The 71,478-nt window shown below is 43.4% G+C and overlaps 2 protein-coding genes across 3 annotated transcripts in view; one reads left to right on the top strand and one right to left on the bottom strand.

The window, feature by feature from the left end:
* The window catches only part of NISCH (nischarin), a 111,924-nt gene extending 105,688 nt beyond the window's left edge, over nt 1–6,236 (bottom strand). Inside the window, exons 1-3 of one of the 2 annotated variants that reach the window (XM_068112178.2) lie at nt 5,996–6,236; nt 5,547–5,730; nt 335–418 (exon numbers count right to left, since the gene is read on the bottom strand). In XM_068112178.2, coding sequence (XP_067968279.2) covers nt 335–418; nt 5,547–5,645 — 183 coding nt within the window. In that variant the 5' untranslated portion in view covers nt 5,646–5,730; nt 5,996–6,236. Of the gene's footprint in view, nt 1–334; nt 419–5,546; nt 5,861–5,995 lie in introns of those variants that run through there. The other variant, XM_078775638.1, reaches the window with a different exon arrangement.
* A 5,805-nt stretch (nt 6,237–12,041) lies between these two features.
* On the top strand, nt 12,042–42,590 carry TNNC1 (troponin C1, slow skeletal and cardiac type). Its single transcript, XM_068112179.2, has 6 exons — nt 12,042–12,181; nt 30,918–30,948; nt 31,429–31,575; nt 31,837–31,951; nt 38,035–38,171; nt 42,416–42,590. The coding sequence occupies exons 1-6, from the start codon at nt 12,155–12,157 to the stop codon at nt 42,445–42,447; spliced, it is 489 nt and encodes a 162-aa protein (XP_067968280.1). The 5' UTR covers nt 12,042–12,154; the 3' UTR covers nt 42,448–42,590.
* The last annotated feature ends 28,888 nt before the right edge of the window (nt 42,591–71,478 follow it).

Here is a 71,478-nt window from a genome sequence, read left to right as displayed (position 1 = left end):
TAAGAATATATATATATATATATATATATATATTATATATATATATATATATATATATATATATATATATATATATATATATATATATATATATATATATATATATATATATATATATAGATATATATATATACTTTCTACAGGATGAAAACCTGATCTCAAGCTGCACTGCTGGAACAAATGTCCCACAATAGATTCTGCAAGTTGAATTGTATTTATAAACCAAGGGTGTTTATGGGGGTTTTTTTGGCCTGGCACAATGGTCTGATTAATGATACAAACATTTTGGCCTTGTATTCTAACTGGTAATTTACTACTGCAAATAACTTCAAACCTTATCGTGCAGCTCTCGAAAGTCACTGTAACGATGTTTCACGGTCCATTGATGTCTTCCGGATGTGACTTCAATTATGTAGACCTTTAAAGAAAAACATCACTTCATTGCATTTAAATACAGAAAACAAATGTTTTTTTTTTACTCCTTTTTTTGTTCCTACTTTTTTTTTTTTCTTTATGTACAATTTTCATGGATTGGCAATATTCTTTACAAACAAAATATATAATTTCTGAACAGGTGGGCAAGCAGGTCTATTATCTCCCTTTTATAGTTACTACACATTTTATACGGACCAAAAACATGGTGGCAACATCGGCAAACCTTACAATCCATATGCAATATATTCATTATAATTCACAATGGGTATGCACACACAGCCTCAATACATTGTCCTGACAGGTGATAGATGCATCGATTATTACGTGAGAAGTCACAAAAACACCCAGATCGACGAGTCGGCAATAACGAACTGATAGGCCACAAGACTGATGAGAAACTTGGACTCGGACTAGCAGATCACTGGGTAATGCGTTGTGAGTATTGGCATGTTCTATCCCCATTGTGATTTCCCACCTAAAGATTTCCCACCTTCAAGCCATCCATCCCTCCCCCTTTACATCATTCACATCCATCACCCTTTCCCCCTCAACCTCTCCAATCCAGTACTTTCCTATAAAACCCTCCTCTTCGTATAAAGCCATTTCAAATACCTTCCGTCTTCAATCCCTAAGAACCCTTTTACCATCCTATGCCCCCCTGGTCCTTCCCACGCCGCAACCACATCGACACTACAAACACAAGAAAACCACAATTATCATAAATCATACCTTCAAAGCCGACATCAGCACAACCCTGTGAACCACAACCACCGTCTCCCTCCAGTTAACCCATTTCAATACCTCACAATCTCAATCCCTTCAAATCCTTTTCTCCATCCTATTCTGCCCTGTACATTCCCACATCACAACCACACCAACACCACAGTCACAGTCACAGCAACGCCACAATCAAAGCAAACACTAGCAATGCTATGCCAATGACGAGTACCTGGCTTGCACTAGTGCTGCAATTCCAATGGCGAGTGCAGCGGATTGAAAGCAACCAAGATGTGACATCACACTGTGGCAAACGGGAACCAATGGCAGGCAATGTGGCAGAGGGCAAAGCATGCTGCGGCGACCTCTGCTCCCAACAGACCACAGACCTGCCCTGCACATATAAGCCGTTATATGTGCAGGGCCGTTATATGTCTAAACGCCGATATAAGCCGTTACACGCTGGGATTCGGCACTTGTCTGGCGCATCCAAAGACCTGAGCGGAGCAACCATGAACCTGCCTTTCTGTCTGAATGAACCATTGACAGTACGAGGAATTTGCCTGTCCAGAACCAAACTGTACGAGTGACCCTGGGGGAGAAACCGAATGGCGCAAACCATAGGGTCTCAAGGGTGGACGGCAAGCACACAGTCCAAGGGTGCGCAGCAGGCTCCATAACTGACACACACGATCTGTGTTTTCTTTCTCTAAACGCCCTAATCCATCTACTTGATTCGCTTGCAATTTTGAACTTGCAATCAACGATTTACCTCTTGACCCGTCTGGGCAAAGCACTCATTCGCACCTCGCACTTTTCCTCTAGAGCTTACATTGCATACGCTGCCTCTCTCCCTACACTGCAGTGGCACACGCATCCTCCCCTTTCCTCCACTTTGGGATTAACAAAAGCCTGCCTGATTGTGTGGGGGTAAGCGAGAGGCCGCAACCACACCTCAATATTCCTTCTTTCTTTCTCTCCCTCTTCCTCTCTACTTTTCCTGGTGAGTGTAGTGTGCCTGTCTGCCTCTAGAGTCTAGATAAGATTTTATAAGGGGAACTTCTGTGCTATGGTAAGCTTTTCTTGTGTCTTTGATTTCAATATGCACCTTGGAAGTATTTGACTTGTAAATACGTGCTCTGAATAATTTACCTGTAAATACGTGCCTTTTGGGGATCATTGGTAAACTTTCAAACCTGCTCGATTGTCTCTTTTCTTCATTGGTTCAGCATATCGTGTAAGCAATAGACAGACAGTAAGATGTGTTCCATTAATTCCTTCCGATTACCGGAAATTTATTTGTTCCTAGATCGCCAATGCACCTCCCACAGTTTCGCTCGGCTGTACATAATAAGTAGACAGGTGGGACGTTTAGAGTGCGGTTCCCCAGTTAAGGTCATTAGGTCACTAGTCGGTAACGTGAAGTGTGAGGACCCTGCTAGACCTCGTTGTCCCAACAAGAGTCCATGGTTGCCGAGCAACAATCGGGCTGTGGAGTTATCTGTGACCTGTCGGCTTCAGGGTCCGAGAAATCTGAGAAATCCCCTCGTGAATCACCGTGTCACCTCAAAATGTAACAATATTAGACTCGGTGGAACTATTCAATCAGTCATATATCATATAATATTACAAGACTCGTGGTTAGAGCATCCACTTTAATTCTGGTAGGTCGGCGGTTTGATTTTGACACTGGCCGAGTCTCATCAAAGACTAACAATTATGACGTATACGGCATACAACTGAGACTTTAGAGGATCGAGCATGGACAAACCCCATGGGATGGCATCCTCAGTGTGCACATGACTGATGCCACGCAGTGCGCAACATGTTCCATTGATGTCACCTCATTGTGCTCCACGTCACCGGGCGGCGACGAGGCCGTCAGGGTGCAGCTTACGGTGCACCTTTAGGTGACGCCACTGCACATTGCACCTTACGGTGATGCCGCTGCACAGTGAACCTTGCATCACCGAGCGGAAACACCACCACCACGGCGCATCTTGCATCACTGAGCGGAAACACTGCTACCACATTGTTGTGGATCGGTGAAGCCACTGTACACTTCTCGTCGTGGAGTGGCAACGCTGAAACAGTGTGCTTTGTGTCGCGCAGAGTGTTGACGCCAATGCCACAGCGCACTTTGCGTCACAGAACGTTGACGCCGCTGCCACATTGTCGCAGATTGGTAGCGCCACAGTACACTTCTCGTCCTGGAGTAGTAATGCAGCCACAGTGTGCTTTGTGTCGCGCGGTGTTGACACCACTGCCACATTGTCGTCGACCAGTAGTGTACACATGTTTACGTCATGGTTGAGCGATGCCACAGTGCGTGTGTCACAGCTGCCAGAGATTACACCACCTATGAATATTTGAAGCGAAGAACAATGTCACCACCAGAACCCGTTTTAAACCAGTTTGTGGTGAATCCTTTGGATTAAAACATATTTTCTCTGACAAGGAGAATATTAAAAGTACAGGTACAGGCAACTTTGCTATAATCAGTGTTAAGGTTTAAATTGGACATATTATGTCTGTCTGAGCCATTATTATTATTATTTTAATCACATGACATACTTCCAGATCACAAAGTAAAAAATTTGCTTTGACGACATAAAAATAACGAGGCTGTTTGAAATTCAGTAATAAATTTTATTCGAACTAATCTCACCCTATTAGTATTAACCTTTGACCCTCCCGCTTCACCGTCACACTTTACAAATGACGTCACACACTTGACTGGCTATCGAATTTGATGGACTGATTTTAAAACGTCGAACACCGAATAGTATAATAATAATAATAATAATAATGCATTTATTTTATATAGCGCTTTTCAGGAAGCCCAAAGACGCTTTGACAGAGTGCAAAACATAATGCATAGCAAAACATAAAAACAATTGCAAAAAAGAAGAATCAATAGGGAAATATTCAAAGCACAAAGGAGGGAGAAGGAGAGGAGATAGTCAGGGGTTAGATGCTGTGGGTTAAATGTTGAATGCAGTGTTGAACAGGTGGGTCTTGAGTGATGTTTTGAATGTGGTGAGTGAGGAGGAGTCTCTGATGGTGTGAGGTAGCGAGTTCCAGAGGGTGGGAGCAGCGATGGAGAAGGCCCTGTCCCCCCAGGATCTAAATTTGGTCCGGATGGGGGGGGGGGGGTCAGGAGGTTGGTACCAGCAGAGCGGAGGTTGCGGGTGGGAGTGTGTCTGGAGAGGAGGTCAGCCAGGTAGGATGGGGCCAGGTTATGGAGGGCTTTGTAGGTCAAGAGGAGGATTTTGTACTGGATTCTCTGGGAGATGGGGAGCCAGTGGAGCTTGTAAAGGACGGGGGTGATGTGGTCACGGGTCCGGGAATGGGTGAATAGACGGGCAGCGGAGTTCTGAATGTATTGGAGTTTATTGGTGATTGTTGAGGGTGAACCATAGAGGAGGCTATTGCAGTAGTCCAGACGGGAAGTGATGAAGGCGTGGATGAGGGTTTCTGCAGCCGTGGAGGAGAGGGATGGACGGAGACGGGCGATGTTGTTCAGGTGAAAGAAGGCTGTCTTTGTGATCTGTTTAGTGTATTTGTCGAAGGAGAGGGTTTGGTCAAAGATGATGCCAAGATTCCGGATGTGAGGGGAGGTGGATACTGGGAAACCGTCGATGTTGAGGGCAAAGTTATGGGTGGACTTGGTGAGCGTTTTTGGGCTAATGATGATCATTTCAGATTTATCACAGTTAAGTTTGAGGAAGTTGATTTGAAGCCAGGATTTTATTTCAGTGATGCAGTTTGTCAGGATAGAGTGGGTGGCGGTGGAGATGGACTTGGTGGAGATGAAAAGCTGGATGTCATCGGCGAAGCAGTGGAATTGGAGACCATGATGGCGGATTAAGTGACCGAGGGGGGACAGGTAAAGGATGAAGAGGAGGGGGCCAAGAACTGAACCTTGGGGGACACCTTGGGGGAGGGGAGCAGTGGGGGATTTGCAGTTATTGATGGAGATGAACTGACGTCTGTCAGAGAGGTATGATTTAATCCAAGAGAGGGCAGTGCCGGTAATGTTAAAGGTGGTTTCAAGTCGGGTGAGGAGGATGGTGTGATCGATGGTGTCAAAGGCGGCGCTGAGGTCGAGGAGGATGAGAATGTTGAGGTTGCCAGCGTCAGAGGAGAGGAGAAGGTCATTGGTGATTTTGAGGAGAGCAGTTTCAGTACTGTGGTTGGAGCGGAATCCGGATTGGAATGTTTCATACAGTAATATAGTATAATATTATAGTATAGTATAACATAACATTATATAACATTATATTAATAATTATAGTATAACATTATAGTATAGACTATAGTATTAAAAATGCTGTCGTAAGATAACGTAATATTAAACACGAATGCCATGATCATGTGCAGTAAGCGAATACCGTGTACGAGTCCATAAGTTCAGAGCCGATAACATTGACACCGCGCGACTCTTCTTCTTCCTCATACAGCTGTTGTTGCTGCTGCAGCAGCCGCTCCATGGTGAAGGTCTTTTGTTACTCCCTTCCCGAAGCTCCATCGACAGGGACAGGTCACCGGAGGAATCTCCCTGAAACTGCTCACATTCTGGTTACAACATTACCGATTCGCAATCTGCGCTTGAATTGGGATTAATCCTTATTTTGATCGAATTTTACCATCATTCAGGTCGGTGGCATCCATCAGTCGCTTTAATAAAATAAAACGATTCTCCAATGTTGTTAAAACCAATACACCGCCCAAGTATTACTCCCAAATTAAGGAAAATAAGATGAAGAAAAGTAAACATCGGGAATCAGAAAGAACAAGTAAATATGCAAATTATGTTTAATCAGTAGGAAATGACACTGACCGTTGCTGTTAAGGTTGATGTTGAAGACCCTTATATCCAAAAAAGATTCGTGAAAAGAGGCAGAGCAATGTATCACTTCCCCTTTAATCAACACACTCTACTGTATCATTTAACTGCTCCGTTTTTTAATATATATACATTTTTTACCACTGGTACCTGGTGAGTTTACTGACTTCGGTAAAAAAAAATTCACAGCGTCCGGATAATCAATTTTATTGATTTATAGCCATCGTGTCCCACTAAATTAAAACCCAGCCTATACACCGCACAAGCGACATGGACTTGGCACATGAAGAAAATGTTGATTGTCAAATAGGAGAAAATACATTTAAATGAAAAATAAAAGTGGAAAAAGGACAATACACATTCGGAATTATTATATACATAAAAGCACAGAAGACGATTGAGATACGTAGCCGCGGGTTCAACGATTGTAGCGCTGGGAGAGGAAGCAGACTTGGGTGTCTATTGACAAACGACAGCTAGCCAATCAGCTTGACGAGCCAGCCGTTCCTTAGCAACCGTTTCATTTAAGTGCTTGCTTGAATGCTTAAGCCGCTTGGCGAGCGCTCTACAGGCTGATTGGTGATGGAACACACCCCCAATGACACCTATGTCACGTGCTGCTTCTGGGTTAATGTCCTGGTGCTGGTTTGACTTTAAGTGTCGCAACAGAGGGTGCTGTATCATGGAGTATGTTCCTGAATAATAATAAACTGTATGTTCCTTTATAAGGAACTTCAACGCAGGAGCATGGGGAGGCCAATCGGCCTAACAAAGCCCACGTAATGGTTGCCAATATATGGTTGTTTCAAATCTTCTTTTTTTTTAAATGCTGAGCATAAAGCAAGGAAGCAGCACATACACTACATGACCAAAAGTATGCGGACACCCCTTCTAATTAGTGCATTCGGCTGTTTCAGCCACACCTATTGCTGACAGGTATATATAATCAAGCACAAAGCCATGCAATCTCCACAGACAAACATTGACAGTAGAATGGGCCGTACTGCAGAGCTCGGTGCCTTTCAACGTGGCACCGTCATAGGATGCCACCTTTCCAACAAGTCAGTTCATTAAATTTCTGCCCTGCTAGAGCTGCTACGGTCAACTGTAAGTGCTGTTATTGTGAAGTGGAAACGTCGAGGAGCAACAACAGCTCAGCCGCGAAGTGATAGGCCACACAAGCTCACAGAACGGTACCGCCGAGTGCTAAAGCGCGTAGGGCATAAAAATCATCTGTCCTCGGTTGCAACACACTAACGAGTTCCAAACTGCCTCTGGAAGCAACTTCAGCACAACAACTGTTTGTCGGGAGCTTCATGAAATGGATTTCCATGGCCGAACAGCCACACACAAGCCTAAGATTACCAGGCGCATTGCCAAGCATTGGCTGGAGTGGTGTCAAGCTCACCGCCATTGGACTCTGGAGCAGTGGAAACGCGTTCTTTGGAGTGATGAATCACGCTTCACCATCTGGCAGTCCACCGGACAAATCTGGGTTTGGTGGATGCCAGGAGAATGCTACCTGCCCAAATGCATTGTGCCAACTGTAAAGGTTGGTGGAGGAGGAATAATGGTCTGGGGCTGTTTTTCATGGTTTGGGCTGGGCCCCTTAGTTCCAGTGAAGGGAAATTTTAATGCTACAGCATACAATGACATTCTAGACGATTGTGCTTCCAACTTTGTGGCAACAGTTTGGGGGAAGGCCCTTTCCTGTTTCAGCATGACAATGGCCCCGTGCACAAAATGAGGTCGATACAGAAATGGTTTGTAGAGACCAGTGTGGAAGAACTTGACTGTCCTACACAGAGCCCTGACCTCAACCCCATCCGAACACCTTTGGGATGAAATGGAATGCCGACTGTGAGCCAGGCCTAATCGACCAACATCAGTGCCCAACCTCACTAATGCTCTTGTGGTTGAATGGAAGCAAATTCCCGCAGCAATGTTCTCACATCTAGTGGAAAGCCAACCCAGAAGAGTGGAGGCTGTTATAGCAGCAAAGGGGTGACCAACTCCATATTAATACCCATGATTTTGGAATGAGATGTTCGACGTTTGGGTGTCCACATACTTTTGGCCAAGTAGTGTACCATTTTTACGGCGTAGCCAGTAGAGCAATGCCGTCTCGAACAGCGTTTAGCTGTCCGTATGCCCCCACAAACGTACACCAATCAGAGCTGAGGATCTGGTCACATGACAGGGGGACAGCATTTAGTAACCATTACAGTTGCATATTTTACAAAAAGGAAATATAAATATAACCTGTGGAACGTTTTGGGGTCTCAGTGGGTGTTGCAAGGTAGGTAGGAGGTTTCAGAAATTTCCGCAATAAAATTATGATTTTGAAATGCGATCGACATGGACCTTGCTCTCGAATCCGGAAGTCAAGGTGAGGACGGTTCACTGATTTGATAATATCTCAATACAACCTTGGACGCCATCCGCAACACTCACCTCTGGCTGGAGCCTCATGCCAAGTGTCGGTTTACCATACCTGTGAGATCCAGCAGATGGGGAACCATGCCGACAGCCGTGCAACAGATGTCAATTGGCCGAGAGAACCAACGTTACGCGCTGTACCATATCGTCTATCAAAGACCGATCAAACACTTGGGCTAATTACCCCCAGGGGCACTATATCACGACCAAAACCCAAACAGGATAAATCAAGACACAGTTCTTTATACCCCATGGGTTTAATTAAAGCAAGCAAGGCAGAAAATGGTAAGCAAACAAGCAATTATTATAATACGACCAAGAAATGGTGGGAAGACAAATAGTTACAATAAAGGCAAGAAATAAAACAAGTGATACAAAACAAGGGATGGTGATACAGGCCGTCTATACAAATGTTTCAGGCACGTATACATTTCTCCAAGTTACCGATAACATGGCACCACACCAACGGATCTTAATCAATCACTTATCACCTATACACTTATATGGCGCCAAAAATTCACCAGGAAGAAGTGAGGAGAGTGTCTAGAGGTATTAGTGGTGAGAAGAAATAGTGTGGGTCTTTGGTGTCCCCCGTCCCGTCTTGTAACAACCCGGTTGAATTGCTGCTGCTCATTGACCTGGCCTGATAGTCCATGTATTGCTCCCTTCACACTCTCTCCTGGATTCCTCCTTCCGCTCCATTCTCGCTCTCAATCTCCTGGGGCGCCGAATGGTGAAAGTATGCGAGACAGCCGTATGCGATGGCTTGCACAGTCTTGGCTGGAAACAGCTGACGGTGAGGCAGATGAGGCGAACACCTCCGATGTGTCCGTGTGACGAAATGAGAAACCTAGCTGATGTGAAGGTGTGCAGGGGTTGATGTTTAGATGTGTGCGTCATGAGGTGAAGGGAAAGAAGGGCTTGAAAAGGAACGAAGTGAAGTGTACATAAAGAGCGAGCGAACTGGAAAGAGAAAGGAAAGAAGAAAGAGAAAATAAAAGTTAAATATGCCTCAAACTGGCTTATCGATAAATGTACGGGTTGATAAAGGAATGAGAACATCCCTAAGGCCAGAGTCAAAAAGAAATGAAAGGACCCGAAGGCCAAAGAGAAGGACGGATTGTCAAAGACAAGCCAGACTCCAACTCATTCTAGGGCTAGAGCGTCCGACTAGAGTGCATCAAGTCCCCTGTTTCTAGGTCTGATTCCTTGATTTGAGCCTTTGTGTTGAATACTTCCCTGCATTCCCTTTTCATTCCTCCCCCTCCCCTTCCTTGCGGTTCCAGGACCCTCATTGATGGAGAGAACATGGAGGAGGACTGACCCTCACCATTGGTAATTGGCCATACATCATTATTCTGCCCGGCAACAGGATCTGATGGGTGGAGTGATGTCCATGCGGAGTACTTTCTAGGGAGAGGGTTGAGGGTGAGAGTTTTGGCATGTACCTGTCAGTCATAATGATTGATGACTTCCCATCAAGGAGGTACCCTGAGGATGTTTTTGGCTGGGCTTACTGAGCCCACTGCGCTAAATTCTCCACTAAAGCGTGGAGAAAGGATGCGAAGACGGTGTGATGTGTGTGGTGTTGTGCTTGAGATGATTTGAGTGCAGAGTGTGGAAAAGAAAGAACGTGTACTAAAAGATAACTAACATTCACAATGCATATCTATACAGTATACTTAAAAGCTAAACAGAATATTAAGATATAACTAGCTTAATTATAAGTGTCGGTGCTTCACTTTTTCCCGAGAGTTGTCAACCTCAAAAAATACAAAAAAAATCCTGTACATATATAAAAGCAAAATGTCCGTTTGTTTGTTTCTTTGTGAACCTACTTCTCTGAGCTCCCAAGCTTAATTGGCACGAAACTTTATAGTATAACATATTTTACCACCCTGCACCTAAATAGGGGTTTTAAAACAGTTATTTTCTCACAATTCATAACTTAAAACCATCTGAGCCGCCACCTGTTGCCATGATTTCCGAGGGTCAATCCACATACTGCATACAAATCTTTATAAAAAGCCCAATTTTTATCGGATTTCAACACGGATATCGATATAATTAGTTTGATGATGAGCTCGGATCATCAAATATGTTATCATATGTGAGAAACAACTCTTAATTTAATTGAGACGTTACCGTGATCGGTAAGTTCGGCAAATACGCAGTCACATGACCTTTCAAATGCGCTACTTATTCAAACACCGAAAATAGTACAAACACAACCTATACATTGTTTTAAAGGTAATTTTACTGCTCATCTAACAACATCATTCTCAAGTGTGAAAAGTAGTTTGTAGAAAAAGGACCCACGTGACGCCAACTACAAACTGCCACTTGACAACGGGTGAAGAACCTTCAATGATTACTTCATCGTCACAACAAGGTGAGTTGTTGTTTTGTTGTTTGGGTTCATACTGCCTTGAGCTCCCAAGGTTAATCACAACGAAACTTTCTACCGTCATATTTTTAACTACTATGCAGCTAAAAAGGGGTTTTATACCTCGATGAGGAGGTCACTTGGCCCGTTTTGTCGTGTTGCACTCCCGAGTTAATTTATTTATGAACCCGAGGTAATTTCTTTACTAAAGCTTCACTCCTTTACACCCTGTAGACACATTTAGACCCTTTACAACCTTTAGACCCTTTAAACTCCTTTACACCCCTTCAACCCCTTTGACCCTTTACACACCTCTATACCCCTGAGACCTTTTAGACCCCTTACACCCTTTAAGACCCTTTGCACCCCTTAAATCCCTTAACACCCCTTAAATCCCTTTACACCCCTCTATACCCCTTATACCATTTAAGACCCTTTACACCCCTTAGACCCTTTACACCCCTTAAATCCCTTTCGACCCTTTACACCCCTTCGACCTCTTTAGACCCTTTACACCCCTTTGATCACTTTCGAACCTTTACACCCCTGAGACCTTTTACACCCTTTCGACCCGTTCATACCCATTTAGACCTTTTTGAGACATATACACCTTATTCCACTCAGACATGGACTCAGTGGACCCGGAGTTCGTGGGAGAACGGGGCGTAACCCCCCCTTAGTAAATCGACGAACCCGGGATCCGCAACAATATATATATATATATATATATATATATATATATGTACATACGCAATATTCAGCAAGTCATCTGTGTGATAAACTGTCACTGCTTGCCTACATGCAACATCTTCTGTGCCCTCTCCATCTGTGAATTGAACCTTCACGTCTCGCAGTCTCTGAGATTTGCAGTTGGTCAGGTGGGGATAATGCTGACTCGCAGGAGGGACCAACTGGATTTTTCTTGTGTATAAGGTTTTATGCAACTCCATGGATGGTCTTTTTAATCTAACTGATACATCCAACCTCATGGAAATTGTTTTTGAAGTCAGAAGAACCATAAAAAAGGTGACGTGGTAATGGTTGCTTCAAATTCCTTTACATACATAAAACATACTGCAGTTTAATTAATTTTGATATCTAATGAAAAGAAAGTCAGGGTTTATAAGATGATAAATTGATGCAGTATAGATGTTGATCAGAGAGGAAGGATTGATAATTTGAAATGAAATGACCCTTACTCTCATCCTGCATGTTGTGCCCGACCTGTGTTGCCATTTGGTGGGTGAGCAGGGTGGGAGGGTTCGAGCATGTGCTATAAGAGGGTTTTGTAGTAACCGTCTACTGCAGTTATCTCAACTGGTCCCACCATGTCTGAAGATGTGTTTCGAGCTGCTGTGAGTTGTCCCTCTGATTTATTTGTCTTTGCACGATTGGATTTTGGTTTACATATTGTTTGTGGAGGAATTAAGTAACACAATAGATTACTGACAAACTATGTAACACTACTTGTACTTTAATCAGTGTTACACTTTTAAGGTAGCAATTTCAGTAATTTTTAGATCAAACATTCTGAAATTATGGACTTTTACATCTTTTTCTAATAAAATAAAAATGGAATGGATAGACAGACTTAATTGTCATTTATGAATTTATAAAAGCATGAATATTAACTTCCTCTACTCCCACCAAATTAATGTGTAAATGGCGTTTCAACAATCTACCATATAAAACAATGTCAGTTTGTGTGTTTGTACAGATGTCTTTCCCCCTTCATAAGGGTAGGTTTTAAAGGCCTTTTTTTTTTTTTTTTTACCACGAATGTGTGTTCACTACCGTCAATTTTTGAGAATAAAACAAACTCGAAAAACTATTTCCATAAAATAGTAATTATGTCTCTTCTATTGGAAAATGTAGACGGTGGCTTGCAAACCGAGCCTCAAGGGCGGTGTACAGAAGCGTTTTTTAAAATATCAATAAATACAAGGTGCATGGAGGTGAAATTTGCTGAATGTGATGTACAACACACACAGAGTCAAACGAGTGTTCATTTACATTGGTATAATGTCGAAATAAATAAAGAAGATATAAGCACACCTGACACTCGGCCAAGGTTTCAGACTTTGGCACGCTCACGAGGCTGCACCGTCGAATAAACTGTTCCAACCATTTTGGTGGGCTTTTATACTCGTGTTTTAATATACAACAAAGTGAGCTCAAGCCTCGCAGCTATTAAGAAGAAAACGTCCCTTCTTTCTGTTTTACCTCCATTTTAAGTTTTCAGCAACCTTTTACATCATTCCCCACAAGCATAAGCTGGAGGATTGTTTGTCATTATCAGAGAGGGATGGGGAGGGGAGGAAGCTCCTGCTATAATTCCAATAAGTTCAGAATATTTCACCACTGTGTTTCACAAAAAAAAAAAAAAATTCAAATCCATATCCTCGTCTCGATTTGATTCATAACCGATTTTTCTCTGATCAAATATCTCTCTTTTGAGAAGACACCTATTTGATCATTTTGAAGAAGGTAGTCAATCCAGAATGATCATATTCAGTACAAGCGTGAGCTCATAAGTAATCGGACCAACTTTACCAATCACACCAAAGCAACAGCTGGTGGATGACACATCAAACCTGTGGAACATCGGGATAAAACCCATCTGGCAGAACGACGTCGGACTAACGTTGGGCATGGGTTGGCATCATCATGGTTGGTCACACGCACATTTCCACACGTTTCAATAATGGCGTTCAGACGGAAAGGGACCCGGTAGCCCAGAAGTTGGTCTTGTGGATACCGATGACATTCGACAAACTTTGGGTGTCAATTTGCCAACAACAGACTAACGTTCGCCCGATGATCAAATCGACGTTGGCCCAACAGAATGGCCAACGTTGGTCCAATGACTAATACTAAAAAACGTTGGTTGGTGTCAGCTGGGAAATGAGAAGATAATAAGCAGTAAAATGTAAGTCGGTTTTTATTTATACTTTAGACTCTTTACATGGGAAAAAAGAAATAATGAATGTGAGTTAAAATTATCAGGTTAAGTTTGGAAAAGACTTTATATACAACTACCAGGCATACCCGGCATTGCCCGGTGCTGTTCGCATCCTGTTGGCATTTTGAAGAAGTCTAATTTTTTTGTGGGTGTCTTATTTTAACCACTTCCCTGCACCCACGAAGGAATGGGGGCAGGGGTCATTTAATATTATCTTTCACATTGTTGTAAAGGCTTAGGCACTACAGAGTGATAAAAAAAGATATATATATATATATATATATATATATGACGGATATGAGACTTAGTACTTGGGACTCAAAAGACTCAGAGAAAAGGAGCAACGGATATATTTATTAGAACTCGATTACTCAAGCTTGAGGACAGCAAAGGTTGCACTGAAACTCACAAGAAATGACCAACAGTACAGCAAGATGCTCTGAATTAAATCAATTAAACCTTGCTTTATATAAGGAATATCAGGGGTGGGGTTAGCTCACAAGATACAGAGATAGAATGGGCTCATTGGTCCCAGAATGGGCTCATCGGTCCCCCCACCATAGTCCCATCCTGTTGTTCAGTTAGTTAGAGGAAGCTCATCAAGGCCACTCATAGGTTAACTCAGATAAGGAGATGGTCAGCCATCTGTGGCAACCTGTTTACAACTTTCTGTATAGAACTTTGGTTGAGAAAGAACAAAGGGAGGGTGAATACTCATGAATACTCATAAAAGTGTCAACATTCAGTATATTGGAAAAGTCATGAAGAGATAAGAACTGTAGCCAAGGCCAGCTGAGGAGAACTGAAAGATTGTGCCCACACAGGCTAAGAGCACACAGGAAAGAACTCCTTATTAGGATATTACACATCCTCAAAGCACAAGAAAGAACTTAAGTATTATAAAGAGTTCAGTAATAAGGAAAACAGAACATATAATTGGTTATACTTGGTAATTGGTAAAGCAGCATAATAACAAAGGGGGAGGGGCATAATAGCTCCCTACATACCGCCCTTTTGGATCTAAGATACAAAGTTATCTATGAGCCAATCAAAGGCCTTTATTTCAAAACAAAGCAGAAATGAATCAAATCAGAAAAGCCATTCAACATATCACGCGAAGGCAGCCGGTGAGCATGTCCCGCACGCAAAGCACCACACAGTACCCAGTAGGATGATTCGCGTCTGTATGTGAGTATGCACCGTAAGGCCGTAGAAGCAGGGTGAACAAATGGCATAAAGGAAAAACCTCCAAGTGAGGCAAAACAGACAGTGTAAAAGATTCACTAAACATACCACACGGATGCCTCCCAGTGAGCATGTCTCGTACCCCGTACCGCACAGCGCACTCAGCAGGAAGATCCGTGGGCGTCTGGGTGCAAGTGGGTGTTAGTGGATGTATGATGTAAGTCGGGTGTAGATGGGTGTATGAGGTGAGACCGTAGAGACATGAAGATCGAATAGCGTGTCAGATCCCCAACGAAGACCTCTGGTTCCACCGGGGTCCACACCCAGGAAGATCTCCTGACCCACCCTTGGTCCACAGAGGTGCGGCCGGACTCCTCCCCGACTGGAGCTCGCCCAGGCTTCCCCAGGAGAAATCCTTGGAAATCGTCAGCGCTCAATCGATATTCATGTTCATGAGGTCCCTTACATGCTGGTGATCTGGGGAAGACACAACATCGTCAGTATCAGGTGGCTCAAACCTATGGCCATAAAACAATGCAAAACGGTCCAAAGGAGGGAGAGCAACTTCCTTTGGGTCAAAGTCGAGATCGTCCGAGGCGATGCTGCTTGCAGCGCTGTTATTCACGGGCGTATCTCCAAAACAATCAGATTCGGAACTCGGAGTATCTTCATGATCGAGTTCCTCTCCATCCGGGCTTGGGATAGCAGCAGGGTCCAAATCCCGGACTGGGTCAGTGGCGTTTGACTCACTGTGGGCTTGTGAGACATGAAGATGAGCTCGTGATACATAAAGAGGCAAAGCCTGCATTGAGACATAAACATCAGCCGGGGGCCCTTGCATGTGGCCCCCATCATCACCGGTAACATCATCAGTAACATTATTCTCAGGTGGCGTAGGCTTGCGGCGTCGGCGGTCAGCAACAGTCATAGCCGTACACATCGAGAAGAAATGAGAGGAGTCCTTTAGGAACTCGTTGACGTCTGCATGCGACGCGTTGGGGCCCAGAGGAATCGGCCTTCTGGCAGCCTGAAATGCTTCAAGGTCTGCAAATGTGTAATCGACCTCATTATCAGTAATATCAATAATGGAAGAACAATCTTCGGAAGCGGAGATCTCATTGTCGCAGCCCAGTGACTCGTTCGGGTCGTCGTTCCAGGATCCGCGATCTGCAGTTGCGTCGACGGCTGGTGTGTCATCTGGACCCACGGTCAGCTTGTCGGTCATCACCATGGCCTTTTCTGGTGTCGTCTTCAGTGTCCATCCTGTGGTAAACTTTCTCACACACGCAAGGACTAAAGCCTCGATTAGTACACAACAAACCACGATTCCAAGGACTATTGCCAAGGCGGTCAATATCTACTTTACTATCGTACCTGTCCATCCTTTGGTTGGCGGCTTTTCCTGCCGTCTCGTCCGCCCTTGCATTGCCCCGAACAACGTCAGTGTCCGCCCTTTGATGGCCGCGACATTTATCACCGCAATAGCGCGGGGAAGCAAAATGCTTTGGAGTAGCCCTTCCAATTCTACCACGCGCACCACAGCCCATATCCACCACAATTTACCTGTACCCTCTACCTATTTTAAACTACTATCCACGGGTATTCGTGAAGGGGGTCCATCTTTCCCAACCACTCCCTTCGCACCAGCCACTCCCCGTTGTCCATAAACCTCTGAGACACACACACAACCTGTCCATTTCACAGTGAGGTGGGGTGCAGATCAATTCTGAAATAACAAAGAGGGTTTTGTCTGAAATTCGTCTCATGAAAACCCATCCAAGAGTCCAGTGTGACAGACAGACAGACACATAGACACACAGAAAACCCCAGGTACACATTCAAACCAGCTTGTCCCCAGATCCACAAATGTTCACTTTCTCCCATTTATAATCCCCTTATTTCATTCCCTGTGCAAATTAAACCGACAGTTCAACCAAGGTCGCAGCACGAGTCGGGCCTGGTGTGGGAGTGGACCAGATAAGACTTTGGCTGAAATGTACGCTGGCCCGACCAAGCCCGTTTAAAGGAAACGCATGTTAAATGCAGTGAATTTTCTTCTACAAATGGCAAAATGAAATTGGACGTAGCTTTTTAAAGCACTTTTGACAATTTCCACTTTGGACTTTTGGTCCAACCACCACTTTTGGTTTTGGTCAAACTTTTGACTTTGTCCAATTTCCAGCTAACGTTAACCTTTAATTTAAACCAAATTGCAACTGAAGTTATTTTCCTGAACCCAGGAAGTTACATACAGTTACATACATCCCTGCTCATGCCACACAAGACAACAGGTGATCCACTTTCAACAGATACCACACTACACAGAAACCTTTGGCAATGCAACAACCGAACTTCCAAAAACAACAACAAAACATTTAATCCACCTCAATGGCTCACCTAGCAGCTCATTGTGTCCCGGTCTATCTCTTCTTGCATCTACACTGTTCACAGCAAGTCCAATTCATCCTTTAAGTCACATGTACCCAGAGTATATGAAACAACCACTCAAACTTAATCCAGCTGCGCATACCGTTTTCCCAAAAACTCACAGAGCAGTCCAAATCCAGACCAGTCATGCATTTACATGTAAATATTAGGTATAGTATCTAAAATTAAACAAATGGTCGACTTCCGGCTCACAGATGAAAAGCTTGTATCTTTAAGATTGATCTAAGCTTCCAACATTTCAAATCGTCACTTGAAACATCAGCTTATATCAAAAATACTTGCTCATTCCTGGAATCGCACGTTCAACCCTTTGTGTCATGACACAATATCTATTTAAATAACTATTTTCCATTTATACATTCATAGAAATGTTAGCGTCGGTCACAATCCACATGGATTGTAGCTGTCAGCGAGCGAGCCATCCATTCCATACAAGTTATTTCACACAACCATTCTCCATACACCTGGGTTTGCACACCTGTGCCCACACACTGACTCCAGGCTTCTTCATTCAATACAATGCACTCACCCCCACTCACAATACTCTGCTCAATAGACAATACTCTTCTACACACACACACAGCGTCATTTGATCTAACTACTCCCTTCTGAAACATGCGCTTTGCAGTCACCCCTTATATTATTGCGCTCCCCCATCACTACAATACTCGGAGCACACTGACGTCATCTCCCATTTTCCCCGTCCCATATGCACTAGACTATAGGAATTAAAATTAAAATTGAACATAAATCCACAACAACTTAAATCAACATAAAACCCAGCGGTTTTATCAACAGCCCAGCCACTTTCCTTGTTCGCTCTCCTTCTGTGGAACTGTAACCTTTGCCACTTTGTTGTCTTTTCTCTGCCAGTAATACAAACCGAAGCACACCTTTGTCTGCACATGTACTTTAACCATAATTATATGAGACCCAACACCAGGAGTGCTCCCTGGAGCTGCCATAACTCGCCTTCACACCCCATCCAACCACATATCTCACTCAACCTTGCCAAAATCCAATCTATTTACCTTTGTTGCACACAACATCTGTCCCCCATTGCCCATCAAAAGTGCCCACTCCACAACCCACAATTTTCTCAGGGTACACACCTGTCTTTACTGTCGAAATCCATGTTTCAGAAATATAACTCCATGGCCTGCTAGACAGCCAGACAGACACAACAATGAAACTATAACCTCCATTCTCCTTCCATGGTGAGTTTGTACCCCAATTTGTCTTGTCGATTTGTTCCATATTATTCCCATATTTTCCTATTCCCCTTCCAATGGAACGTAAATCATGGAAGTAAGTTACCAAAAGAACTCCCCTCCAGGCCAAAGGTGTGTATTTCACACCTCTACGGCATTTCACACCATGACATAATTTTAATCTTTCTCATTACACAGCTCATTGGCTCCCATGTCCTGTCAAGCCATGTGCAGCTTCACAATGTGCTACATCCTTCGGCTGGACGTTAAAATCGACATTCCCGGCATGGATTTCAATATTTATCCAATAGCCAATGTTAAATTCAATCCCACCTGCCCAATAGCTATTATGAATCCCAATATCCCAATATAAATTGTTTCAACTCGACTTTCAACCAATTTTACCGCCAACAAACCACCATTAACCTACCTCCCCCTGTTATTTATTTATTTTTCGTAAATAAACAAATAAACAAGAAAATAACCTAGTCTGTTAATTGAAAATAAAAAGTTCCCATATGTCTTTCCCTGTAACACTCACCACGGGTGTGCACTCCCGCAAATACCCCCACTCGCGTGCTCCGATGTGCCCCCTCGCACACTTGCCACAACATAAAACTCCCATTTACTGGATTAAACCTTGGCCCTCCGTGAAATCACACCACAGACTTACGATCAGACAAACAGGCAGACACGTCTTTCCTCCATGACATCATACATTGGGACCTTGTCAGTCGGATCACAGGCCACAGGAGAAATACAAAAACCTCCAACCTACTCTCCTGCCAACCTAGGCAACGCATTTTAAATCATGCGTTTCCCTATACATTCTCCATACCACGTGACTGACAAGCCAGCTCGCATTTCAAACCACTGCGCACATTCAGCAGTGTGAACAGTCGCAAAAATTCACAGCACAACGACCTGAGTGGGTCGTGTACAACGCCTTATGTCTCAATCATTCAAAAGAAAGGGGATTCTTAGACCGGGGTGGAAAGGGTGAGTTGGGGTGAAAAGGGTGGGGCAGGGAGGGTGGTGTTGCCTGGAACCCCGGGACAGAGCTCAGGGCTGGGAGGGTAGGGGTTTGGTATCTGCCTGACCCTCCCACGGGGACTTGACTTTCAACGAGCGGCATCAGTCACTCGTTAGCCTGCCTCTCTATTTCCTTAACCGCTTCATCCTGCATTTTATTCACCTGTTTCCTCAGGCCCTTGAGTTTTAATACCTCACCGGCCAGGCTGGCCTGTTTCGATCTTGCCTGTCACTTCATCGCTTCTTCCTTCCACCAACCAAAGACTTTCCAATAGTCAGGTGGGAAGTGTTTCGTGTCCTGTTCTAACTTTTCTAATGCCCCATACAACACGTCCAATTTTTCCAGCGCAAAAGACCCTCCTTTGGGCCACGGTTCACCTAGATCCTTAGTCAGCGCAACCCATGACTTCCCTGGTCTCGCAGCATCATAGCCATACCTCCGAAACATGAAAAATGCTGGGGTATTTCTAAGAGGTTCACCTGCCTTTACAGTCTTATTACCCATCCAGTTCCCCATCCTAGGAAAATTTAGTTTACCGACGTAGCCTTGTACTCGTGAGGTTCGTCCGCCTCGCGTTCTACCTAACTCTGAAAGGCTCGTAGCCTTGTGTACCCGTGAGGTTCGCCCGCCTCGCGAAGTACGGCCTTCTACCTAACTCTGAGAGACCCGTAGCCTTGTACCCGTGAGGTTCGCCCGCCTCGCGAAGTACGGCCTTCTAACCTACCCTTACTGTACTCTCCTGGCGTCCTACGCCCTTATAATACTTCTAATCTTACTTATAATTCCGACGTCTCCCGGGTAGGCCTCGGATCGGGACACCGCCCTTATCCTTACCCTCACAACCCAGAGATCTATTACCCCTTAACCTCGGGCGCCCAACGTGGGCACCCCCCTTACGTAACGTTACCCTGACGAGTCCATAAACAGTCAGTTGCTCCGGGACCCAAGCGGTCCGTATTTAAATTTAGGTTCGTGGATCAGGTTCGAGCAGGGAACGGAACAAACGGCACCCGAGCAAGAGAGTGGGTTACAATTTGGACTGACCCCCATGCTATAAAGGAAAAAACAAAAGAAAACCCACAGCTCACCTGACCCGGATCAATTGCTAGCTGGTCTCACCACTCACTTGCCTGGGACCGCGTCCCGGACTGCACAGACTGATCGACACCGCTGCCACCAGTTGACGGATATGAGACTTAGTACTTGGGACTCAAAAGACTCAGAGAAAAGGAGCAACGGATATATTTATTAGAACTCGATTACTCAAGCTTGAGGACAGCAAAGGTTGCACTGAAACTCACAAGAAATGACCAACAGTACAGCAAGATGCTCTGAATTAAATCAATTAAACCTTGCTTTATATAAGGAATATCAGGGGTGGGGTTAGCTCACAAGATACAGAGATAGAATGGGCTCATTGGTCCCAGAATGGGCTCATCGGTCCCCCCACCATAGTCCCATCCTGTTGTTCAGTTAGTTAGAGGAAGCTCATCAAGGCCACTCATAGGTTAACTCAGATAAGGAGATGGTCAGCCATCTGTGGCAACCTGTTTACAACTTTCTGTATAGAACTTTGGTTGAGAAAGAACAAAGGGAGGGTGAATACTCATGAATACTCATAAAAGTGTCAACATTCAGTATATTGGAAAAGTCATGAAGAGATAAGAACTGTAGCCAAGGCCAGCTGAGGAGAACTGAAAGATTGTGCCCACACAGGCTAAGAGCACACAGGAAAGAACTCCTTATTAGGATATTACACATCCTCAAAGCACAAGAAAGAACTTAAGTATTATAAAGAGTTCAGTAATAAGGAAAACAGAACATATAATTGGTTATACTTGGTAATTGGTAAAGCAGCATAATAACAAAGGGGGAGGGGCATAATAGCTCCCTACATATATATATATACATGTAGATATATATATATAAATATATATATATATATATATATATATATATATATATACTGTATATATATATGGTGGCTGTATATATATATATACTGTATATATATATATATATATATACAGACCGGTAGACTGTATATATATATATATACTGTATATATATACATATATATATACATATATATATATATATATATATATATATATATATATATATATATATATATATATATATATATATATATACATATATATATATATATATATATATATATATATATATATATATATATATATACATATATACATATATATATATATATACATATATACATATATACATATATATATATATATATATATATATATATATATATATATATATATATATATATATATATATATATAGTATACAGTCACGTGAAAAAGTAAGTACACCCCATGTAAAGTTTTTACTTTTTCAACATATTTCAACATACAGCTATTTGATCTTCATTTCAACAATATTGATAGATAAAGGTGATATAATATGACAGATATCATGAAACATTTAGATTTTGTAGTCCATTGCATAATTTAAATAAACATCAATGCAAATTTCGCATATGGAAAAAGTAAGTACACCCTTACATTTATCACTACTTCAAATACCTAAAATTAGAATCAGGTGCACCAGGTCTGGTGCAAATGATTAGAACATCGTTAGAGAGGATCTTGGAGGAACCTGTCTTATTTAAACCTCAGACATTTCGTTTGGTTTGCTCTTTGTTGTTGAAGTGTGCGGCGTCACCATGCCTAGATCAAAAGAGCTCTATGAGGCCTTCAGAAAGAAGGTTATAGATGCCTACGAGTCTGGGAAGGGATTTAAAAAGATCTCCAAACAATTTGAAATCAATCATTCGACTGTCCGGAAGATCATCTACAAGTGGAGAAGATTTCATACAACTGCCAACTTGTTCAGGCCAGGCCGCCCCAGCAAGTTCAGCCAGAGAGCAGACCGCAAGATGCTGAAAGAAGTCTCTAAGAACCCCAGAATGTCATCACGGGACCTACAGGTAGCTCTTGCGACTGTTGATGTCAAAGTGCACGAGTCGACCATTAGAAAGAGACTGCACAAATTTCATCTACATGGGAGGTGTGCCAAGAGGAAAGCTTTGCTGTCCAGAAAGAACATCAGGGCAAGACTAAAGTTTGCCAATGAACACCGAGGCAAAGACCCGCACTTCTGGAACAATGTGCTTTGGACAGATGAGTCAAAGGTAGAGCTATTTGGCCACAGTACCAGAAGACATGTTTGGCGAAAACCAAAGACAGCATTTGACCACAAGAACCTGATACCAAATGTAAAGCACGGTGGTGGAAATATTATGGTTTGGGACAGCTTTGCTGCATCAGGGCCTGGGCAGCCCACCATCATAGAATCCACTTTGAATTCTTCATTGTACCAGAGGGTGCTTGAGGATAATGTGAGGCCATCTGTCGGAATGTTGAAGCTCAACCGAAGGTGGACCTTGCAACATGACAATGACCCTAAACATACCACTAAATCCACCAAGGAATGGCTGAAAAGAAAGAAATGGAGGGTTCTGGAATGGCCAAGTCAAAGCCCGGATCTAAATCCCGTCGAGATGTTGTGGGGGGATTTTAAACGAGCTGTGGATGCAAGAAACCCCTCAAACATCGCACAGCTGAAAGAATTCTGCATGGAGGAGGGGGCAAAAATTTCTCCGTCGATGTCAGAGACTGGTAGACAGTTTCAGAAACGCCTACTTGAGGTTGTTTCTGCCAAAGGGGGCAATACCACCTGTTCGAGCTTGTACTCCTAAAAGTAAGGGTGTACTTACTTTTTCCACATGCGAAATTTGCATTTATGTTTATTTAAATTATACAATGAAATACAAAATGTAAATGTTTCATGATATTTGTTTTATGATATCACCTTTATCTATAAATATTGTTGAAATGAAGATCATATCTGATAGGTTTTTGTCTGATCTTTATCCATTAGATCTGAAGAAGTATCTGTTGTTTATATGCCATGCTGATTTACAGGGTGTTTCAAAAAGAGTGATGCAACTTTAAACGTTTATTTACAAAGAAACAGAAACCTCAGGAACGTGAACCAAACATTTCTTGAAAGCTTATGACATGATATTTTCTATCACTGATTGCTATTGCAGTGAGTCACTGCTAGAGTTAGTGAGAGCCCAAGGTCTGAAATTGGCATTTATGCAAAATCCTTGTAATTTACATTATCGATGTGTGCCACTCCGCGGTTCAGACAAGCATTGATCCTGACTCCAAAGTTCTGTTCAACTTTCCTGTAGGTCTCATGTGGCACTGCCTGGAGGTAGTCTGACACGTCCTGCTTAAGATCATCCAGTGTGGCAGGGTGGTTGATGTAGACAGAGAGGCACCCAGGGCAACGAGGCGGTTTCTGAAGAGCTACTGCAGGAAAGTGATTGTGTCACCAGCTGCAAGCAGGGGTGCAGCATCCTGCATAAACCAGGTCATGCTGAGCTGGTTTGGGGTGACCTTTTGGGCTCGATCATTATGGAACTTCTGGAGCACGGCCCGGTAGTACTCACTGTTGATCGTCACCGTCCTGCTGTTGTCATTCTCAAACCAGTAAGGCCCGAGCATTCCCCATCTGGCATTGAAGGCGCAGACACATGTGACTTTAGGCTCTTTCAGGTACCTCTCAGTGATCTCCTCAGGTGGTTCTGCCCCCCAGAAAATGTTGTTGTGGTTGTTAATGGCACCATTCATACATATGATTTAGTCTCATACCACAGAGCCAACACTTTTGTCTTCTGCTCCACTGTCAATGGCATAGTTGAGCTACAGAGCTGGAAATCCCAGGGAACAAATATCACAATAACTCTACCAAACCCTGAAAAGGAAAACGGTACAGGTCAAAAACCAAAGAAATGGCAGGATGTCAAAGTTGTATCAATCTTTTTGAAACACTCTGTATGTACAGAGATTAAAAAGCAAAATGATATTGAGAACATTTTGTGAATGGAGATGTCAACAACATTTCAGGTATAATATTCAATTAAACTGTCAATTAATAGTTATTTAAGTGAAATACTTGAGTCTCCATTCGATGTTGCATTTCCCGTTTCACTCTTTGCCTTCCTTTCTGTATTCTCAATGTCATTGTTTCAATATTCCCATCACATTTGCTTTCTTTTATATCTCCCATTTCCCCCATGCAAATGTATTCCAATTGAATAGATTGCACATTCTAATGTCCATTTAAGGAACTTATTGACAGTTTATGGTCTTCTATTGGCACGTTAACGAGATGCCTTGCATTTATTTAATCCCACAGTTCTGGAAGAAAACCCATAACCACTGACATATATTAGGACACTGAGTATGAACGCTCATTATCTGCTCCAGTGTGGAATTCAGTGCGGACAGATATAGAACGGCTGTGCTTTTAACCTCATTGACCTCTCAGCATAGAATCTGCACAATGTGTTAAAATAAGTCATGGGAGAAGTATTCGGCATGAGGAAAAAGAATGTTTTACGCATGGGTTTCAGGGGGAGCGCACAAGCAAAAGTCTTGCCTGAAAATGTTAGTGAAGTGCGTGTGTGTGTTATGTGTGCGTTGTTTGTTAGCTTCGCCACCGAAGGTAGATGGTTATGTTGTCACGCATGTTTGTCTGTCTGTGAACAGCTAGGATATCAGAAAAAGTTATGGACGGATTCAGCCGAAACCTGGTGGACAGGTTGGATGTGTGACAAGGACGAATTGATTCGATTTTGGTGAAGGGGGGATTCAAATTATCGATGTAAATGTAAATATCGGACCTTTACAATATTGAATGAATCCGTCCTTGTCACACACCAAAAAAAATAACAATGTCGTTTTTGGACCCATCTCTCAATGGTGACGAATCACTTAAAACATTACAGGATCCCGATCTTCAACAAAATTGAATCAATTCGTCCTCGGCAGACACCCAACCTGTCCACTAAGTCTCATCCGAATCCGTCCATAACATTTGAGATATCATGCTGTATGTTGTCTGTGCCCCTATTGGTGAAGTTCCATTGGTGAAGAATCACTTAAAATATATATTTTTAGCCGCGTCGCAGACGCTGGTCATAGAGTGCCCTCTGCTGTTGTTGTTGTTCTTCTCGTTCTTCTTCTTCTTGTTCTTGCAGAGAAGACAAAACCTCAAAGCTCCACCCATTCTGGGAACCATAGCTCCACCCATTCTGGGAGAGGCTTCATATAAACAAATATCCACCATTTTATTAACTCGCATAGCTTTGAGGCCTGTTTTGTAGGCCCGTGGTGTCTTCCTCTCTCACACAGTTTTATTTCAAATCAAATTCGATATATCATTTCATTTTTCACAGTCGCTAACATAGTTTTAGACTCGGTTGAAAAAAAACGGGAAGAAAATCCGATGAAAGTTGCCCTTTATAGAACGAAATGAATTCTCAAAGGCCTGTAACTTCAAGTCCATTGAGATATATTTTGTTTAAATCGCGGCATGGTCAGTCATACACCGACCGAAATAACAGACGGGAAAATGCCGATATATATTAAAAATTCGTCCATTTGATGACAATCGTCACGATGAAATATTTAATTTATATGTCGTCACAATAATGTGGAGAGAGGAGCATAGCTTCGTTCACATGTCGCCACATACGGGAAATTGCCGAGATATATATATATATATTTTTTTTGTATACTGAATCGAGGCTCGTGAAAGAGCTAACATTTACTTCACAAACAAATCGACCAGACAAACAAAATACACAAAAAGAGGGAGCGGAAGACAAGATGGGGAGAAAAGAGGAAGCACACAAACACAACATCCGAGAGCAGGGAGATGTGTGGAAGGGAGAGGGCCCGGGGGGAGGAGGCATGGGAAGGGGGGAGGGAGACGTATAAAGCACAAGGACACCAAGGACTTCCAGGACAGAAGTTGGTATTTCAAAAAGGGGAATTGGGGTGAAATTAGCGGGGGTAGAAAAGATCAAGGTTTTGGATAGGGGAAGATAAGAGATGGTGGTGAACAGCTGTTTTAAAGACTTGGAGGGTGGAGTGGGATTGAAGAGAGTGAGGGAGTTTGTTCCAGAGGCGGGAGAATAGAGGAATGAAGGAGTGAAGGTGAGCAGAGAGTCTTGATTTTGGCAGTTTAACCAAAAGAGGGTTGCAGGCAGATCTTGTGCGACCTGTAGGAATATTTGCGGGACAGAGCCCAGAGAAAGCTGGGGGGGGCAAGGCCAGAGAGGAGTCGGTAGAAGACAGAAAGACCACCAACCTGCCTGCGGTGAGTGAGTGAGAGGCCCTTGGAGTTAGCTTCATCGCGGGAGATTCCAATGATTCTGAATGCTTTGGTTTCAACAGCGCGAAGGCGAGCTAGGTGTGAGGCAGGAGCACCAGCCCAGAGGGGAGAGCAGTATTCCATTGAGCTGCGGATGAAAGCCTTGTATGTGGTGAGGAGCTCAGGTGTGCCAAGGAAGGACTTCGCACGACGGAGGATGCCCAGTCGGCGACTGGCTTTGGAGGCCAGATTTGAAATGTGGTTTTTCCAGGAAAGATCATGGCAGATAGTGAGACCCAAAAGCTTGAGTGACAGAACTTCTTGGAGAGGATTATTCAGAAAGTGGATGGGAGGGTTGTCCAGTCGGTCTTTTCGGAGAGACATCGTAAGAGTGTGAGATTTGTCAAGATTGAAAGACATGTTCCACTTGTTTGCCCAGTCTGTGATTTTGTCAAGGTCTGCAGAGAGTGAGGAGGCTGCAGACTGCCGATCTGAGGGATGAAGAATGGAGCGACAGAGAGTAGTGTCGTCAGCAAAGAGATACAGAGGATTTTCAAGAGAGTCAGAGAGATCATTGATGAAGACCAGAAAAAGCACAGGGCCCAGAACACTGCCTTGGGGAACTCCAGCCTGAACAGGAAGAGGAGATGAGAGAAACCCATTCAGGGCCACACGTTGACTACGACTAGAGAGGAAGTCCGCCAGCCATGCGTGGAGATTTCCATGGACACCAAAAGAGGAGAGTTTGGTGAGCAGAGCGGGGTGCCAGACTGTATCGAAGGCACGTGATATGTCAAGGGAGACTGCTCTAATTTCCTGTTTGGCATTGAGGACCTCCATCCATTGTTGAGAAAGCAGAAGCAGCATGTCCAGAGTGGAGTGTCCAGGTCTGAAACCAAATTGATGATCAGAGATCAAGCCATTGGAGAAGAGGAAAGATTTCATATCTGAAGCAATGATGGATTCCATGACCTTGCTGATAATTGGGAGAAGGCTGATTGGTCTGTAGTTGCGGCATGGTCAGTCATACACCGCCTGAAATAACAGACGGGAAAATGCCGAGATATATTAAAAATTCGTCCATTTGATGACAATCGTCACGATGAAATATTTAATTTATACGTCGTCACAATAATGTGGAGAGAGGAGCATAGCTTCGTTCACGTGTCGCCACACATGGGAAATTGCCGAGATATATATATTTTTAAATCGCGGCATGGTCAGTCATACACCGCCTGAAATAACAGACGGGAAAATGCCGAGATATATTAAAAAATCGTCGCCACACACGGGAAATTGCCGAGGTATATTTTCACTTTGCACAAAAATAACATCAAGTAATCGAATCAATAGGAATGTCCTGTGCCTATAACATCGACGTTATAGACACAGCTGCATCTAGGCATTGTGTAACATCGACGCGGCTTTTGTTTTAATTAAAACTTTTTGTACTTGTTCATTCTCATATGTGGATCCGGATCCGCACCAAGTCGAATCAATTTGTTCTTGTCACATACCAAACCTGCCCACCAAGTTTTGGCTGAATCCGTCTTTTACTTTTTGAGATAACCATGCCATATATATTTTTTGACCTTATTTCTCAAATGTGTCGAATCATTTAAAATTATAGTATCCGGATCTGGATCTTCACCAAAATGTACTCAATTAGTCCTTATCACACACCCAACATGTCCACCAAATTTCGTCCGAACCCATTCGTAACCTTTTAAGATAGGCTGTCCTGCTCACAGACAGACAGATTGTCATACTAAATGTCATACCGTTTGTGAGTTTGTTTCACTTATACGTACTCCTGAACCGCTGGACAGCATGAGTTTCAAACTTGTTGATGTACTCACCGTATGGCCGGGAAGGTTCTAGAATGGTTAAAAAAAAACCCATAGATTTGGTGGATTTGATAGGTGGTGGGGACTCCTCTCATTATCTCTGTGTAAATATGTATCATATACAGTCCCTGGTGTTGGGCTAGCGGCTAGTGTGCCAGCTTAGGATGCCAAGTAGATCCTGGGTTCGAATCCCGGTCAATCGCTGAATTAACGCCAGGGGGGTTGACTCAGCCTGAATCTTACCTTCCGAGGTCGGCAAATTGAGTAATTCCCTGTTTATCGTAAAAAGGCGACAAACAGGGTTGGCGGCAGGAAGGGCATCCGGCCGTAAAACATTGCTTCAAAAAGGGGACCAAAAAAACAACAACAACCACGGTCCCCAAAAAGGCCAACTCCCGCTTTGCAGGGAAAAATGGCCTCTAAACGGTGGTTTTTTTATACAGTGCATTCAGAAAGTATTCAGACCCCTTCACTTTTTTCACATTTTGTTATGTTGCAGCCTTATGCTGCAATCGTTTAAATTCATTTTTTCCCTCATCAATCTACACTCAATACCTCATAATGACAAAGAGAAAACAGGATTTTAGAAAGTTTTGCAAATTTATTAAAAATTAAAACTGAAATATCACATTTACATAAGTATTCAGACCCTTTGCTATGACACTTGAAATTTAGCTCAGGTGCCTCCCATTTCTCTTGATCATCTTTGAGATGTTTCTACACCTTGATTGGAGTCCACCTGTGGTAAATTCAATTGATTGGACATGATTCGGAAAGGCACACACCTGTCTATATAAGGTCTCACAGCTGACAATGCATATCAGAGCAAAAACCAAGCCATGAGGTCGAAGGAACTGCCTGGAGAGCTCAGAGACAGCATTGTGTCAAGGCACAGATCTGGGGAAGCCTACAAAAAAATTATCTGCTGCATTGAAGGTTCTCAAGAGCAGAGTGGCCTCCATAATTCTTAAATGGAAGAAGTTTGGAACAACCAGGACTCTTCCTTGAACTGGCCGCCCGGCCAAACTGAGCAATCGGGGGAGAAGGGCCTTGGTGAGAGGTGACCAAGAACCTGAATGTCACTCTGGCTGAGCTCCAGAGATCCTGTGTGGAGATGGGAGAAACTTCCAGAAGGACAACCATCACTGCAACACACCACCACTCTGGGCTTTATGGTAGAGTGGCCAGACGGAAGCCTCTCCTCAGTGAAAGACACATGAAAGCCCGCTTGGAGTTTGCAAAAAAACACCGAAAGGAATCTCAGACTGTGAGAAACAAGATCCTGTGGTCTGATGAAACCAAGATTGAACTGTTTGGCTAGACTGCACGTTTTTACCAGTCGAATCATGAACGGTAACCCCAACATGTCATGTCGTATTAAGATCTAGATAAGAAATCAAAATGATCAATATATATAATATATATATATACTTTTTTGAGGGTGAAAAAAGGTGCGGTTAATTCACGGTCGTGGTTAATACACCGGAAAATACGGTTATACATGGGAGGGAAAAGTTTTGTACCTCCCGCTAAACAAAATCACATTAACCTTTTGAACCCCGAGCTCCTCGGAGACAAATCACTGAAAAGTAGAATTTTTTATTTATTTCGGTTTTCTGCATGTAAAAATGTTCCTGTGCTTCCTGAGCAATGAGCGGTGATGCAGGCCAAAGATTAGGTGTGATATAACAGAATCGCTAATTGCTCAGGCAGTTGCTCATGTTATGTTTGTAAACAAGAGAAAATTAGCCTTTGACCATGTATAAAACAAGCTCCATTACGAGCCTCAGACCATAAATATCAATAAATAAATAAATAAAACATGTGGCAGCCGGAAGACTGGCCACCAAGGTACATGGAGGTTTTATAGCAGCTTGTTTACTGGCCACTATGGTTCAAAGGGATAATATTGCGAATTTTACTGTACAACCAAAATGTGATTATAAAATACCATCAAAGGATGCCATTTGGATTAAGATGTTGGGAATAATGCTCACGATGATTGTCACTAAAAAGGCAAACGCACTTGCTTTAATGCCGACTCAAACCTATTTGGACAACTCCATTTGGATGCGAGTTTCATCATTGACAATGATTTATTTTCTCAAACTCAGAGATGTATTGTTAAGAGCAAGGAGCAAAGTTTCTGATCGGTGCAATGATCTTCTTTCCGGTTGTAATTTAACTTTGTGTTTTCAGGTTGAGCAGCTCAGTGAAGAACAGAAGAAAGGTGGGTGTTTGTTTTTCCCAAAAATGCTTGGCTAAATCACATCCCTGTCAACGTGGAAGCCAGGCGGAGCTCAGGAGACTCCTGGATTGACAACTGTGATTTTCAGGGATAAAGATTTCCCGCAAACCTAGAATAAGACTGCCTATAATTATGTCAAATGGAGTTTCAAATAATCTTTTAAAACCCAACATATGGTGTCAGAAGCATTTTCATCACAGAGCTGTCATCATAAACCCTTACTAAGGTCGAGCAATATATAACATCGCCATTAACATCAAGTCGAGTAGTTTGTTACATTGTGGAACTTGAATGCATTTGATGAGCTTTTGTTCCAAACAAAACAATTTGTTACAAGCTTTACAATGTGTAACTGATATAATCTCATGTGCAAGAACCATTTGACCAAAAATGGCATTGAGCATATACACAACTGCCTCCGCTGACCCATGACCTTATTGTAACCATTGTATCCGCTTGCAGAATTCCGTGCAGCATTTGACATCTTCGTGGAAGATGCAGAAGATGGCTGCATCAGCACCAAAGAACTGGGGAAGGTGATGCGTATGCTGGGACAGAATCCTTCATCAGAAGAGCTGCACGAGATGATTGACGAGGTGGATGAAGACGGTATGGATAATTGCTTGCATACTGATAAAGTGTCCTCTCTCTCTGAAGGCCGCACTTGATTTCGGATAGACTGCAACATAATGCAATTATTTTGTGGCTATTGTTTAGCTGTAATGCAAATTGCATGGCACCTGTTTCTCAAAAATAGTATTAGTTACACTTTTGATGATGAATATTGTGATACCAGTCACACAAACAGATTATACATATTGATTACAAAGCCTCTCTGGTAGTATGACTTCAGTCTGTTTGATCTGGCAGGAAGTGGCACCATTGACTTTGAAGAGTTCCTCATCATGATGGTGCGCAGCATGAGAGAGGAGAGCAAAGGAAAACCGGAGGAGGAGCTGGCAGAGCTCTTCCGTATGTTTGACAGGTACATGGGCGATCAGTATTCAAGTCTGTTAAATGCAGAATACTAAGTGTTCGCTCGACCTCAACCTTGATAACCTCTCTTCTATTCGTTTGAATATACAAATTGCTAAAATATGTTTGCAACTCCTCCTATCTGTTTGCATCCTCTTAAAGATGTTCATAATTGTGATCCAATACACTTCTCAACTACTCATGACAATTAAGAGCTATCCACAACTACCATTCACTGCTTCCACATCCATAAAATGTAATTATAACCCTCCATACAAAAAATGAGGGCAAGGTTTAGGAAAAGAAAATCTAAGAAAAGAAAACTAGGGGAGAAAAGGTAAAGGAATTTGGCAGGTAGAGGGGTTTAAGGGGAAGGAAGTGAAGGAAATTCTGATGTGTATCCCTTATTTTAAGTTTATTTTTTAATTTCCTTATTTTTAATGTTTTTTATATTATTATTTTTCATTATTTTGAATGTTTAAAAGAAATTATTTTTCTCCTTATTTTGAATGTCTTTAAATGTTTTTTTCTCCTTATTTTGAATATTTCTTTTATTTGTTATTTTAAAAATTATTTAGAATGTTTTTTTAAATTTCCCTTATTTTTAATGGTTTAAAAAATGTTTTTCCCCTCTCATTTTTATTTAATGTTTTTTTAATTTGTTTTTTTTCTCTTATTTTGAATATTTTTTAATTTGTTTTTTTTTCTCTTATTTTGAATGTTCTTTTATTTGTTCTTTTCCCCTTATTTTGAATGTTGTTTAAAATTGTTTTTTTCCATTATTTTGAATGTTTTTTATTTGGTTTTCCCCTTATTTTAAATGTTTTTTAAATTCGTTTTTTCTCTTATTTTGAATTTTTTTTGTTTGTTTTCCCCCATTTTTTTAAAAAAAATTGGTTTTTCCCTTATTTTGAATGCTTATTTTCAACATTTTTGTGTATCCCTTATTTTGAAACACAAGAGGTGAAAATTTCCTGGTTTGTCTCAACATGTGATTTGGAATCAGACCTCATGGTTGAGTGATCAGATCCCACTTTGCTGAACTCAAATCACTATAAGCTCTACACTTTGGCTCTCTCCTTCAGGTCCCATCCATCACCGAGCAAAGTGGTGAATGCCGTCGTAATCCATAAGAACAAAGCTGTCCAGGATTTGCTCACAATAAGTGACCGAATGGTTTTAAAGGTTATAAATCATGAATGGCTGCACGCATTTTTATTCAGTTGTAAATGATGATGTGTTACATTACAGTCTGGTACTATAATGGATATATAAATGAGAAAGGTCAACAAAAATAATTGGCAACAGCAAACATGACAAAAGGGCTGAAGTTCATGTTTTTTGCATGAAATCTCAGCATTATTTCTGTGTAATTATATCAAAAATACTGTAATTGTAGTGTTTCCTAGATGAGCTATAATCGCAGAGACAAATTACACAACTGATAATAAAGAGGAGACATTTTATTTCATCCACGGATAATTTCTTTAAAATGATTATTGGACAGACTGGTCGGGTAGAGCAGAGATAGCAGATTCACCTTTGATCTGTCTAGTGCGAGTTAAATCCTCCACCTCCCTATGAGTTGTCACCTTTGTCTTTCTTGGATAGGATGCGGTATCACTGAGTGTGCCATCCTTCATGTGGACTTGAAGCTGTGTGTCCTTATTGCTAGCTTTAGCTGCTGGATGTTAATAATCCCATTAGTATTTCACAAGAGTATGTGCTATCGTGTGCCCGAATAGTGTTCTCTCGTGTTCTTCCTTGGCACATCTAAGCTCCTATCAAATTACAAAGCTTTCATCCGCAGTTTGATGGAATACTGCTCTCCCCTCTGGGCTGGCTCCTGCTTCTCATCTTGCTCAGGTTGACGCCGTGGAAACCAAGAGTTTTAGGATCATTGAAATCTCTCGCGATGAAGCGGAGTCTATGGGCCAATCACCTTGCCATCACCGAAAGGTCGGTGGTCTCTCCGTCTCCTTCTGCCTCATTTGTGGCCTCGCTCCCTCTGCCCTCTCCGTGCTCTATCCGCCAGATATTTGCAGGACACATGCGGTCCACCAGCAACCCCTCCTAGTGAAACTGGCTAAAGCCATAACCACTGCTCACCTCCACTCATTTATAGCTCTATTTTCTTACCTGTGGAACTGCTTTCCATGCTCTTCAATCTCATTCTTCCCTCCAGGTCTTCAAGACAGCTGTTCACCAACTTCTCAAATAATCCCCCATCCAAAGCCATGATCTTTTCTATACCTGTTAGACCACCTAGCTACCACCCCTCACAAAATTTTGATTATGTTTCCATATTGTCCACCTCTTACTCTCTCCACTTCCTCATCGTTACCTGCATCCCTTGTTTGTCCACCTCCGTTGACTTTCTCCCTCCACCCTGATATTGGTGTTTCTCCTTTCTCCTGCTGTTCCCTGTGTTATGTTGTGTCCTGATCTGTTCTGTGCTCTTCCACGACCTTGTATAAAAAACCAAATTCCCACGCTAATGTGTCGCTCCCTGTAAAATATGACTCATTTTCATGCACTATCCAACTAGGTTTGAAAAACCATGTTCAAGATAATCTGGGTTTTCCCACAAATGGTGTTAAAAGCCGACCTGAGTTGAGTGGAAAGTTCCGGGTTCCATGTAACGTGAGTTCTCGAAGGATGTAGATGGTTCTTATTAGCGTTAATGCTGTGAAACCGAAAGGGTGAACACCAATGCTTTGATCTGACAATCCGAACAATTCGTTGGAGCTTTGCATAAGCACAATAAGCGACATGACAATTTCAAAGCATAGAGCAATGAGAATAAATATAAATAATTAGCACTCGTCCTGCTCCAGCCAACTTTGGGTGAGTAAATGAAAAAAATCTCAGCCAGCTCAAATTTCCAGACAATATGGCAACCTGATGTCTATCTTTTCAGTTTTGCTGTATTTATGATACTAGCAACGGTACTAGCAATTGTGAAGCCCAAATGAAAAGGCAAAATATCAGAAATTGAAGGCTTTTTTTTTATTTTTAACGATTTATATAAACATCCGTTAAATCATAGCACACGCAAATCATCAAAATCTAAACAGTAATTGTAGAATTTCAATAAAAGCCACATCACTGTTCATATCGGTAAATATTATTCCATCGTGTTTGGAAAAACTGGAAAATTGGAAAAACAATATAGTGTAGGAGTTGCGGATGACGAGAAGACGAGGCCATTTCTTAGGTGTTCAAAGCTCCTTTATTCCAACAGAACTCCTCTCGCGAACGGAACTCATACAGCTTTTATAGCGCCAAAACTCTTCGGAGGGTGTGGCTTCAACAACCGCGCGCACGCCACGCCCACACAATCAAAATCCTCACTGGCCCGTGCCCGTAGATTATGTCCCAATAAGGTAACCGCTACATGCGCCCCCCCAGAATGCACTCGCACGGGCAATGCCAGTCCTCGGGGGGCCTTAACCACCCGGCCGAAACGACTGATAACCCGAGCAGGTGCTGCGAGCGGCCTGGCGGTGGGTGGGCCAACCGGGGATTTCCCGACGGGGGACGGCCCCGCCGTGGGGTGGAGCCAACCGAGGGGGCTGGTCAAGGCCTCGGGGGAGGCTGCTGATGTTCCTCACGGGCCTCGGGGGAGGCTGCTGAGGTTCCTCACAGGCCTGCCGAGGCTGCAGAGTAGGAGTTGTAGTTGCGCGAGTTGTAGTTGTAGTTGTAGAGTTTTCGCCAGTTGTAGTTGTAGTATGTAGTTGCGCAAAGGTGACGAGCAGCAGTGCTGCCCGGGTCAGTGCGCGCGAAGGTGACGAGCAGGTGCTGTCCGGGTCAGTGCGCGCGAAGGTTACGAGCAGCAGTGCGCGTTGGAGAAGGCTCACCACTCTGGTCGCAGAGGAGGTGCTTGGCCATAGTGCGCGCGAAGGTTACGAGCATCAGCGCACGTTGGAGAAGGCTCACCACTCTGGTCGCAGAGGAGGTGCTTGGCCGTAGTGTGCGAAGGTTACTAGCAGCGGTGCTCGGCCTGTGTGCACGAAGGTTACGAGCAGCAGTGCTCGGCCTGTGTGCGCGAAGGTTACGAGCAGCAGTGCTCGGCCTGTGTGCGCGAAGGTTACGAGCAGCATTGCTTGGCCTGTGTGCGCGAAGGTTATGAGCAGCAGTGCTCCGCCTGTGTGCGCGAAGGTTACGAGCAGCAGTGCTCAGCCTGTGTGCGCGAAGGTTATGAGCAGCAGTGCTCGGCCTGTGTGTGCGGAGGGTACGAGCAGCAGTGCTCGGCCTGTGTGCGCGAAGGTTACGAGCAGCAGTGCTCGGCCTGTGTGCGCGAAGCAAACGGCCGCCCGTCATTCCCAAAACTCCGGCAGTTCGATCGAAACTGCGCTTGCCATGTTCGTTTGAAGCCCCCGAAAACGTTCGGGAGCAGCCGGGGTCACCAGTGTAGGTGTTGCGGATGACGAGAAGACGAGGCCATTTCTTAGGCGTTCAAAGCTCCTTTATTCCAACAGAACTCCTCTCGCGAACGGAACTCATACAGCTTTTATAGCACCAAAACCCTCTTCGGAGGGCGTGGCTTCAACAACCGCGCGCACGCCACGCCCACACAATCAAAAGCCCCACTGGCCCGTGCCTGTGGATTATGTCCCAATAAGGTAACCGCTACAATAGTCTATTTTACTCCAGGGGGTCCCAGGATTACCCACTTAAAATTTCGTTGCGATCGGTTCAGCCGTTTTTGCGGTACCTGGGAACAGACAGACAGACTGACATTTGGTGAATTATAGTTCGATTAATTGATGAACGTGGTTAAAATTCATGTTGAATAGAGATCAAATCTATTCACTCAACTTGGCTCGACTGTAAAAGTGGTTTGTTGGAGAACCCGAGTCAGCTCGGTTGGGTTTTTTTTAACCGGGTTGGATGGCAGGTGCATCGAAACAAGGAAATAGTGGTGACCTGTCCAAGGTTCATTCTCAGCCATGGAAATATTGAAGACTTGCTTTGGGTGCCCTGCTACCCCTGCAAGGAGTTTGGGAATTTGTAAACAAAACACGGTTCAAAAAAGACAAAAAAAAAGAATGAAGCTTACATTACCTTAAAACATTTGGTGTTAAACCATCTCATAAAATGCTGAAACGTAACAAAGAGCCATAAATACAACTTCAGAAGATATTTTCTTTGCTATATCAGGCTTGCTTAGCTTTAGCCCAATATTGTGCAACAAATCAATTTGAATAACCATTTTTCACTTTATATCCTTGTAGCACTGTGGATTTCAGAGAAATTTTCGAAGCAGCAATACTTTTGACTTTGCGGATCTATCATTGGCTGTGAAAAGCATGTGATACTTCCAAGCCAATCACAAAACAGCAAATGAAAGACATTGATGCCTACTGATGAAATTTTTAGGTCATCTCATCTCGATTCCAGAAGAGATTAACTAATAAAATGGGTCTAGATGTCCGGATGACTCTCCATCTGTCTGTCCGGTTGTCCATTACCTTTTTGCTGTTTGCTAGTCCTCCCTTATCACTGGGCTGATTCTTTCGAAACTTGACCAATGAATACAATACGGTGGTCTACACAATGGCTTGTGCTTCGATTTTTCCATTTCGGATCATGGGGGGTCCTAGGAGGGTTTGAGCAGGAGTGGGAGCGGAAGAAGTATACCCCCTGAAACTTTGGATCCCTACTCGTCCTTTATTTACCAACAGATTGCTCTGAAACCCGATACAGTCCTTCGACTCGATGGCCCGCACAATCACATCGGTATTTCATCTTCCGATGTCGTATTTTTCGATTTCGTAACAGGGGGCTTTATCACATATTCATGGCGTAAACTGCAGTACCAATGTTTTCAGGGCAAAACAGGTTGATCTATTCACAAATAATGCACAGTTTAAACTTCAGTAAGAAGGTAAGAGGACTTTATTCAGAACAGCTTAAACTGTATTCTTTCATGTGCTATCCAATTCACCTGGTTAATGTTTGCATGCAATATACAAAAGAAATTTTGAGAATGAGGGTGTGGCATGAGCATGATGGTCCAAATGACCTTTTCTTTGGAAGATTGTCTTTGCTTTCTCTTGTATTTTAAGTTTTAAAATGTCTTGTCCACAGCAACTATGACGGTTACATAGACATTGAAGAGCTGAAGCTGATGCTGGAGGCAACAGGTGAGAGTGTCACTGAAGGGGAGGTTGTGGAACTCTTCTGTGATGGCGACAAAAACAACGATGGGCGCATAGATTATGATGGTACGGAATGCTTATTTCTGTTTCTATTAATTATTGTGTTTATGTGCCTCGATAATCCCCACTAATAACCCTGCCTTCTCTTTTCCACCAAGTTTATCAGCCTAATTTCGCTAAAACACCTGACTAAAACTTCCGTCCTGGTGTAGTGCCTACAGGATGCAACGCGTGGCCTATATCTGAGTTGGTGATGTAAAGCCGGCTGTTTCGTCTGCACTTAGGTTGTGGATATTCAATATTCTATGGAATTTCTTGAGAAGAGTAGGTCATTGTGAGCTCTACCCTAACCTGTTTCCCCATAGAAACATGTCAAGTGATATGCAAGCGAATTACAAAATAAACAATAAAAAGAGCAATCAGAGATTGCAAACCCTCGCCAGGATGTATTTTCAGTGGTTTTAAAAGGCTTTTGTGTTAAAACAAATATGGCGGCCGAACCACGTGACCGATGACGTCATCATTATTTTTTTTCTAAAGTAATTTATTCCTAGATTATGCTGAAGAAATTTCATCTTGATTGAATGAAATGTTGTACTTGTCGAATTATGACGTCATAATGGAGGAACCTATGACATCATCATTAACATATTTTAATCCCCATGGAGAGTTCTTTACAATGAGCCATGTCTCAATTTTTTATATTCAGCGCTTTCGGAGATATAGAGATGCAAAGTTTTTCGGGTTTTCCAAGATTGCGGCCGAACCACGTGACATATGACGTCATAATTATCATTGAAACATTCTACAGGTGGAGTTGCACCTATGGTGAAAATTTCATGTCGATCGGACCAACGGTTGCAGAGAAAATCATATTTATTCTGTGCGGCCAAACAGACAAACAAACAGACATACAAATAAACGGAGAAACAGACAAACAGACAAACAAATGGACTCGAATGCAATACCCTCTCTTCTGGTGAGGGTAAAAAATTACAATCAAATTACATTTACAATTAACAATTTAAAATAAATTATAAAAAATTATTTCAAATAAAAAGATTATTATTTTATTATTAAAAATGATTTTTAAATTTCATTTACAATAAAAAAATTAAAATTTAATAACAAAATTAAAAAAATTACAATAATTAAATAAAATTTACAATTGACAATTAAAAAATATATAAAAAAAATTATTATTTAAAATAAGATTCTTTTATTATTAAAATAAAAAATTAAATTAAATTTACAATTTAAAAATTCTAATTGAATTACAAAATTCAAAAATTACAACAATTAAATAAAATGTACAATTAACAATTAAATTAAATTAAAACAAAATTATAAAAAATTCGTATTTAAAAGATTTTTTTATTATTATTTTGTTGTTTAATTTTTTTTAAACATTAATTAAATTTACAATTAAAGAATTACAAATTTTAATAAATTACAAAACTGATGTAGATGTTAACCTTGACTAAGTTAGTTGTTGAATAAAGTTAATGTTGTCTGTTTAAGGTGCAAGCATAACAGGCAAATGGCATTCATACAAGTTTCAGGTTTTTCGTATCACCATAAGTTGAATGCTCTTTCAAACAGACAGCAGCTCTATTCTTTTCAACACATGTAGAGAACATCAAAGGCTGGTCTAATTCTGAAAAACCCAGGTGTGTTATCACACCATCCACTCTCTCCCCCCCCCCCCCCCCCCCCCCCCCCTGCACTCTGGAGAAATCATCTTGCTCTTTTCATCCCGATGCTCGATGTCTCACTAGTCAATATCTTTCCTCCCATTCTTCAAAGTGGTAGCTCATCAACACCTCCTGAGTCTACACAGCAGGGTTGAGATGGCAAAAAAAATTAATCTCCAGAAGCGGAAATTGTGGCTGGAAATGACGTCAAAAGAACAGAATGAATGCTGATAAATCAAGCCAACGTCCAACAATGCGTCCAACGATTGAGAAAAATTATCGACCATCGGAATAAGTTATTAAAGAACGTTAACATTGAAGGAAGACTGAAATAATAATTATTCATTCGGTTAGATGATTATGCTGTGAGATTGATTCAGCAATTCCCTGTCACACAACCAATATACATGGATTTGCTGAACATGATCAAGTTTCACAGACCAGCTGAATTACCATAGGATTGTCTGTCACTGTGTTGGACCAGCCAACAGGTATCCTTGTGATTACTGTTATTGGAGCAACTCTGGCAATCGGCCTTCAGAGGCAATGTCAGACAGTGCATTCCCAGCCTAAAATCCAGTCGGGAAACGATATTGCTTGGAGAATTGGAAACATTGTAACACGCGCTCTCACCAAATTTGAGTCAATGGTACAAGCTACTGAGAGTATCATTTATACCTGTGGGGTGGGGGGCCATAAAGTGAACAGGAGGGAGTTAGTCTTTGATACTCCAGCTCAATATCAAAGCAGCAATCAACATCAAAGTGAATCCCCCCTAAAAGTAAAATGTTCACAGCGGTTTACAACGGATGAGACAATTTCCTCAGTTGACTTTTCCATCTTACAAATGCCACTGATTTCTGAGAGCAGGATAGGTGGGACGTGCCTGGGCATGGTGAATGGTAAAGGAAAAGCTGTATCCATATCCAAGTTCAGTACAATTCAAAAAATTGGTACATATGACCTAATCCTTCGATGGAGAGCAGGTGCTGCTGAAGGTTGATTGGTGTTACATTAAAAAATAGGTGTATCACTAAGTCCGTGTCCTACATAGATTCTAGAATAATAACATAAAAGCAATCGTTAAATTTGAGGTAAATTTAGGTAAATTTATCGTTTAAATTTAAGTTGGATTTAGGTAAATTTACCTTTTTAGTTAAATTTGAATACATTTTACTAATGCCGCAGTTAGTGGCCTTTTATGTCAGGCTATAGACTTTGTCTCCATATAGGAACATTGTGATTGATATACTTCTTGAGTGACCCTGAGGATTAAAAATAATTGATCAGTAGCATTTTCATTCCAATACTGCAAGCAAATATCATCAAAGGCAGTGTAAATGTGAAATAATGACGTATCATTGGTTATGTACTTTTTTGTATGCGGAGTCGAGGCGTAAGTATATGTATATGTATGTATGTGTATGCAAGTATATGCAGAAGTGCATTGGAGATTAACTCATCGACAATATTTTTATAAACAGGAATTAAATTCCTGCGTGGGGCTAAGTGTGAAAAACTCTGACTCAACACGGGACTCGAACCAAGGCCCTGCGCTACATATATATATATATATATCTTTATATGTATAATCTTCAATGCATTTCTACTTATTCACACATACATACGCATGCATATACTTACGCTAAGATTCGGGGTCTACCTAGCAGGCACGTAAGACATCGGCCATGATAAAGCTCGCAGTGTTAAGTGTGGTAAAGTTCTGAGGAGATTGCGGCTGGCTCAATAGCGCAGTGGGCTGGTGACGCGTTATCAACGGAGGTCCGTGGTTCGAGCCCCGCATTGAGTCAGAATTTTTTCACACTTAGCCCCTCGCAGGAATTTAATTCCTGTTTATAAAATTGTATTATATATATATATCTTTATATATATATATATATACAATTGAAGAACTAAATGGGTATCATTGTGTTAAATGACTGAATGGGAGGATTAACCTGGTGTACAGGTATTGGACGGCAATGGAAATGATTGAATGGTTAAAAGAAAGAGTTTTCCAATGCAGAAATGGTTCATTAATTTAGCAGTAATGTAGGTTATTGATTTGTGCTGCATTGGATTTTGTTTGGATGGGAAATGGAGGATGGCTGCACCGATGCATCGATAATTCAACGTAATGATATCAGTCTCAAGCTTTCACCTTGCTGGTGAGAATACAGACTTTTTCTTGTATTTGTGTGGACTGGTTCCAGCATATTAGAAGTTCTGATGTTCTTTTCAAGGTGCACCATTTTGAACATTAGCATAATACTTTATCAATGTTTGGTGTCGAGGATTCATAAAGCACATCGCACAATTGAATGGTTTGGGTTGGTGTTTCACATCTTTGCACACACGGCCTGAGTATCGCCCGCAGATGGCACCGGCTCAAACACTGGACTTTCTGAGACTTTGTTTATTTTGACAAAAAATGAGTTTGTTGTGCTTTCCTGTGTTCCTATAAATGCATTTCTGAAATTTACTGAAAATTCCCTGAAGTTTAGTTTCAATAATCAAATTGAGTTTCTGGTGTTGTCTAAATCAAGGGAGATCTTGTAGATTGTGATGAATAGCCAATTGAGTGAATGCCATTCCTTCCTTCCTTTTTTTTTGCAGAATTCATGGAGTTTATGAAAGGTGTCGATTAGTTGCACCAGACCCTGGAGACGCAAAAGGACAGGCTTGTGAATACATTGATGAGTGGAAGATTTTACTTCAATAAAACTCTTATTTTTAACTGTAATCTCACTTTTTCCCCCTTTCTCACAATAAAATTTCCCTGATGAAAGATCTCCATGAATACTAATTGACATAGAAAAACAAGAACGACCCACACTGTGGTCTCAACCTTTGTAGTCATGCAACTGGACTTTTGTAAAGTCTCGCAGGCCTCCCTGGAATCTCCTGAGCTATGCTTTGGACCCACTCACCAGGTTCCCTATCATTGACGAAGTCTTTGACAGACACATTTGCTGATCAATTTCTACCTATTTTTCGAAAAACAATGCACAAAGGAAGGAATGAAGGGAATAAGAAGGCAAACTATACTGAAACGCAAAAGAAACTTACCACCTTTGAAACCTTTAAATATCAACAATAACACTGCGTGTAGTAAATGTGTGAACTTATTTGTGGACAATAGTATCCTCACTGTCAGACAAAACGGTCACGGATGGTCACTTGAACCTTCAATGGTCACTTCATAGCACAGCTGTTGAACAGCCGTTTTGACTGTCAGTGATTAGCCAAGGGGTACGGGATGATTTTAATGAGCTGCACGTGATGTCTTGATATTGGCTTTAAAAAGGCCAGTGCAAAATGGGCATTTCAATCAACATGCCACGATTGTCAAGGGATCAACGGCAGCGTGCCCTGGGCTTGCTGCAAGGCGGACTGAGCTACCTGCCACACACGCTATTGAAAGGGGACTGACATTGCACCCTGTGCTGTTCTGTACTGTAGAACAAACTGATGAGATGGTGTATCTTGGTCAAAAACTTGACATGTCATCAATAAAATGCCAATGTTTCAATTAGCAATTGTTGGTTTGTACGGTAGCTCAGTCCGCCTTGCAGCATGCCCAGGGCATGCTGCCGTTGATCCCTTGACAATCGTGGCATGTTGATTGAAATGCCCATTTTGCACTGGCCTTTTTAAAGCCAATATCAAGACATCACGTACAGCTCATTAAAATCATCCCGTACCCCTTGGCTAATCACTGACAGTCAAAACGGCTGTTCAACAGCTGTGCTATGAAGTGACCATTGAAGGTTCAAGTGACCATCCGTGACCGTTTTGTCTGACAGTGAGGACACTATTGTCAACAAATAAGTTCACACATTTACTACACGCAGTGTCATTGTTGATATTTAAAGGTTTCAAAGGTGGTAAGTTTCTTTTGCGTTTCAGTATATATCCGGATACTGCACGCCACAAAGCACCAAGACCAGCCAATAGATGCACCTTTCGGAATGAAAGGGCTGGGCAACACAGGTATACTCCAGAGAGAGCCTGGCCAAATGCAGCAGACAACCAAAGCCTCCTGAACAAAGAGGAATTTTATTCAGATGGATTGTATCGCCGAATAGACAGATCCAAATCTAACACAGCTAAACACACTATTCCGCAGAATGAACAGAGACTAATGCTGTTCATCGTATGACAATTCATTCCTAAATGCCACACAACCGATTGAGGTTGACTTCCCAAATTCCTCTAGATGAGGATGGCAACTAATAGTGTTGTTTGGCTCACCTAATTCATCTTACAGTGACTTAATCTTAATGGGACTCTACTTTAAACTAATAAAACACTTGGTCATAGAAAACACACCAGTCGGTCGACCGTAAGTCTGAGCTTTCATGAATCTACGTAGTACGTATGTCTGTCTTTTAACACAATAACTCAAAAACACAGGCGTGTGAAGCTAAAAAAAAACGTCACAGCTTTGCATGTCACGGGGATGAAGATAAAATTACAATTTGATGCCATCTGGAAACTTTTCATGATAGGTCAATTTTTGCACTCACAAATTGTTCCTCTCACCTTTCTGAACAAAATGTCTCCGATGAAATCACCATTGCAATTGCCTTTCATTCCTAAAACCCCCACTAGTCTTCATTTCTGTTAAATAACACAATTAGTTAATATCATCTCATGAGAGTAGCTCAAAAGGGCATCAGTATAGACTCAGACAAGTCATTTAAGAATATTTGTGTGGCATACTACCTATAAAGAGTATGGTTTGCACTTTTTTGATTTTGATGTGCCAGACTCTTTACGGTGTTATTGCTGTCAAACAGTTTCTTGGCAAGAATCATGTTGGGTAGTTTGTCATTGTCTTCCCAGCATTAATTGTCCATGCTCTATCCTTTTAAATGCTGAACGTCGAGCAAGGAAGTAACACGTACCATTTTTAAAGTCGTTGGTGTGACTCAGACGGGGTATGGACCACCTCTCTCCCAGACTCAGAGTGGACCCTCTAACCATTACACCACCAAGTCTGGTATATAATATGCACTAGTAGTAAGCTTATTTAATACGAGTGGAGCCTACCCAATGCTTCGCTGATGGACCAATTGTTTAGGGAGTGGAGAGGGAAGAGTGGGGGAGGAGAGGTGACATAGGTACGGGAGAAGGTCAGATTTACCTGTGCAAAGACTGCTTCAGTGCTTCAACCTCAGCGTTGCCCAGGTAAGAAACGAAATTGTAATACTTCAATTAATACACGTGCACACACACGAAACTCTCCATTAAATACGAAATGTAAATTGAAAATAAACTTCAATTAATACTCAAGGTGGACCTGATGAAATAATTAGTTAAGAGTTAGAGCATCTGCTCAAAAGGATAGCTCACAGACAAATATAGAGAGGGAGAGAGAGAAGGGAGTGAAAGAGAGATTGGAGTGGGGGAGAAACGGGAGTGGGGGAGAGAGGGAGGGGAGTGGGGAAAAGAGGGAGGGCCGTGGGGAAGAGAGGGTGGGGAGTGGGGAAAAGAGCGAGGGCGTGGGGAAAAGAGGGAGGGCCGTGCGGAAGAGAGGGTGGGGAGTGGGGAAAAGAGCGAGGGGCGTGGGGAAGAGAGGGTGGGGAGTGGGGAAAAGAGGGCGGGGGTGTGGGGAAGAGAGGGAGGGGAGTGGGGAAAGGAGGGAGGGGCATGGGGAAGAGAGGGAGGAGAGTGGGAAAAAGAGGGAGGGGCGTGGGGAAGAGAGGGTGGGGAGTAGGGGAGTGGGGTCGTGGGGGAGAGAGGGAAGGGGACTATGGGAGAGAGGGAAGGGGACTATGGGAGAGAGGGAAGGGAGTAGGGAAGAGAGAGGTGAGTGGAAGAGAGATAGAGAGAGGGAGAGATAGAGAGATAGAGAGATAGATAGAGAGATATATAGATAGATAGATAGATAGAGAGAGAGAGAGAGAGAGAGAGAGAGAGAGAGAGAGAGAGAGAGAGAGAGAGAGAGAGAGAGAGGGAGAGAGAGAAAGAAAGAGAAAGCGTGGAGAAGGAGAGGGGAGGCAAGCGGGGAGGCAAGAGGGGAGAGAGTGTGGAGAGAGAGAGAGAGAGAGAGAGATAGAGAGAGAGAGAGAGATGAGGGAGTGGGTGGAGAGGAGAGAGAATCATCCTTCCGTATCCATCTTGTCCCCCCCAATCCTCCCCATGCCATTGTTTGTCCAAGTCTCCCTCTATTTTGTCATTCAACTCTGCTGTTTGTGTCCCCCCCTCTCTGCTGTTCCTTTTGTCCTATTGTATCCTGATCCTTTCAGTGTTCTAGCTCTTCCATGAACCTTGACAATGTGTACAAAAAGCTGTCGTAGGTTGGCAACCATTGCACATGCTTGATGGGCTGAATGGTCTCTTTATATGTTGAAGTTCATTGAAAGGGAAGTCATATATTACATATCGCAAACCGTGGTGTCTGTCCATGCGTTTGTCTGTCTCTCGTTTACGGCGGCCACTTCCCATGCTGCATTTGAAAAGCTCAACATCCACTTTTGAAATAATGGGAGAGCAGGCATGAATGATGTTGATACCAAATTTTATTTCATAATCAGGATATTTTGCCCTCTTTTTAGCCAAGTCCCACCTCCCCCCCCCCCCCTTCCCCCTGATGTTGCACCACCATTTTGCGGTGGGCGGTAAAAGTAGCTCAGAGCTTTGGCTCCGAGTGAAACCAAGAGTGCAACACAATTAACCTTTATAAAGTCCATTAAATAATTTAAATTGATAGATCAACTTGAGCTTTTCCCGCCACCTGGAACGGGATGGGCGGGTAATTTGCTCTTCCTCGTCATGAATAATAATATCAAGCGGGATCATGTTTTCTGTTATTCCTAAAATCGAAATGCAGTCTTCATGTGCTTATCAGGTCACCACGATTAACATCTAGGTGGGATAGGGGTGCAATAAATAAAGCTTGGTTTGAATCTTTAGATTTCTGCAGAAGGTGGAGCTAAATAGGCAACGGAGGAGGAGGATTTCTGGGAAAGGGGGAGCTAAATAGGCAATGGGGAAGGATTTCTGGGAAAGGAGGAGTTAAATAGGCAAAGGAGGGGGATTTCTATTAAATAAGAGCTTTTAAGGTTAGAGTATGGATATGATTTAAAAAAAAATCTTTACACAGGTGTCAAGACCCAAGAAATAGCAGAAAGACAGAGGGCAAAAGGTCAACAAAGAAAGCGCAGTGATAAAAAAAGTGAAAAGAAGTCACAAGTGAAAAAGCAACAGGGTGTACCTAACCAGGTGGATAAAATCTCAGAGGTAGAAATTGGAAAGATCATGAGGTGACAGTTGATAGCAGACTTGAAGGCCTGGAAATGAAGGGTACAAGAAAGCAAATTGAGGGAGGCAATTCCACAGGTGAGAGCGGAGGGGAACAATGTCTAGAGGTGAGTGAACCATTTAGGCTTGAGGATGGGAACAAAGTAAGGGTTTTTGGTATAATATGTAATATTTGGGAGAGTGGCAGGGAATGGGCAGAGGGGAGAAAGGGTGAAAGGAACAAGATCAGAAGAGTGACAGTAAAAGGATTTGAGATTAGAAAAAAAGCGTGCAGTAGGCCTTGGCTGCGTGGCTGCCTCATTTTCTGGGGCCATGGCTGTGTCGCTGATGCAATGCCCCCTCATTACCAGTCAGCTGGTACGCATTTTGCCAACCTCGTAAGGATAAGTCCACCCATCTGGTGTTATTTCTGAGTCAACCCTCCCTCTCTCCACCACTCCCCACCCTCGCTCCACCACTCCCCTCCCTGTCTCTCCCACTCCCCTCCCTATCTCTCCCACTCCCCTCCCACTCTCCCCCATTATCCTCCATGTCTCTCCCCCACTCCCCTCCCTCTCTCTCCCACTCCCCTCCATCTCTCCCACTACCCTCCATCTCCCCCACTCCCCTCCGTCTCTCTCCCACTCACCTCCCTCTCTCTCCCACTCACCTCCCTCTCTCTCCCACTCTCCCCACTCTCCTATCTCTCTCCCCACTCCCCTCCCTCTCCATCCTACTCCCCCTCTCCCCCATTATCTTCCCTGTCTCTCCCCCACTCCCCTTCCTCTCTCTCCACCAGTCCCCTCCCTCTCTCTTCCACTTCCCTCCCTCTCTTCCACTCCCCTCCGTCTCTCTCCCACTCACCTCCCTCTCTCCCACTCACCTCCCTCTCTCTCCCACTCTCCCCTCTCTCTCCCCACTCTCCTCTCTCTCTCTCCCCACTCCCCTCCCCCTCTCCCCCATTATCCTCTCTGTCTCTCCCCTACTCCCCTTCCTCTCTCTCCACCACTCCCCTCCCTCTCTTACCCAATTCCCTCCCTCTCTCAGCAGGAAGGGAATATGGAATATCTCAACAGGAAGGGAATATGGAATATCTCATCAGGAAGGGAATATGGAATATCTCAGCAGGAAGGGAATATGGAATATCTCAGCAAGAAGGGAATATGGAATATCTCAGCAGGACGTGAATATGGAATATCTCAGCAGGAAGGGAATATGGAATATCTCAGCAGGAAGGGAATATGGAATATCTCAGCAGGAAGTTAATATGGAATATCTCAGGAGGAAGGGAATATGGAATATCTCAGCAGGAAGGGAATATGGAATATCTCAGCAGGAAGGGAATATGGAATATCTCAGCAGGACGTGAATATGGAATATCTCAGCAGGAAGGGAATATGGAATATCTCGACAGGACGTGAATATGGAATATCTCAGCAGGAAGGGAATATGGAATATCTCAGCAGGAAGGGAATATGGAATATCTCAGCAGGAAGGGAATATGGAATATCTCAGCAGGAAGGGAATATGGAATATCTCAGCAGGACGTGAATATGGAATATCTCAGCAGGAAGGGAATATGGAATATCTCAGCAGGAAGAGAATATGGAATATCTCAGCAGGAAGGGAATATGGAATATCTCGACAGGACGTGAATATGGAATATCTCAGCAGGAAGGGAATATGGAATATCTCAGCAGGAAGGGAATATGGAACATCTCAGCAGGAAGGGAATATGGAATATCTCAGCAGGACGTGAATATGGAATATCTCAGCAGGAAGGGAATATGGAATATCTCAGCAGGACGTGAATATGGAATATCTCAGCAGGAAGGGAATATGGAATATCTCAGCAGGAAGTGGATATGGAATATCTTATCAGGAAGTTAATATGGAATATCTCAGCAGGAAGTGAATATGGAATATCTTATCAGGAAATTAATATGGAATATCTCAGCAGGAAGGGAATATGGAATATCTCAGCAGGAAGTGAATATGGAATATCTTATCAGGAAGTTAATATGGAATATCTCAGCAGGAAGGGAATATGGAATATCTCAGCAGGAAGTTAATATGGAATATCTCAGCAGGAAGTTAATATGGAATATATCAGCAGGACGTGAATATGGAATATCTCAGCAGGAAGGGAATATGGAATATCTTATCAGGAAGTTAATATGGAATATCTCAGGAGGAAGGGAATATGGAATATCTCAGCAGGACGTGAATATGGAATATCTCAGCAGGAAGGGAATATGGAATATCTCAGCAGGAAGGGAATATGGAATATCTCAGCAGGAAGGGAATATGGAATATCTCAGCAGGAAGGGAATATGGAATATCTCAGCAGGACGTGAATATGGAATATCTCAGCAGGAAGGGAATATGGAATATCTTATCAGGAAGTTAATATGGAATATCTCAGGAGGAAGGGAATATGGAATATCTCAGCAGGAAGTGAATATGGAATATTTCAGCAGGAATGGCAATGGAAGCAAACACAGTTTTTCAGTTTTAATATGAATTGTAAAAATGTTTACAGGAAGTAAGAATAGACTGATCTACATCACTGAGGTAGTGAGGTAAGTCAACAGGTAATACACCCAGCCAGCATGTACAGCTGGGACACAGCTGGAAAATAGGTGGTTCGGATGGGCTAAAGTAAGCTTGGGTTATGGGTGGGTTTTTTTAATGGTTCCACATGGGTCTCATCTGGGCTGCCGATGTCATTTTACAACTAGAACGACTCACTTTGACGTCATATCCCATCTTACAAAGCTGGCTGGGGCCCACATGGGTTTTCGTCGCTTAGGTGGGCTGAAATGGACTTGGAGTGGGCTTTCAACTGGGCCCTATGCGGGTCCAAGTGGGCCAAGCCAATGTTAGTTTCAGAAGTCGAAAAAAAATGGCGGCCAGCAGCTGGCAACTAACGTGTTATCTGTTGTGATTGGTACTAGGTACTGTCTGCGTAGTGACTGTCGAGGCTACCGAACTCAGAGAACAATCAGGAACTGCAGTTGGACACATGTGTGGATGGTATTGAGCTTGATGATGTGGATGATCATCATCACTTTGACCTCATTGATTTCAGCTCAAGGAAACAGGACCAACTCAGAAAGTGTGGAAAGGCTGATAGAACCTTTCGAGCATTGCAGCAGGTTGTTCATCGAGGGTGGCCTGCTTGGATTACAGAGCTGCCTGTGGACCTACGTCCGTACTGGCCATACCGTGATGAAATTGGTATTTGTGACAGAGTTCTCTTCAAAAGTCGACAGGTACTAATTCCAGAGCAGCTACGTAAGGATATCCTCGACCAGCTCCATGAGGCGCACATGGGGATCGAAAAGACAAAACGTCTAGCACGCGATTGTGTTTACTGGCCAAGTATATATCTGGACATTGAGAGAGTTGTCAGAACATGTAAGGCATGTCAAGAGAACCAACCAGAACAAAGGCGTGAGGCTATGATAGCTCATGAGATATCAGCAGTACCATGGACAAAGGTAGCCAGTGATATTTGTGAGCTACACGGGCAGACCTACCTCTTGGTGACGGATTATTACACCAAGTACCCAGTTGTGAAGAGAATGGAATACACGACGAGCAGTGCAGTAGCCATCGCCACATCTGAATGTTTCAGTATGTTTGGCCCACCTCTGGAGGTCATATCGGACAATGGACCTCAATATGTGGGTATGCCGTACCGTGATATGTGTACCAAATGGAATGTAAAACTCACGACAACATCGCCGAGGTATCCACGCAGTAATGGATTGGTTGAGAGACAAGTTCAAACAGTGAAGAACATGATCAAAAAGTGTATTAGATCAGGGAGTGACATAGATATTGCACTACAACACCTGAGGTGCACACATGTAGATTCCCACCTTCCTATACGCACCAACCTACCAAGCCATCTGTTGGTTCCTGCACAACAAAGACATCAGGAAATTCAGGAACGATTGAAGGAATGTGGAGACCGGATGGCGAAGCAATACAACAGATCGGCTGGGCCGCAATTACCTGAATTGGCTATTGGACATCGGGTTCGGATTCTGAACAAGGACACGCACCAATGGTACCCCGGGAAAGTTGTGGCTCGCTGTAATGAACCCCGCTCGTATATAGTACAGACGCCGAATTGAACGCATCTTCGAAGAACCAGGGAACACTTGCGTGAACTTCATCCACCCGATTGTGGCGCCAAGTGGAAGGACGAACCGACCCAAACAAACACATCAAAGTCTACCAACTGCTCGACACATACAGTCACGTGAAAAGGTAAGTACACCCCATGTAAAGTTTTGACTTTTTCAACATATTTCAACATACAGATATTTGATCATCATTTCAACAATATTGTTAGATAAAGGTGATATAATATAACAAATATCATGAAACATTTACATTTTGTAGTCCATTGTCTAATTTAAATAAACATAAATGCAAATTTCGCATGTGGAAAAAGTAAGTAAAAGGTGTGTTCAAAAATATCCGACCTTTGTTCATAAAAAATACTCATATCCAGATACAACAGGCTTACACTAATCTCCTTCAAAGTAGTCCCCTTGGGCTGCCACACACTTCTCCCAACGGTTCTGCCACTGTCGGAAGCAGCGCTGGAACGCCTCTTTTGGGATGGCGCGCAGCTGGTCCGTCGCATTCCGCATGATGTCTTCTCTGGACTGAAATCTGGTCCCTTTCAGGGGCATTTTCAGCTTGGAGAAAAGCCAGAAGTCACACGGAGCCATGTCGGGAGAGTAGGGAGCCTGACGAAGCACAGGTGTGTTGTGTTTGGCCAAGAAACTCTGTATCAAATGTGAAGAATGGGCGGGTGCGTTATCGTGATGGAGCTGCCAATTGCCCGCTGCCCACAGGTCCGGCCGTTTGCGTCGCACAGCGTCACAAAGGCGACGCAGAACCTCTTGGTAATACTCCTTGGTGATGGTTGTGCCGTGTGGTGCGTACTCGTGATGAACCACGTCACTGGAGTCGAAGAAGACGGTCAGCATGACTTTGACATTGCTGCGGACCTGCCTTGCTTTTTTTGGCCTCGGGGATGTTGGATGCTTCCATTGTGATGACTGCAACTTGGTTTCTGGGTCGTACCCATAAACCCAGGACTCATCGCCAGTGATCACTGTGTTGAGGAAGCTGGGATCGCTGTTCACAGTCTCCAGCATGTCCTGTGCGATCTCCAAACGGAGATGCTTCTGCTCAATCGTTAGCAGCTTTGGTACGAACTTCGCTGAGATCCTCCTGAAGCCCAAATCCTCCTTCATAATGGAATGAACGGATCCAATGCTGACGCCCACCTCGTCTGCAAGTTCTCTGATCGTGATTCGACGATCCTGCATCACCAGGGTCCTCAATTGGTCAATGACGATCTCATTTCGGGATGTTGAGGGCCTACCCGAACGTGCTTCACTCTCCACTGATGTGCGGCCATCTTTGAAGCGGTTGTACCACTCCTTTATCTGTGTGGTGCTCATTGCTTCGTCCCCGAAGGCCTGTTGAATCTTGCGGATCGTTTCCACTTGGGAATCGCCAAGCTTTACACAAAAGTTGATGCAGTAGCGTTGTTCTTGTTTTTCCGACATTTTGTCAAAAACGAAAATCCGACGGCGCTCACTTACACTTCCTCACTCATCGGCGGTCTGCCGTCGAATCACAGCTTCTGCAGGTGGGAAAAAATTCACGCGTGCGCATTAGGATCGCCTACATACGTGCACCAATCAACGCCTCCCTAGCTTCATTTGTTTACGCACGACAAATTAAGGTCGCATACCTTTTGAACACACCTCGTATGTGTGGTTCAAGTTGTGTCTGATTGTGTTTATTATTTTGATTTAGTTTAGTAGTGTTTTGTTGCATACAAATTGTAGTGGAAATCAATCAGTCCCACGACATTGTCCTGTAGGTAGGTTTAATGACAATTCGATCTCTGGCAATATCCTGTAGAAATACAATCATGCAATATATCAGGTTCATGGAATCATAAGAGAGTTCAGCAATATCAATCAATGCAAGCAAGCCTAGATTATCTACGTATACGCACCATCCGAGTCAACATGTCTTAGCTTAAATGTCACAGGAGTGTGACGGAGCAGCAGTCGTCTGAGTTCTTATAGACACCGCTCAGTGGTTAGCGAGAGCATCACACCTGGGTTCAACTTAGGTACAATTTCATTACATTCTCCCCGCCGTTAGAACTACACTCCAGCTAGGCAGGAGTCAAGCACGCAGCAGCATTAGAAGTGTAGCGATGTCAGTCCATGTCAATCGGCCCATCCGTAGCGATCAGGGCGGTGAATTTCCCTGCCAGCACGGGTCCGGAAACTACCGGGTACTACATCCCCAAGCCCGGAGTCCCCCGCATCGGAGTAGCCGCCTGAGGCAGGCGACGGAGGGGGCACCACAGGGCCTACAGGCGAGGGTGTGTTTGGCGACGGGAGGGTCGGCAGATGCTCCATAGGTAGAGCCACGGCAGAGTCCATAGACTCGTACATTGGTTCGTCGATATCCCCGCAAGGGTCGATGGCCCCGCATGGGGCCAGGTGGCGTACGGAGACAGTGGACTCGCGTCCATCAGCCATCATCACGTGAGCATGCTCGGGATTAGCCTGGAGTACCTGCACCTTATCCACTAGTGGGTCATACTTGATCGTGCGAACCGCGCGTTCGAGGTAGGCCGGTCCCGGCTCAGCAAGCCAACTAGGTAAAGATCGGATACTCCCCGAGCTCCTTGGGTGGTGAAACATCCGTTATTGAGGAGTCTGGTTGGTAGCCGTACATAGTAAGACCCTGATTACGTTCAGAGCCGCAGGTAACGACCAAGCCCATTTATCTCGGCCCCGGCTGAGGGACCGCAGGCTTTGCGTGACGGCCCTCCATATGATCCCATTGAAGCGTTCGACCTGCCCATTCGCCTGCGGTCTTTACGGGGTGGTATAGCTAGAAGCGACATTATGCTGAAGTAAGAAGCTCCTCACTTCCTGGGACAGGAACACCGCGCCTCGATCGGTATGCACATAGGCCGGGTTCCCGAACATAGAAAACAAGTTCTGCAGACATCGTATAACCGTGGCGGCCGTCATATCTGCACACGTGAAAGGCGGAAGGGAATCGCGAGTACTCATCAACGATAGTGAGCAGGTAACGAGAGTTACCCGATACCGGCAGCGGCCCTTTGAAATCCATCGCCAATCGCTCCCACGGCCTAGTAGCTCTGACCAGCGTCCCCATGGGAGGGTTATAAAAACGTGGCTTAAGTTCAGCACATACAGTACAGTCGCGACAGACCTGGCGAATGTCCTCAACCGAGTATGGCAGATTACGACATCGCACAAAATGAGTGAAATGTGCCACCCCAGGATGACACAGAGTGTCGTGCAAAGTGCGCAGACCCTCCAAATATATGAGGCCCGCACACGTTGCCGGCCGCGATAAGGCATCGGCCACCAGGTTATCCCTCCCCGGGCGATATTTAATTGTGTAGCAGAAAACGGCGAGTTCGATGCGCCAGCGAGTGATTTTCTCATTCTTAATGCGTTGAGCATGCAGCGTCGTACATAAACGCAACGCTCTGTTGGTCCGTGATGATTTAGAAGCATCGTCCGAGCAAATAGGGATGCCAACGCCTAATCGACTCGACGATCGCGTACACTTCCTTTTTGACAGACGAATGTCTCCACTCAGTGGAGGTGAGAGTTCGCGAAAAGAAAGCCACCGGGCGCCCCCCCCCCCCCTGGGAGAGAGTCGCTGCTATCGCATGATCCGAGGCATCACTTTCCAAAACGAACGATTTGTTATCGTCAATCGTCGCCACAGCGGCCCCAGCGATGTCGGACTTAAGGCCATGAAAAGCAGCCTTGGCATCAAGGCTCATGGGGAACGCTTCGCAGTCCACAAGTGGGCGGAGTTTCACGGAGAAATTTTGCACCCACTTAGAGTAATGGGCGAACAGCCCGAGAGCACGCTTCAGCGACGCATGATCGCAGGGCGGGGCCATGTCGAGCAAGGGTCGCAGACGCTCCTTATCCGGAGCAACCGAGCCGTGGGTCACGGTGTACCCCAGAAGATCAATCGTGCGCGCAGAGTATCGACATTTAGCCTCATTCATAGTTAAGCGATACCTCTGCGCGACCTCGAGGAAGCGCTTCAGATTTGCATCATGATGTTCCTGGTCATGCCCGCAAACCGTAAGATTGTCCAGATATACAAAGACGTTGGTCAAGTTCTCCTTAGCGATGAGGTCGTCCATAGCTCTCTGAAAACACGCGACCCCTTTCATGACCCCAAAAGGTAGCCGGGTGAACTGCTATAACATTTGACCCGATTCAAACGCGGTATAGATACGGTCGGCCTCGGAGATGGGGATTTGATGATACGCACTACGCAGATCGAGAGTGCTATAGACCGAGTACTGCGCCACCTGTCGAACCAGGGAGTCCATCCCCGGAAGGGGGTAGGCATCCAGCTGTGTAAATCGATTAATCGTCTGTGAATAGTCGATTACCATGCATTTGCGATGCGCTTCACTTCGTACCACCAGGACTTGGGCCCGCCATGGCGACCGGCTGGGTTCTATGATACCTTCCTTTAATAGCTGGGCCGTTTCCTCCGCAATGAATTGCACGTCAGCTCGTGAGTAGCGTCGCGATTTAACCGCTACAGGTGTGCAGTCCGTGGTCATATTGGGGAACAGCGACAGCGGCTCAATTTCCATCCCTGCAAGAGCGCACACCGCCAGCGTGTCAGTGCCACCAAATTACATTTCCAACCGTCCATGTCACTTAAGAAAATCATGTCCTAGCAAAACATCTGCACATAAGGCTGGTAAGACCATGAGATGCACGTCCGGAAACATTCGTCCCTTTATCACAAGCTTCAATCGACATTCCCCTTTTGTGCTGAGCCTAAGCCCTTGAGAGGCCATAAAGATCCGACGTCTGGTCCCAAGGATCGGCCATCCATGTTTTCGCACCAACCGATAATCAACATAACTATCAGTAGACCCAGTGTCAATTAAAGCACTTGCAAAAATCCCTTCGATCATAAGTGGGATAATAGCCCGAGCCAGGCCAGCTGGTCCTGTAGGTATCGAGCCATCCATGCGGGATGATTGCGCTTCGCGTGGGGAAAGGAGAGGTGTCTTTCTCTTTGCCCATACAGACGGAAAGCAACAGCCCATCCGTCTGTATGGGCTGTTGCTTTCGTACCGCGAGCAGATGCCGAGAATAAACCGCGCTTTGTTTCTTGATGTAGATTCGCTTCAGCTCTGTCACGGCTGCATCAAACGTCACGCACTGTTCGATAGCCCGGTAAACGTTATGATGCACCTTTGTTTGTAGCACCTCTAATTTCGTTTCATCCGAGACGGCGTTTTCCTGGGCCTTGAATTGATTGTCCAAGGTTTTCAGCCAATGTGTCAGTTCTGCGCCCGCATCCGCTGCCTGAGCGTCGGCTGCAAATTGCGGCACCTGAATCATACGGTGTCCCGCCATGTCGTTCACGTTCGCGAGAACAGTCGTTCGACATGTCGAACATGTCGTTCGATTGGACAGCGAGAAGAATTGTCATTAATTGTAGTGGAAATCAATCAGTCCCACGACATTGTCCTGTAGGTAGGTTTAATGACAATTCGATCTCTGACAATATCCTGTAGAAATACAATCATGCAATATATCAGGATCATGGAATCATAAGAGAGTTCAGCAATATCAATCAATGCAAGCAAGCCTAGATTATCTACGTATACGCACCATCCGAGTCTACATGTCTTAGCTTAAATGTCACAGGAGTGTGACGGAGCAGCAGTCGTCCGAGTTCTTATAGACACCGCTCAGTGGTTAGCGAGAGCATCACACCTGGGTTCAACTTAGGTACAATTTCATTACACAAACATAATAATTTCAATGAAAGGGAGATGTTGTGATTGGTACTACGTACTGCGTGGTGACGTCTGGGGGCGTGGCTTCAGTGGTTGATGGCGGCTCGTCATGATGGCCGTGTGCTCTGTGAGAGCTTGGTATCGTCTTTAATAAACCACTTGGTTGAAGGAGAGTCCTGAACTTACTACATTATCGAGACCAGTTCAACAACAGTTTTTAAACGTGAGTTTGTTGTTGACTGAAGTGAATCATTTCATTTGAAGAAACATTGCAGTGTCCAATCAGCAGCCATGTTGTAGACCCTGATATAGATCGATAGATAATACTTGAATCGTCAATTTTATGATACTTCGGATGGTGGTTTAACGTAGAGGGTTGAAAGTTTGATTTTTAGTAAATCTATACATACTATAAGAGAGATGTATGTCTATATGTGTGTGTGTGCACATGTGGTGTGTGTGCACATGTGTGTGTTGCACATGTGTGTGCATGTGTACATGCATGTGTGTGTGTGTGTGTGTGTGCGTGCGTGTGTGTGTGTGCGTGTACGTGCGTGTACGTATTTGTGCTGGCTGCATGTGCATATTATTAATAATAGCATCTTGGTGTGTACATTACATTTACAAAGCTTGGAATGATTATTGTTTTATTTAATTACAAAGTACCAGTCTGGCTAACATTTCATTGTCAAATGCGTGTCTTCGTCTGTCAATATGTCTTCTTTCTAGTTCCGTCCACCTTTTGTCGCAGAGGTAATAAGATGCAAAAAACGATTCCCTTAACTACAGACCTATCATCTTGCTTCCAATCATCAGCAATGACATGGAATCCATCATCGCAGTTGACATAAAATCATTCCTTTTCTCCATCAACCTCATCTCAGATCATCAATTAGGATTCAAAACTGGTCACTCTACCTTGGACTTGCTGCTTCTACTCTCCCAAAAATGTGTGGATGCCATCAATATCAGACATTAGATCAGCGTCGTCTCTCTGGACATATCTCGAGCTTTCAATACAGCCTGACACCTCGACCTGCTCTCCAAAATCTTCACTCGGGTACCGATTTCCTCTATTCTCGGAGCCAACGTGTGGCACTCGACGGAATCCTTTCATTTCCTCTCTCTCTCTCTCTTAAGGCTAGACGATCCCAAGGTGGTGTTCTCGGCACAATCCTATTGCTGATCTTCATCAATGTTCTCTCTGATTCTCTGGAAAATCCTCTTGATCACTTTGCTGATGACTCCACCCTGTGCCGTGACATCTCTCATCCTTCATATGGACAGGCATCACCCTCTTCCATCTCTTCAGACATTGACAAAATCACAAGCAGGTCAAACACCTGGAATATAACACGTCTTTCAATCCTGACAAATCTCACAGTCTCACCATCTTGCTCCAAAAGGACCACATGGCAAACCCTCACCTCTACTTTCTCAACAATCCTCTCGGAGAGGTACAGTCACTCAAACTCTTGGGTCTCACGATAAGATATTTCTTGGGGAAACCCCATTTCAAAGTTGGCCTCAAAAGCCAGTCAATGACTCAGAATCCTTCATGTTTAAAGTCCTTCCTTGGCACACCTGAACTCTTATCCACCTCCAATGCCTTCATCTGCAGATTGATGAATATTGCTCTCTTTTTTGGGTTCGACTTGCACCCTTTGCCTCTCCGTGCTTTGTGTCCTCCAGGTTTCTGCAGTGTGCACGTGGTCCATAAGCGACATCCTTTTGGTAACCTTCCCAAAATCCAGAATTACTGCTGGCCTCCACTGATTCGTTCCTCTTTTTTCCCAACCGTGAAACCAACTTCCACATTCTCTTCAATCTCCTTCTTCCCTCCAGGTCTTAAAGGCAGCTGTTCACCACCTTCTCAGATCATGCTCCATCGAAAACCACGATCTTTCCTATCCCATTAACCACCCTCCACATTACCACCCCTAAATTTCCAGTTTTTCCTTCCTGAGAGTTTGCTTCTGCGTCTATCTTGTCCACCCTCTGCACTCTCCCCTATATATCTCATCATTAGCTGCATCCATTGTTTGTCTTCCAACTATTTTGTCCCTCGACCATGCTCTTGGCATTTCCCCTCTCTTTCTGATGTTCCTTCTGTGCTGTTGCATCATGATCTGTTCCGCATGGTACCTCTTCCACAAGCTTTGATTTTGTATACAAAAAATATATAATGGGTCAGTATGGGGAATGATATGAAGTGAAAGCGCAATGTCTGCTTGAAGCCCTGGAGGGAAGAGTAAGAAAGGACGGCCACTTGAAGGTGGTTCCATAGATGGAAGACCATGTAAGAAAGGATGGCCACTTGAAGGTGGTTCCATAGATGGAAGAAGTGAGGAACAAAGGAGTTGAGTTGTGCAGTCAGTCTATATTTTGGAATTTTAATCAGAAGGGGTTTACTGAAAGAACAAGTGCATCCTGGAGTGGCTAGATAGGGTTGGAGGATTGAGAGAGCAGATGGAGCAGTATTGGAGAAGAGGTGATTCAAAAACATTAGAGCCCACTGACCTGCCTCCAATGTGAAAGCTAGAGTAATTATATTTAGGCCTTATCATGATAGAAAGAACTTTAGATTCCACATAATCCAGTAGAGATAGATGTGATGGGGCTGCGGTGCCAACCGAAAGGAAAGAGCAGTAGTCCATTGAACAATGAAGAAAAAGCCTTGTAGACTGTGAGACTTGGATGGACAGAGGATGACCAGCCTGCAGCTGGTTTTGTAGGCCAGTTTTGCTATGTGCTTGGCCCAGAAGAAGTCATGGCTGAGGATGAGGTCTAGAAGTTCAAGAGACTGAATCTCATACAGTGTCTGCCCATGGAAATAGGTTAATTAGACAATTATTCTGGAGTGACAGGGAAGACAGTGAAATTTTGTAGGATTGAAGGACAACGTTCCATTTGTCAGTCCAGCATCTAATTCATTCCAGATCGATCAACAGGGATGCAGAACTGCAATCTGCCAAGCATTGGGATAGAGGTACAGTACTGTACGACACAATGTGGAATCACCTGCAGAAAGGAAACGATGGTTTTCAGAGCATTGAAGAGGTCAGTTATGTCGACGAGGAACAAGACCAGACCCAATGCACTGCCTTGGTGAACTGCAGCCTCCACTGGGAGAGAAGAGATAGTTCCATTTACAGCACCACATTGACTGCCTGAGTGGTGGAAATGAGAAATCCAAGAATAAACACGACATTTTATGTCACAGGCAGGAAGCTGGACCGGTAAAGCAGCAATGAGAAACCCACAACAAATCATCTGGGCTCCAGGTAGAGCAAATTATGGAGTCCTGAAGTATGAAGAATTTTGTGAGGCTCAGAGCTTTGGACCTGCCAGGGAAGGACCAGAGTGCAAATTTAAGTGGAGGAGCAGAAGCAAGTGAGGATTCTGGGAAAGTATAAGAAAGCTGGTAGAAGCAAATTTTAGGTGGTGAACATTCAGAATGGATAGAATTTGAATAGATGGTTGAATGTTGTGCTGAGTCAGAGAGGTACGAATTGGTGGTAGTTTGGGCACTGTTGGTGAATGAATTGCTGCTGGAGAGCCTGGATTTGTTCAAGCTGTGTTCCGCAACTGACCCAGATGCCCTCTTGGCTCACAGGTTCTCCTGTATGTTGAGTAGTGGATAAGCTGGTTTTGTACCTGGTGTCCTGCCTTTGGACATCGATGGTTCTTTCTCCTCTACAACCCCTGAGAGCACACGCTGCAACCCCAGGGCTGGTACTTTGCGGAGGTTCTGTGGAACCTGGATGTCCGAGGTCTCGATTGATCATCAATACATGTTTGTCATGGTGTTGTGAAAGAAACACAATCTGCAGGTTCCATTTTCTTTCTCCCTTTTGTGCACGTTTTGTGTATTTATGTATCATGTGTTGAATTTAGAAACGAGCTAATGCCGAAAATATTCATACACTGGTGTTCTGCCTGAAGGCAGGTTCAGAACTGCCGAAGCTGTTTATTGGCAAGGGTAATACTGGGTGGTTTGCCAATGATTTCCCAGCAGTAGTGCTCTTTGTAATTAAATAACTGATCAAATGCAGCACTAGAGTATCAGGAGGAACGCAAAAAGACAATGATGGAGTCATCAGGAGGAACCTGGATAGGATTGGGGTTTCAAGTGCTGCTCCTCTACCCTCAAACCCATCCAGGTGCAGTCAGGTGAACCCGACAAAAAATATTTACATGATTAACCCCTCCTTAGCGAAAAAACGAGAAGGAAAGAAAGGAGAGATGGAGGAAAAATTAACAAATAAATCATGCAGGCACACACAAAACCTATCCACACCTAACCTCACCTAATCACACCTGCCTGAACCTAAACCTAAACTAACCTAACCACAGAATGTACACAGTAATTCACCAGCACACAAATCAATACAGAGGCCCTCGATTTACAATGAAATTCTACTTCCTGTAAACACTAATGACACGCTTCCGGTTTAATTAATTAATTGATTACAAAAAAATAACAAAAAAGGTATTTAGTCTGGCAGGTTTTAAGTTAGGTCAAGAATTTGGAATTTGGCCAGGGTGCCGGAAATAGCTCACCTACCCTACAGATTTCTCGCGAAGGACCCTCTGGCATCTTTAACGTCCACCAACGAATGCCAGCAGACGGGATGCCCAGGTTAACATCCATCCGAGGGACCACGCACACGTTGATGAATCACCCTGCCTGAAAACGGACAGTTTAAAGCTGTGATGGGATTCAAACCTAAGCCAGGCAGCTCAGAGGGGTTGCAGTGTGCATAGCTCCAAGCCATTCGGTGAGCCCCTGGCGAATATATACGACCTTGTATTGTCGGGTCTCAGATTACAAATGTCCATTCATTCAATTGATAGCTCACTAAATGATGCATTTGTTGTATAGATGACTTGTGTTAATTAACTTTGCACCATTCCTCAGATTTTTGGCCCTGTGTTTATGGCTTAATGCAGTTAGTGCTTTAGCCAGATCTGGATTATCATTTGATTACTCTTGGGTCTTTGCGCAATCGGAATTTGAATGCCTCATTGCTGTGAACTCCATTCCAGCCAAGTTGTCTAAAATGGCAGATTTACGTTTATTTATTTATTTATTTATTTATTTATTTATTATAGTATAAAGAAATCTAGGAGAAAATATAAATAAATAAATGAATGCAGGATCTGTATTTTGCACAGCAGCCTCCGACCCCCTGTTGCTTTGCCTCCTGCGTTCTGGAAAGGTTCGCCACCTTTGTCGTGTTAAAGTACTGCCAGCTTATTTTGGCGACTGAGGTTTTGAAGGGAGCATGATCGCTTGGCAAATGCTGTAGACTTGATCGAAACTAGCTATGGTCTATCTGACTCACAGAAGTGGTGGAAATTGCCCAGGGCTTTGTGTTTGTGTGTGTGTGTGTGTGTGTGTGTGTGTGTGTGTGTTTGTGTGTGTCTGTTCTAGTTTTCTTTGTTGGGGTGGAAATGCAAACGCATCGTGTTGTTGGTGTGTGGAAGGTAGGTGGGCGTTAGCGGGCTGCAGAAGCACTCTGTAAGTATACACCGGGTGGTTTGCCATTGCTCTTCCCAGTCCTTGTCAGGGCATACATTTTGAAAATTAAGCAAGGTGACTGGAAAACATGGTTTAATCTTTTTGTTCACCAAGTTTGACAATTTATTATATCAATACTGCATGTCCATAAGCAATGCAGAGGTATGGCTTCTGATTCTGACGATGAAAACATTCATGTTACTCATGTGAACAATGACAACAACAATAAGAAAGAGCAATCAGACATTGCAGACCCTCGCCAGGTGTTTTTAGTGGTTTTAAAGGATTTTGTGTTGAAACAAATATGGCGACCGAACCACGTGACAGATGGTCATTATTTGTTTTCTACACCAATTTATCCCCAGAAGATGCTCAATAAATTTCATCTTGATCGGATTTCATGAAGTTTTGTACTTGTCGAATTATGACGTCAAAATGGAGGAACCTATGACATCATCATTAACATATGTTATCCCCCATGGAGAGTTCTCTAAAATGAGCCATGTCTCAATTTTTTTCTGAAATGACATAGACAGACGGACAAACTGACTGAAATGCAATACCCTCTCCTCTGGTGAGGATAATAATTTAATAAACGAATATACTAGACTTTTAAAATCCACCCCAGAATGTTCAGGGCACATACAGTCACGTGAAAAAGTAAGTACACCCCATGTAAAGTTTTGACTTTTTCAACATATTTCAACAAACAGCTATTTGATCTTCATTTCAACAATATTGATAGATAAAGGTGATATAATATAACAAATATCATGAAACATTTACATGTTGTAGTCAGCCTGGTGTTGGCTTAGCGTTTAGGGTGCCGGCTTGGGATCCTAGGATCCTGGGTTCAAATCCCGGTCAATCGCTGAATTAACGCCAGGGGGGTTGACTCAGCCTGTCATCCTTCCGAGGTCAGCAAATTGAGTACCAGCTTGCTGGGATGAATGATCATGGTGTGTACCCTGATTTAGAATAGGTACACCGTATCCCTGCGCATCGTAAGAGGCGATCAAGGGTTGGCGTCAGGAAGGGCATCCGGCCATAAAAACATTGCCTCAAACAGGGAAACATGATTGTCATGGGGCCCGCAAGGCTAACCCCCGCTCGAGTGGGGGAAATGGCCTTAAAACGATCATTCATTCATTCATATTCATTTACATGTTGTAGTCCATTGTATAATTTAAATAAACATAAATGCAAATTTCGCATGTGGAAAAAGTAAGTACACGCTTGGCTCTAATAGGTGGTATTTCTCCCTTTGGCAGAAACAACCTCAAGTAGGCGTTTCTTATAACTGTCGACCAGTCTGTGACATCGACTGGGAGAAATTTTTGCCCACTCCTCCATGCAGAATTATTTCAGCTGTGCGATGTTTGAGGGGTTTCTTACATGCACAGCTCATTTCAAATCCCCCCAAAACATCTCGATGGGATTTAGATCTGGACTTTCACTTGGCCATTCTAGAACCCTCCATTTCTTTCTTTTCAGCCATTCCTTGGTGTGGATTTACTGGTACGTTTAGGGTCATTGTCATGTTGCAAGGTCCACCTTCGGTTGAGCTTCAACTCTCCGACAGATGGCCACACATTATCCTCAAGCACCCTCTGGTACAATGAAGAATTCATAGTGGGTTCTATGATGGTGAGCTGCCCAGGCCCTGATGCAGCAAAGCCGCCCCAAACCATAATATTTCCACCACCATGCTTTACAGTAGGTATCAGGTTCTTGTGGTCAAATGCTGTCTTTGGTTTTCGCCAAACATGTCTTCTGGTACTGTGGCCAAATAGCTCTACCTTTGACTCATCTGTCCAGAGCACATTGTTCCAGAAGTGCTGGTCTTTGCCGAGGTGTTCATTGGAAAACTTTAGTCTTGCCCTGATTTTCTTTCTGGACATCAAAGGTTTCCTCCTGGCACACATCCCATGTAGATCAAATTTGTGCAGCCTCTTTCTAATGGTAGACTCGTGCACTTTGACATCAACAGTGGCAAGAGCTACCTGTAGGTCCCGTGATGACATTCTGGGGTTCATAGAGACTTCTTTCAGCATCTTGCGGTCTGCTCTCAGGCTGAACTTCCTGGGGCGGCCTGGCCTGAACAAGTTGGCAGTTGTTTGGAATCCTCTCCACTTGAAGATGATCTTCCAGACAGTCGAATGATTGATTTCAAATTGTTTGGAGATCTTTTTAAATCCCTTCCCAGACTCCTAGGCATCTATAACCTTCTTTCTGAAGGCATCAGTGAGCTCTTTTGATCTCGGCCTTTTTACGCCGCACACTTCAACAACAAAGAGCAAACCAAACTAAATTTCTGAGGTTTAAATAAGACAGGTTCCTGGTTCCTCCAAGATCCCCTCTAACGATGTTCTAATCATTTGCACCTGAGCTGGTGCACCTGATTCTAATTTTAGGTATTTGAAGTCGTGATAAATGTCGGGGTGTATTTACTTTTTCCACATGTGAAATTTGCATTTATGTTTATTTAAATTATACAATGGACTACAAAATGTAAATGTTTCATGATATTTGTTATATTATATCACCTTTATAATAATAATAATAATAATAATAATAATGCATTTATTTTATATAGTGCTTTTCAGGAAGCCCAAAGACGCTTTGACAGAGTGCAAAACATAATGCATAGCAAAACATAAAAACAATTGCAAAAAAGAAGAATCAATAGGGAAATATTCAAAGCACAAAGGAGGGAGAAGGAGAAGAGATAGTCAGGGGTTAAATGCTGTGGGTTAAATGTTGAATGCAGTGTTGAACAGGTGGGTCTTGAGTGATGTTTTGAATGTGGTGAGTGAGGAGTCTCTGATGGTGTGAGGTAGTGAGTTCCAGAGGGTGGGAGCAGCGATGGAGAAGGCCCTGTCCCCCCAGGATCTAAATTTGGTCCGGATGTGGGGGTGGGGGGGGGGGGGTCAGGAGGTTGGTACCAGCAGAGCGGAGGTTGCGGGTGGGAGTGTGTCTGGAGAGGTCAGCCAGGTAGGATGGGGCCAGGTTATGGAGGGCTTTGTAGGTCAAGAGGAGGATTTTGTACTGGATTCTCTGGGAGATGGGGAGCCAGTGAAGCTTGTTAGTAAGGGCATTTTATGAGATATTTCACAAATCTGTTAACTAAATTGTTACCAAAAAATTTCTTCACCAATATGTTTGTAAAGGTGTGTAATAACATGTGTTAAAATGTTGAAGTTCAACTCCCGTGGGAAACCCAGAAAAAAAGCTGTTGAATTCGGGTACCGAAAAATTATTTTCGAGAATTTTTATTTTTTTTAATCGGCCCTTAAGTAACTTATGAGGGGTCAAATAAGGGTTTTTCATGATTCTGAGTTGATTGTTAACATTTATATTTTCACTTTTACATTTACACACAAAGTAGCTTTTATTTCACATACATATATAATACTCAAGAGTTATTTCTCATTCACAATGTCAGAAGTTTCAACAGTCATTGTCTATGTCTTCTTCAGACTCAACAACATCATGACTGCAGTTTCTGCATGTAATGCCATTACAGACTCCACAGGCCGAGATGCACGTGACCCCATTCTTCTTGCAGCTGCATCGCCGGTTGCTGCAAACTCCATGACAATTACAGCTCGTGAACTGCAATAGCTCCTCAGGAGCCGTGGGGTCCAGTGTTGGAACTGGCTCATACCCATGCACACCTATTGTCCATCCATAGTCACTGGGGTTCAGAGACATGCTCTGTAGAAGGATCCAGTCCCGGGTCTGCAGGTAGGCATGGAGTGAATGTTGTGCAGCTGCACCCTCTGTTGGAGGTAGAGTCTCTGGTTTGATCACTCCTGCCTTGAGAACATGTTGTACCGAATTTCACCCAATGTAGTATCTCGTCCAGCGAGGGTGAGAAACATGATCGCGTTCGTTCCTATCTGTTTCCTGTTCGTAAATGGAATAATCTTTACTTCAGTTCCTCTCAGGATCTTAGCTTTGTCGAGTGCCTTCAACTTCACCCAGGGGAAAGCTGCTGTTGTCTGTGGATATGGCAAAGGTGGTGCCGGAGAGGTGACTTCGATCCAACCCATTGAGTGAAAGGGAGTGTTTCCGTGAATAGAGACAATGTTTAAATCTATATTGTCTCCAACAAACTGAGTGACTGCATTGTTTGTTTCCCCAACCTCCATAAAGACCACCTGATCATTACTTGACAATTCACTTTCACTGGCTGGCACTTTGGCTGTCATCACTGATTTATCCTCAAGCGCAGCATCAACCGCAACCTCATCATTGATCTGTTCATCGGTTTCCTCCACAATGGTGTCAAGAGTGCCAGAAGTATCTGGTACATCATCTCCACTCCTACTATTAAGGAAGCAGTATTTGTAGTTTTGTGTCTCCGTGTAAGACTCAGTGTATCCCAGCCGGTGGAACTTGTTGAGCATCCATTTTGACCCAAATCTATGATCAAGTTGTATGGCAAGCCCCATTTGGTGTGGCAATACTCCAGACCGAGGTCGACAGGCCTTAATAAAATTCTGCCCCCAAACGGCAACTCTTTCGTCTGTCTTGACAATCGGTCTCAAGAACATCTGAAGGCTTGCAGGAACAAGTGTCAGCTGACTATCGATGTCAGTCATACTGTGTGTGGTGGGGTATGACTTTGGACCTAAATCAATCAAGGCAATATCATTGGATATGAACTTGAGTGCCGTCTTTATGATCTGAGTCTTCTCATCTCCATGGTCAAGATTAGCATGATGCCCTCGCAGAATATTGTCGGTGCCATCTTTGAGACAAAGTACATCTGCCCTTCTTTCCTGTGTTGTGAAATACAAGGTGTCTTCGTATTTCTCTAGAAGTTTTATCTTTAGCCAATGCTTTGAATAAGAAAGGCTCTTCTCTGGTGACTGATGAAACTCCTGCAGCTTTTCATGGACTTGGTCCATGTTCATTACCCCATGCTCTAATTCTGAGTCTAACCATTCGCAGAATTCAATAAAAACTGCCTCTCGCTCCTCATCAATACTCCTCTGTCCTCTCTTCCTTTTTCCTTCCTCATCAGTCTTGGACAAACTGTCACCTCTTGCAAACATAAGTTTGCATCGCAAATGGTACAGTGTTTCTTCTGCTACCAAGTCGTTGATCCCTTCCAGGCGTCCAGTGACTTCAGTGCCCCAGTCATCCCCGCGACTCCGTGCTGTCTTCAGCAAGCTTGCCTTCAGTGTATCTGCAGTCAAATTATCTGGCACTCTGTATTTCTTTCTAGCTTGTGCTGGATTATTTTTGTAGAGCTGGGCTGGTTGGTTGCAAAGAATGCATACATCCTTATACAGGAGGTCAACTGACTGTGATCTTCTAGAACTGCAGCCAGTTGATGAACTGAACTCACAAGTAGTGCGTCTTCTCTTCAACTTTGATGACTCTTTCTCTGCCTTTGATGCTTGAGCTGACTTCTTGGTGGTTGCAACAAAGTTGTTGTACAGATCATTTTTACACTTCTGGTGGTACCTCAGTTTTCCTTCCTTTTGAGCCTCCTTCATACGTTCCACAACAGTAACATTTTCGACAGTTTCTGCTTGTTTCAATAAAGTTGAGTATCCCTTTGGAGTTGCCTGTATGAGCCTTTCAGCTGGTGTATCCGAGCGTGCACAGATGAAGCAATTGAGCACAGGTGGAGTAACGTCTTCATCCATATTGCTAGACTCCATGTCCTGCAAAGTAGAAAATGAGATATATTTAGAAATTATTTTTCCACAAAGGAGTGTCTGTGGTGAAATAGAAATGTTAACAATCAACTCAGAATCATGAAAAACCCTTATTTGACCCCTCATAAGTTACTTAAGGGCCGATTTAAAAAAATAAAAATTCTCGAAAATAATTTTTCGGTACCCGAATTCAACAGCTTTTTTCTGGGTTTCCCACGGGAGTTGACCTTCAACATTTTAACACATGTTATTACACACCTTTACAAACATATTGGTGAAGAAATTTTTTGGTAACAATTTAGTGAACAGATTTTCATATGTTTCCCTTACTATGTAAAGGACGGGGGTGATGTGGTCACGGGTCCGGGAATTGGGTGAGTAGACGGGTCTATCAATATTGTTGAAATGAAGATCAAATAGCTGTATGTTGAAATATGTTGAAAAAGTCAAAACTTTACATGGGGTGTACTTACTTTTTCACGTGACTGTACACAGTATACCCAGTATATGACCGTGTTTGGGGCGACATAAAGGATATTGCATGTACGAGACAAGGATTGTCATCTAAAATAGCTCACAAGGCTTCTCAAAAAAGCCAAAAATACTTGCAAACGTGCATGCGAGAAAGGGGTGTGCCTCTGCACAACCAAAGAGTTGGAGAACTTTCTTAACTCACCCAAACGCTGAGATCTTACAGCTCCTGTATGGCAAGCTGCTGAGTACATGGACTGAAGCAATGCCTGTGGACGGGCTGTGGATCATCCATTCAGACCGATCATCCCTGTCAGTGAGGGAAGGGCATATCTGGGGCTTGTCAACGCACAGTGTAAGTTTAAAATGATGATATTTACAATTAATGAAATACAGTAGGTGGGGTGGTAGGAGTGGGTGCAATATGGGCTATGAGTGTGATTATCTAATATATAAAGCTCTGTCTAACAACTGACTGATTTACTGACTGACACTAATGTTCCGTACCTTCTGGGTTTTGTAGAAAGCTGAAATTTGGCGTGCTCATGGAAATTGAAGCTGATACACCGGAAAAAAATCACAAAACTGTTGGAAAGTGTCCGTAAATGAAAAATTATGCAAAAACCAAAACGCATACGAAAAAAGCAAAAAAAATAAAAAATAAATAAAAATCGATATCTCGCATTCAAAAATTGTAATTTCTACAACAGTGAAATAAACGTGACAATAATGTCCATAAATGAAACAAAGAAAACGTCCCTAAATGAAAATATACATAAAATAACACAAACGCATGCGTAAAAAAAAAAAACTCAATCGACATCTAGCATTTGAAAATTATAATTTATATAACTGTAAACTGTGAAATAAAAATTTCAATGAAAACTTACATAAAACCGTAAACACATGACTAAAATAAATAAATAATAACAAACTAGAGCAATTTGACTGTCGCCAATATGCCTCCGTATAGTCCGACAACGGTAGATGGCCTCATTAACTGTCCTAAAAATAAACAAGTTTGATTTAAATCACTTCAGCTGTTTTCAAGTATCACATTTTCACCCGCGATGACAGGTTTCACATCGACCAGTGAAGCAGTTTCATAGAAGGTATTTTTTAAAATATCGGCTTTCAAGCTAATATGGCTGCCACACCACGTGACATATGACCGTAAAATGTACACTCTGCATAAGAATGGGTAGGGGATCACGTTTGTGAAGTTTCGTGTTGACAAGGTTTGTTTTCCATGACATCCTTCCAATGACAATTCCAGTGATATTTTTCCAATGTAAATGTTTGACCGATGACATCATCATTTTCAAACTATATGCAACAATGGTGTTAGGTAATATTTGTAAAAATTTGCATCGACCGGGTAAGCGGTTTCAGAGATGTAATTATTTTATATTTTCCTTCAATCCAATATAGCTGCCACACCATGTGACCAATGATGTTCTCGTGATCATCTTTTAATTGTCATGCCCAGTCAATGACACACGTAAAGTTTCGAGTCAATCAATTTGGTGGTTTGGGAGATGTTTTTTTGAAGTTTCAGGTTAAATCCAATATGGCTGCTAAATCATGTGACCGATACAACAACAACAACAACATGCATTTTAAGGCCATTTTCCCTGCTAGAGCGGGGGTTAGCCTTGCGGTCCCCATGCCAATCTTCTCCATTTTGCCCTATTTTCTGCATCTCTCCTTGTTAACCCCCTTGCCCGCATTTCTTCTTCCACCATCTTTAGCCAAGTCTTTCTCGGTCTTCCCCGTCCTCTACTTCCTTCTACATTCATTTCCATCACTCTTCTCAACCAGTCACTTTCATCCTTCCTCAACACATGACCAAACCATCTCAACCTGTTCCTCTTTACAGCATTAATCACAGGCTCTATTCCCATCATCTTTCGCAATTCATCATTTGTCTTCCTCTCTCTCAACGATACTCCGCACATCCACCCAACCATTCGCATTTCCACCCTTTCCAGCCTTCGTTGCTGCTCTACGTTCATTACCCATGTCTCGCTCCCATAAATCATAACACTTCTCACACATGCAGCATACACCTTTCCCTTCAGCTTCAACGACACTCCCCTCCTCATCAGCACGCCACTCAGTTCCCGAAATTTCTTCCATGCACATCTCACTCCAGCAACCGTTGCCGAGTGTGATCCACCTTCTCCATTCAGCATGTCTCCAAGGTAGCAAAATGTTTTCACACCTTCCAGCTTCACACCGTCTCCAAGATCCAACTCAACATTTCCTCCATCTGCAGCTCCCTTTGTGCACACCTTACATTTGAATGTTGCTGCCACACTGGTTAATGACCCTCTCAGACCACAACATTTTTGATGAACCCACTCAGCGCACATTGTACATTGAATGGAGTTCACTCTGACACCCTTCCTGCACACAGCACATGGCCACTTCCCAGGTTTTTCCACCTCACCACATGCTTTACCACTTGCCATCACCTTCGTCTTTCCGATATTCACCTTCAGACCTTTTGTCTCCATACATTCCTTCCACTTGTTCATCTTTTCCTTCAGTCCATCCATACTTTTCGCAATCAACACCAGATCATCTGCATACAACAACTCTCATGGTAAAACCTCCTTTACGTTCTGAGCCAGCACCTCCATCACAGCTACAAATAGTAGTGGACTTAGTACCGACCCCTGATGAACTCCCACCTTCACCTCAAACTCACCACTGTTCCCGTCCTTCGTCCTTACAGCTGTGCGCGCTCCTTTGTACATTGCCATCACTACTCTGATCAACCATTCCTCCACTCCTAACTTTCTCAATGCCCATGTGAATACTTCACCTGGAACCCTATTGAATGCTTTCTCCAGATCAACAAACC

Source organism: Myxine glutinosa, chromosome 4, assembly GCF_964187855.1.
Source record: "Myxine glutinosa chromosome 4, kmMyxGlut1.1, whole genome shotgun sequence".
Classification (NCBI taxonomy): Eukaryota; Metazoa; Chordata; class Myxini; order Myxiniformes; family Myxinidae; genus Myxine; species Myxine glutinosa.
The sequence above is the reverse complement of the archived record's forward strand: the minus strand, read 5'-3'. Positions and strand labels throughout refer to the sequence as shown.

Excerpts from the sequence above, each read along its gene's own strand:
- TNNC1 (XM_068112179.2), top strand. The coding sequence starts at position 12,155 with ATGTCTGAAGATGTGTTTCGAGCTGCT. Across the intron at positions 31,576-31,836 it reads TGACGAGGTGGATGAAGACG|GAAGTGGCACCATTGACTTT; the intron begins GTATGGATAATT and ends TTGATCTGGCAG. Across the intron at positions 31,952-38,034 it reads CTCTTCCGTATGTTTGACAG|CAACTATGACGGTTACATAG; the intron begins GTACATGGGCGA and ends TCTTGTCCACAG.